Raw genomic sequence first — 72089 nt, forward strand, 5'->3', positions numbered from 1 at the left:
GGTGGAAGACAGGGATATTGATGATCCTGACTCTGTGTTGGCCTAAACTAATGTGTATATTTGTGTTTTTGTCAAAAAAGTAAAAAAATAAAAATAAAAATAGAAAAAACCTTATAGAATAAGAATATAAAGAAAAAATATTTTCACACAGCTGTACAATGTGTTTATGTTTAAAGCTAAGTATTTTTACAAAAGAGTAAAAAAGTTAAAAAATATTTTAAGCTTACAAAGTAAAAATGTCGAAGTAAGCTAAGGTTAATTTATTATTGAAGAAAGAAAGATTTTTAAAATAAATTTAGTGTATCCTAAGTGTACAGTGTTCATAAAGTCTACAGTAGTATACAGTAATGTCCTAGGCCCTCACATTCACTCATTACATATTCATTGACTCACCCAGAGCATCTTCTGGTCCTGCAAGCTCCATTCACGGTAAGTACGCTATACAGGTGTATCATTTTTTTTTCTTTTACATCACATTTTTACTGTACCTTTTCTATGTTTGGATATGTTTAGATATGCAAATACTTATTATGTTACAATTGCCTCCAGTATTCAGTATGGTAATATGCTGTACAGGCTTGTAACCTAGGAGCAATAGGCTATACCATTTGGCCTAGGTGTGTAGCAGGCTGTACCATCTAGGTTTGTGTAAGTGTACTCTATGATGTTCACACAATGACAAAATCATCAGTACGGAATGCATGACTGTAAATGGAATCATGCAGTGTGTAGTTGTTTGTATCTAGCTTCTTTCACTTGGCACAGTGCTTCTGATAGTCAGCCATGATGTTGCCAGTATCAGTAAGTTCCTTTTTTGCTGCTGAGAAGTATTTCATTAGGTGGATATGTAATATTTTGTTGTTCCATTCACCAGTTGATAGACATTTGTGTGATTTCTAGTTTTTGGCTATCATGAACAAATTACTATAATTGTTTCAGGATAAGTCTTTGTATGGATATGTGTTTTAATTTTTATTAAGTACGAAAAAGTGGGATGCTGAGTTGTCTGGTAAGTCTGTGTTTAATTTTACAAGAAACTTCTAAACGACTTTCTAAAATGGCCATACCATTTTGCATTTCCACTAGCTGCATATGATATTTCCAGTTGCTCAACATCCTTGGCAACACTCCGTGTTATCAGTATTTGTAATTTTAGTTAATCTAGTAGATAGGAAGTAACATCTTATTGTGCTTTTAATGTACATTTCCCTAATGATAAGTGATGTTCAGCATCTTTTCATATAATTATTTCTTTGGTGAAGAATCTGTTTGAATCTCTTGCCTATTTGTAAAATGGATTTGTTGTTTCCTTATATGGAGGTATAAGAGTTCTTCTTATATTCTAGGTAAATTCTAGGTAAACGTTCTTTAGATATGTAAATGGAGATTTTACAATACAATTTCCTGGTCTGTGGCTTGCCTTTTTTATTTTCTTTTGAAGTGTAAACAGTGTCTTGTGAATTGTAAAGTTTTAGTTGTAGTTATACCACAGAGGCAGGATGGATCCCCTCCCCAGATTTGGTTCAGATGTTGAGACTGTTGATACCACACATGCACGAAGAATATATGAAAAAGTTATGGCTCGTAGAATGAGACTTTCTTGGGAGAGCAGGGCAGGCTCCTAGGCAGGTTTAAAAATGGCTTGAAAGAAAGCAAGAAAAGAAATTGGCTTGGCTTTTACTGTGATTAGGGAATGAGGTTGGGGTGAGAGTTCCTGTGCATGAGAGCCAGGGCTTGCATATTTTGAACTTCCCGTTGGCAACAAAGGTAGGTGCACCTGGGTTTTCTTATCAGCTAGCCCAGATGTGGGGCAGAGGGGAAGGGGAAGTGGTGGGGCTTGAAAGATGTCAGCAGTCAAAATCAAGCATCTAAATAGAGTCAGGCTCTTTATTATAATATTGATTTTTTAAAAACCAATTTATCATACTTTTTGTGTGGTTCATTATTTTTGTGTGTTCTATCTAAGAAATATTTTCCTAACCAAAATAAAACAATTTTCCCTTTTTTTTTCTTCTAGTAGTTTTATAGCTTTAGATATTACAGTTAAGTCTTTGATCCATTTTGAGTTAGTTTTTGTATATGGCATGAGGTATGAGTCTAAGTGTTTTTCCTCATACGGATGATCAATTTTTTCAGGACCATTTATTGAAAAAGACTACCTTTTCCCACATTTAATTTTCTTGACACCTTTATTGAAAATCAGTTGGCTATAGATATGAAGATCCATTTCTGGACTATCTATCTCATTGATCTATATGTTTATACTCACACCAATACCACACCATTCTTACTACTGTAGCGTGTGTGTGTGTGTGTGTGTGTGTGTGTGTGTGTAATTTTATTTTTTAGATGGAATTTCACTATGTTGCCCAGGTTGGCATTGAACTTGTGGGCTTAAGCAATCCTCCTGCCTCTGCAACTCAAGTGTCCGGGACTATAGGTCCACACCACTGTGCCCAGCTATATAGTTTTATAACATGTCTTGAAAATGGTTGTCATAATCCTCCAAATTTGTTCTTCTTTCCAGAATAATTTAACTTTCTACATCTTCTTTTACATTTCTGTATGTGCTTTAAAATCAGCTCTTCAGTTTCTACAAAGATACCTCTTGGGGTTTGATTGAAATTGCATTGAATCTATAGATTAATTTCGGGAGATCTGACATCTTAATGACATGGTGTCTTCTGATAAATGAACACAGTTCATCTCTCCATTTATTTAGGTCCACTTTTAATTTCTCTCAAAAAATGTGTTATAATTTTCAGTGTACAAGTTTTACATACTTTGCATTTTTTCCATATATATATGTGTATATATATATATTTTGAGCTGGAGTGCAGTGGTGCCACGTCGACTCACTGTAGCCTTGACTTCCCAGGCTCAATTGATCCTCCTGCCTCAGCCTCCCAAGTAGCTGGGACTATAGGCATGTGCCACCACACCTGGCTAATTTTTGTATTTTTTGTAGAGATCACATTTCACCATGCCCAGGCTGGTCTCAAACTCCCAGCTCAAGCAATCTACCCACATTGCCCTCTCAAAGTGCTGGGGTTACAGACGTGAGCCACCACACCTGGACAGAGTTTTATATTTTTGATGTTTTTGTACTCGTATTTTTTTTTCAATTTCAAATTTCAAATCGTGGAACTTTTGCTTCCATCCAAAGTGGAGTAAACAGGGATTGGATCTATCCCCTCAACTGAAACAGCTAAAAAGCTGAACAGAATATATAAAACAATGGATTTCAAGTCATGGGACATCAGGCATTGAAAGACGGTGATTTCTGAGTGATGCAGCACAATGAGGAGAGGCCAGCTCATCACCAGGTAATGGCAGAGGGAGCTACAACCCAGGCAGGGCCCAGTAGTTGCCCTGAGTTGAGTAAATAGAGATGGGAGTTCAGGGAATTCCACTGGGCATGGAGGTGTGTGTGTGTAGTCCCAGCTACTCGGGAGGCTGAGACAGGAGAATCACTTGAGCCAGGGAAAAAGAGGTTGCAGTGAGCTGAGATTGCGCCACTGCACTCCAGCCTAGGCAACAGAGCGAGACTCTGTCTCAAAACAATAAATAAATAAACTACATAAAATAAAAAACATTAAAAAAATAGTAAATTTGAAAATACAGCAACCATCCAAAATGAAACTCAGAGATGAAAACTTACTGAAAAACTAAAAAGAATAGAGCATCAGTGAGCTACGAGACAACTTTGAGTCTTAATGGGGTGGGAAAAGGGTATAGAGGGAAAACAGGGAGGGATTACCAAGGGGCACAAGAAAACTTTTAAGGATAATGGGTATGTCCATTTTTTTATTATGGTGATGGCTTAATGAGTGTGCATATATATGTGTGTGTGTATGTATATATACGTATAGACACATATACTAACACCAAATCATACGCTTCATGTACAGTTTATTATTTGTCAATTATATCTTAATAAAGCTGTTTAAAGGTTCCAATTATTTGATGATAGTATGTAGAAATACAATTGATTTTTATGCATCAATTCTGTATCCTGCAACTTTGCTAAACTCACTTGTTCTAATAATCCTTGTTATTGCTACTATTGTTGTTGTGATTAAAATCAACACTATCAATGAGATAATCATTATCTCATTATCAATGAGATTTAATGCAGGTGTTAGGGCTTTACAAACTGTGAAGCACTCTATGAGTTATTTTATTAACTACAATAGAAAAATCAAACTTTTATTCTTTTAGGCTCCTATGCAGAGGGTGTTTCTCTGTAGAAGAAGGCCCAGATAAACTGGGATCCTAGCCATCACATGAGAACAGTAATGCACATATGACTCTAACCTACTCATGGGCCAGGCTGCCATCCTTCTCTAACAATTGCAGGAAATGGACTCAGATCCCTTTTCCTTAGCGCTCGTGTGCCAGCTCCCCTACTGGGGAAGCCCCTGCATCCTGTCTGCTCGGTATTTGATGCTTGGTGATAACAGGCCTTCATACTCCAAGAGCTGGGAGCTGCTCAGGACAGAGGTATTTATAGGTTCCCTGGAAATGCCTGCCGAAGGTACCCTGGAGGCTGACTGGAGAGCTTTCCCTTGCAGCGCTGCTCAGCTCCTGGGCTGTTGTCAATGCCAGCAGAGCAGGGTAGAGAGTCTTCTACAGAACCAGGTTCACTTTCCTGGCTTGCTGTCCATATGCCTTTCTACAAAAGACCCTCTTAACCCACTGGCCCTGTCACCGCAAAGCTATAGTTCTATGTAACGGGAGTTAGTGTTAAAATAACAGATTTCATTTACCTTTTACGAGGAATTAATTATTCAGTGTTGGTAAATTTATTAACAATTCTCCATGGGCTGCCAAGAACAGAGCATTAGACTAGGGAGCAAATTAGATGTGCTGAAATCCATGTATTTACATTCTATTGTTTTCTTAAAGTCAAGAACAAATATTATTTCATATGGACATCACATTTATTTAGTCCTGTCAAACATTTGATGTATATTTTTGGTACATTTGAGTTTTTCCTTGTTTCTGTAGACAGCAATGTGACAAGCTAGGCTTCCAGCTATTCCTCAGGGGCTTAGCTGAAATCGCAGCCCTGAGTTTTTCTCTTATGGAACTCATCTTTGCTCCAAATGTCTTCTTGAGCAACACAGAGAGTTTAGCAATGGGTGAACTCATTTTCTAAAAGTTCAAAAATGATTCAGATGTGAAGATTTTTGAAATTTTTGAAATTTAAGGGGATTCTTGGTTTCTACATTAGGTCACCCATGACACAGTGCAACTTCTGTTTTTAAGTGGGATAAGAATGCTTTAAAGAAGCTTATTGAAAGGCCTCAGAAGATTTTGTGGACATCGAATAGTTTTTAGAGAACATTTTGATGGTTTAATTATAAGAAAATGGAAAACATGCAGATCAAATTGACCCTAAAATACACATGGTTTTAAAAATTAAGGACAAATAATTCTGACAAAACATATTTTTCAAATCTAAAACACATGAACAAAATCAGGAGGACTGAGGAATTCAGGTTATATTAACAGCAGTTGGACTAATGAGATCTGCCATACAGAACCCTGAGGAGACCACGGGCTGCTTCTCTGTGTTGCCTCAGACCTCATCACCTGGGATCCTGTTTCTCACCTCAGTTTTTAAAATTTTATTCTTTTAAGTGAATAAAATAATAAATCTTTCCCCTTGTCAAGTTTTTGTATTTCTTTCTTAGATTCTAAAGAAAATTACATGCTCTTTGAATTCCTTACACATACAAAGTTTGTTCCCAAGTAGATTACTTTCTTGTCTGAAGGAATTTGATGACTTTTACTCTGTTTGACTTCCTAATTGTCAGAGAACTGGGTGCCCCTATGAGTCACGTCATTGAGAAATCCCAATATTTGTAGCCCCACGACACTGTGGTGTTTAATCATTTTTAGCTGCAGAAACTTTTCTACAAATAGTAGATGTATTAAAAGGCACTTGCCCTGGTAGGGCTGGGAAGGTGTCCCCTCCTCTCCTAGTGATCGTCCTTCTGTTGCGCACAGTTTAGGGCTACTCAATAGATAACAACAGATTTGCTTGAGGTGCCTTGTTTCTGTGTGTTTAGTAAGTTTTATGCATGTACTTGTCATTGTATTTGAAAATTATTTTGTGGGAGTCTTTCGGGCCTATCATGAAGGTACCTTTCTCCAGAGAAGTTTTGCTACTGCCTGGCACTTGTGAGCATTACTAATCCTTGACCACCTTAAACAAGTTCAGGAGTTGAGGCTGACTGGAAGCTCCAGGCAATACAAACCCAGGTGCAAATTCACATCAGGGCTGGCCTGTGGCTATAAAGTCTCAGAGATGGATATTTTTTCTTTCTTTTTCCCCCACTTTCCTTCCTTTCTCTACCTCTGGATGTATTAGAGGCTAATTGACTTACGGTTGATACTTATTCTGAGGGTGTAGTCTTTGGGCCCCATTTAACGTGAGGAAGGATTTTTTCTCAGACTTCCTTCTTGCATTGGCCCTGAGCCTTAACTTCTGCCCACCTCTGCATAAGACCAACACAGTTCAGCAAATGTCTTCTGGATAAAAGTGTCTGTGGTGCTCAGGTCTTGCTTTCCTCTCTTGCTTCCCTCTTTCTCTTAGGTTTAGGCCTGGTAGTTGCTTACAGCTTTGTCAGCTTGCTGACATTTTTGTGAAACTTTTTACATTAACGTTTTATTATATCTACTTAGTTGTTTTCTGCAGGAGATTTCATCTGAAAAAACCTGTCTCACCATCTCTGAAAATAGAACTTCTCTAGATATCAAACTGAGTTGAGAGTTCCCCAACATCTGATAGTCAACTAAATCTTACTGCAAGGGCCTACATTAAATCAGGGCTTTCAGATTTAGAACAAGGAGATCATTTTCTGCTTCTCCTATGCTGGTTGACAATGTATGTTCCACCATTTTTCATTAATAAAATTCTACATTAGAAATTTTATAGGAATCCTGTTTTATCTCAGCCCTATACTAGACAGTACATATGATGGTATAAAATATGATTTATTTCCATATAATTCTAAGGAATTTGGGATGCTGTTTATTTTAAAGAATAAATTTAATTGGCCTTTATCTTTAGGAAATAAACATCTTTAAAGTGAATTATATGATGTCATTAATTTATCCTGAGCAGAAAACTAACTCTAAGTTGAGGACAATAGTGTCAACTCCTCCAACACGGAATTTCCTCCACTGTGCCCCAGTTGGTGTTAAACCAGCTTCCATGCTCCACCTCTCTCATCAACAGAGTCCACCCTGCTGTAGAATGATTGTGGGCTCAAGCTCACAGCCAGCCATTTAAACCTCCAGCATTAAAGGGGGTTCCAGGAAGTAAAATCAAAACGCTGAAAACAGAGAACAGAACATGGGCACGTGTATGGTATTCTTCTGGAAACAAGGAGGGTATACTTGAAGAACCGTGACTAGCAGCCTCAAGGAAAGGAAAATTTGAGGAGAAAAAGAATAATTTCCTGCACCCAATGACTCTGTTTCTGACAATGGGCCTTCTCATGGGCTAATCTCTATGCATGGGCCTCAAAGAGCAGTCACAGGCCTGGAAAGCAAAGAAGCGCTTTGTGATAGGTGCTCAGTGGGATTTGTTCAAATGAATGAAGGCATGAGTGAAGAAACAAATGAATAGAATGCCCTTTCCTTCCAGACTAGCAATCTTTCTTCTGCTCATCAGAGAGCAATTGTCTCCATGTTGCTTTCTAAAGTGCTTCTTGGCTTACTGGAAATACGTTATTCTTTCTTCACAATTCATACCGTGCAGTGGTATTTTTCAAAGTGTGGCCCACACACCATCTACATCCAAATTACCTGAGGTGTTGGTGAAAACTACAGATTTCTGGGCCCTATTCTACACCTACCATATCAGCATTTCTGGGGACAGGCTCAGGAATCTGCACTTTTAATACACCCAATGTGATTCTGTTTTACGAAGGAGTTTGAGGAGCATTGCATTCTGTGAACATTATCATTACCATCAGTAAACATTTATGAAGCAACCACTATGTTCATTGCAAATTTTAGTCTTCACTGTATGAAAATCTGTAGGAAGTCTGTAATCTATTTTATCATGTTGTTTGATGCTTTCTAATGTTGAATGCATCTGTTTGCCTTATTACCGCAATCATCTTTATTAAAAACATTCATACACATCCTGTATCATGATGAGTTTCCTATAGAATGAGAAAAACAGGTAGAAATATTTCCCTCTAAACTCTAGACAGAAAATCTGAAATATGACAGTACCATTGAGGATGTAAAGCTTAGAACCTAGCTAAAGAGTTAAGGGAGAAGGGAATTGTTCCTTTCAGTTTTCTGTAGTTTGGAAGTTCATTCAGTCCTGAAATAGTAATTTGTTTAAGCAAGTTTGTCTTATCTTTGTCCAATATGACTTCACATAATAAAATGAAATTCCTTTTATGAATTCTAATCAGAATTCCTTTTACAAATTGACACAAGTTAAGTCCAGACTATTTGGCTTGACTAATTCTCTTTGGTAAGAAAAATCTCTTGGGTGTAAAAGAAATTTTTTTTTAAAGAAGAAAAAAAATCTCTTGAAATAGGTTCATGTTCCTAAAAAGTAAGCTTGTATAAAGACTATTCTTGTTGCCAAGTTCAAGAGATTTCTAATGCAATGTAAAGGATTAAGTGACACACTGAAGAGAGATTTGAAAAGTTAACTATGCTGCATGTGAACAGAAAGCCTTTCACATCTGTATATAACATCCTTGCACGAAAGAAACCTGGATTAAAACCACTATGACTTAACATAGTACGCACTTTGTTGCAGACAATAGGTAGGTCAGTTCTCTGCTGTATTTTCAGTCTCATGTTTACAGCAATAAAAACATAAAGCAGTACTCTTGCAGACACTGGCAAAGAAGCATATTGTAATGGATTTACTATTTCCTTTGTATAGGCCTTAGATTGGAAATCAGCTGAACTTGTAGGTTTTAAGTTCTCATTCGTCATATGAGACGCTGGCCTGCCAATGCAAGACATGTTGCTTCACAAACATAAGATCTCCAGGAAAACAATGTTCTGATGTGGGCACACGCAGCCTGAGCTGGGAAAATGCTCTAAGCATGCCTTGCCAAGGAAAATGGACGATTAAAAGAAAGGCTGTCAGGATCCTAGTGAAAAAGAGGCCATAGAGACATCAACCATTCTGGATGACCTGAGGTTCTACCACTATTAAGTGAGAAACACTGTAGCTTCCCCAAAGGTTGGTACTATAAAGGAGAGTTCACTAGACTTCTAAAGATAAGGGACAATTTTATAAGACAGAACTGAAAGGACTCAAATAAAATGTAACGACCTTTAATTTATAAAGGCACTGGTGGATCTTGCCTGGTGTCACCCAGAATCTTGTACCCAGTTATGAGGAATAAGTTCAATTGTTCAAAAAGAAAATATATTTTTAAAAATTGGTTGTTTTAGTGATCATTTAATAATTGCTCATTGCAATAGTTAGAAAGAAATCAATTTAACTTTAACTCTCAGGTCTCCAAAAGGAAATAGAAATTAGCTTTATAATTATTTTACATGAAATCTTTAGAGCAATTTATATGCACTGCACATTTGAAACAAGGAAGGAAAAATCTAAGGCATTTCCTGCTGCAAGATTCAATTGTATGAAGGCAAAAGGGGCTAGGAGTAGTGTATTGCCCAAATAAGCATAGGGTGTATATACTCAAATCAACTAAGGGTTTATAGGAGCTGGATTTCATTGATTAAGACTATTCTCTCTCCTGAAAGCATCTGATGGGTAGAAAGTTTAAAAATAAAAAAGTCCACTTGTTAGCTTGATTCAGCTTTGTGAGTATTGCTGATAATTCATCGACAAAACACATAATCAACCTCATTTGTAGAAAAGGGCAAGAGGAGAATCCTCAAATGGGGAAAAACAAATTCCATCATAGATTCAAAAAGCCCATATAGGTTTTGTGTTCTTCTCCCTCTTATCTTTTTCTCTTAGTCCATCTTATGTAAAGATGCTGCCCCTGGCTTATGTCTTTGATATTGTCTGTCATCCAGTGGAATTTGTGCTGTGTCTTAAGAGCTCTTCTGAACCATAAGTAGTGTATTAATTAATTATTGAGCAAGTGAAACAAATTGCACATCAGTGTATTTTATAATTATTCTCCAATTAGATTTGGTTTATTGAGTTACAGGAGGAGGAGAATGGGATTTCTGGTTAGACTAGAGGGAACAGCATGCAGGGTTATGTTTTGAATTGGGAAACATTTTGAGCTTTCTTATTAAATAAAATCAGTCATTATATGTATCCACAGCAGCTGGAAGAGTGTAGAGAGAATGTTATTCCAAGAATCAGATGCCATGTTCCTTCTTTGCAGGATTTCCCCAACTTTTGGAAAGGCTACAGCTCATATGCAAGTGCAAAATGCTGTCTGGAGAAGATATGCTGGAAAGGGAAAGAGAAGGAGTTGACATGTTATTGGCATGGGGTCAATAATGCAAAGGGTAAGAAATTTAGAGTATTTCAGATGGAAGAACAATTTTGGATCTGGGATATCAAGGAAGAGAAACAGAAATCACAGCAGACATCATATTCAAATGGTCATATGCCATAGAGATACCATTTGAGAAAAAAATTTCTTGTACCCACTTCTGTTACTGCTAGTACATGTTTAGTGTGTGTATTCCTGAAATATTTGGTTACGAGCTTTGGACTGTTTTCCCTTGTAAGCTCTTCTCTCCTACACTAGGGATCCTCAACCAAGGTCCTCCACACTTGTCAACATTCTATACAATCTGGCCACTATCCCCTTTCAAATGTTACCCTTCCTGTGTTGCCTCCAGAATCCTCTGCATAGCCATCCATGCTGCTTCGTCTTCTGAACACTTGTCATGCCTTCCTGCACTTGTTCGGAGCATAACTCAATCTCTACTTGATCCTCCTCTTATCCATTTCCAGATTCTACCCAGCCTTCAATGTCCAGCACAAATACTTCCTCCCTTAGGAAGCTCCCCCTGCTTTCTCTACCCTGAGAACCCATGGCGCTTCTTTCTGAATCATTAGCTTGGCAACTTACTACATGCCATCATATATATTATTGCTTATATTGTTATTAACATTTTGAGGTGCTATGCCTTATCTTTCTTATGTGGCTGTTTGTCCTTTGAGAGCAGCAGCTGGGTCTTCTATCTTTATACTCTCCACAGGCTCTAGGACAGTGCCTGATACACAGTTGGAGCTCAATGTACAATGGTAAATTTGTAAAGCACAAAAACAAATTCTAAGTTCTAAGAAACATTTTTTCCATTCCTTGCAATTTCTTCTTCCCAATGATATTAGATTTATTAAACCTATTTTTTTTTTTTTTTTTTTTTTGAGACAGAGTCTTGCTCTGTCGCCCAGGCTGGAGTTCAGTGGCATGATCTCTGTTAACTGCAAGCTCTGCCTCCCGGGTTCACACCATTCTCCTGTCTCAGCCTCCTGAGTAGCTGGGACTACAGGCACCCACTACCAAATCCAGCTAATTTTTTTGTATTTTTAGTAGAGATGAGGTTTCACTGTGTTAGCCAGGATGGTCTCAATCTCCTGACCTCGTGATCCGCCCACCTCGGCCACCCAAAGTGCTGGGATTACAGGTGTGAGCCACTGCGCCCGGCCAAAACCTAATTTTTAAATTTGTTAGATGCTTAATTTAAAAAACTAATAAATTATTAGCTTTTAAAAATATTTAATTACTGTGAAGGAGGGAAGGAGGGCCCAAGGGATGTGAACTACTCTGTTTCTTGGCATAATACTTGTATTTTCTCATAAAATGCAGTAGAATAATATTACCTTAAGGAAATTACTTACCTTCATTAAAATTTGTACTTATTCTTGCTTCCATCCTTACTATTTGAGAATAACTGATGAACTTGCCACATGACATAAATAATAAAAGGGGGAAGAGAAGATATCACATTGGCTTTCTGGCTCCTTTCATACAAAAATGTCCCAGATTTGACCTCTTTTCTTCAGTTGACACTCACCCATTGCTTCTGCTCTCCTTTCTCAGGTTAGGGCTGGGCAGAAGCCCAATGTGATGTTCTGCTAAATCACTGAGCTATTGGAAATGCAGCATGCATCAAGAGGCAGCTAAGTGGTTAATTGCAATTCTTGGACTCAGCCAAACTAAAAGGCAGCTTGTTCACCAAGCCACCCTCCTTTTTCCTCTTTTCTCTGGAGCGATCCCAGCTCTAATTAAAATGTAATATTCTCCTTATGTGATTCCTTGGAAAAGTTTGTGGAATGACCACATAATACAGAGCAGGTTTTCCAGATGTTCCCTGTCTTGGCTGGTATTCTCATGCACAGAATCTCCACCCCCAAATTTCTCTTCTATATACTTACCAGATGACCTTCTCTCCCCTCCCACTTCTCCCCTGCTGTCCCTGATATATTGTACATAACTTCCTGAGTCTTATTGTTGTGCCTTCAGTGTATAAGAACCATTACTGAAGTGCAGTGGGCCAAGAAAAAAGTAATACTTGCCTCCAAAGAGCACTTTAATGCTATTTACAATGGAAAAAACAACTTTGAACTGCTTCCAAAATAATAGGCATTAAAATCACTTCTGTTTGCAGTTGAGATGGATTTTGCAGTAACCTTTCCAAACCTGCTTCCTCTGGATGTTTTTCAGTCCAGAGAGTGGCTTTCTCAATGAAAATTTAAAATGGTGCCCACATAAACACTTGACATACACCGCAAAAGGCAATTTTCCAACACTTACTCAAACAGTTGCTCGTGAAACCAGGGTCTGCAATCACACGATCCCAATGAAGATTGTACAAGCCTAGAGATATTATGAAACACTGTTCCAAGCTATGAATCAATAAAAGTGGCCATGATGGCATAGCCATCAGGTTTAGGCACATGTTCGATAAAGTGATCACTTAACATAGTTCCATGAATTCAATTTCCCACGCCTTTCCCCACACGTATTTTCCATCAACCTTATATCCCTTCAGTCTTTTAATCTGGGTTCATAAAATGTTACAAGGATTTCTCAGCCAGACGTTGCAAAATGGCACTCTGTAAGTGAAATCTATGTGATTTTTGTTTCATTTTTAATTCGTATAGGTTTTTTTCCCCACAATTTATGAATCCGTACTAATGTTTTAAAATTGTAATATTCCACTCACAAATTTGGATTCCTGGCTTCTTTTGAGATATCATTTTGGTCTAGCACTGGTCTGCTAGCACAAAATTGAAGGGCTGTCCCCTTCACAGGGGCAGGAATCTGCTAATTCTCTGGAGCTTCTGATTCTAGTAATTTTTTCCTTATCACCTCCCTGGCATTGAGTTTAACATTTTGAGTTATAACTTTTTCAGTTTAAATATTTTATAGCCAAAAATTGAGCCAAGCAAGACATTTAAAGCCATATGTTCTAAGTTTGTTTTTTTTTTTAATTTAAATTCTTTCTCTGTAGTGTATTTCTTACTTATCTGTATTTTTGACATTGGATTCCCAAGTAAACTGAGGTTCATCACAGAGCAAACCTACATGCTATGTTAAGAACGAGGGCTTTGGAGTTATGCGGCCTTGACTACTTTCTAGCTGTGTGGTGCTGAAAAAATTGCTTAAACTCTTTGTACATCTGTTTTCTTATCTCTAAAATAGGAATACTCCTTAACTCAGTAATTCTCAACTATAGTGTGCATCCAAATAATCTAGAGGGCTTGTAAAAACATGATTGCTGTTCCCAGCCCCGGAGTTTCTGATTCAGTAGGTCTGGGATGGGGTCTAGAAATCTGCATTTCTAACAAGTTCACAGGTTATGTCACTGGTCTAGGGACCACACTTTGAGAACAACTGTGTAACCCGTTGGATGAAAGTTAAACATGATAATTTTGTAAAACACACGGTGCGGTGAACTAGTCATTTTGACTGCAAGAAAAAGTTATATTTAACTTGTTAGAGGTTCAAAGTTTAACTCTTTATAAAGCCCAGTGAATTATTGCATTTGTATAAATAGTATTGATTAGTGGAGGTTCCACATGTAATTAAATTATTTCATTTCTGCAACCTATATATTTTTATAATGAAAAAGATAAAACTCACACCTTAACCGTATTTTGGTCTTACTTTGGATCTCTTGCTCTTTCACTGCTATAAGGGGAGAATTAATAGATTTGTCATAAGACATTGGAAGGAAACATGAGCTAGAAAGGAATCATTTTATATTGCCATGAATAAAATCACATTGCATTCTTCCACTAACCCCTCCATCCTCCTCCCATACCCTCCTGGAATCTAGACCCAGTGATGGAGGATCACCCTAACAATGCAGCGTTCCCTCTCATCTGCAGGGAACACAAAACAATCCGTGGTCCACTGGGTGTCTGCCCCTTCCCTCTCCCCTCATTGCCGCAGTGCTGGGCAATGAGACATGGCATGGCCTCATAGCAGACTCAAGAATCCTGGGAATGAGTTCTACATGGACTTAAAATCATTTAACAGATTTCTTCCTCCTCTCCCTCCCTCCATCCCTATCTCCCTCCTTTCTTTTTCCTCTTTCCATTTTTCCTATACTTGAACATTAAATATCATAGGGATATAGTATCCATTTTGCAATACTGGCAACTGACACCTCTTTAAAAGCAACTCTAGAACCCAATCCTATTTGCCTGATTCTAAAAAAGAAGTTCTAGCACAGTATTCAGGCATATTCTACTCACAAAAATAGCCCTGGTGCATATGCAACAAACAGAAGCTAAATAATAACACCTGGAGTTGAATGTGTTATATCTGATTACAAATTTACGGATCCCTAATTTTCAAAAAGCTTAACCAATGCAATGTACTCTACTTCTTCCTGTGGTAGACCACTTGGGATTTCAGTGCCTCTTCATCTGGGAGAAATGGGAGTGAATGTGAACTGCAGGGGCTTGTGGAGGTGCTGGGGAAATCTTACCCTAGTGATGGGCTTGTTGAATAGTAAATTTTGTTACCAAAGAAGGAAGTCTATGGAATCTCTTTTCTGAAGATTCCAGGGAATGTTCTAAATGCTGTTCTACCCAGAGACAGCAGACTGAGCTGAATGACCTCCGAAGGATCCTTTCAAGACTGTGATTTTGTGAATGTTTTTGTTATACCAATCCACTCATTGCTTCCTAGAAGCTTATGAAGCTCCACACATTTTCTCCACTGCTTTGTTAACTGCCATGCAGTCTTTTACGAGCACTTCTAATAAAATACCCACTCCAGAGAAGCAGAGCCCATCAGAGTCAAAAATGGCTATGACTTAGAGCAACCTTTGAGATAGGAGCTCTCAATTGGTATTTAAATTTAAATACCGCATCATAATTCAGGATGCTAAATCAGTGTGTAAAAAAGGATCAATACACAGTAAAACTACAAGCAAGGCTGGCATAGACCACATAGCTTCTTTTTCCATCTAAACACTCCCAACTTGTCTCCAGATCTGCTTGACACTGCCTCATTTGACATTACTTAGTCCATAAAACTTTACACATTTATAATGGGCAACAATAAGACTGGGCAGTTATTGTGGCATAAAAATAGGAGAAAGAAGTTACCAGACCATCAAATATGGACATCGTTTTCTAGCCAAATGCTTTATTAATGATAAATTAGCAGTCCCAAATTAACACAGATGTGATAAAATATCTACTTCATTGACAGGTTTTTATTATGAACTGTACTTACAGGCTTAAATTGAAAAGACCCATCTCCACAAACCACTTCCACATTTTGAATAATATTTCACTTGTGATAGGTAAATAGGAAGCATTTTAGGAACATTTCAATAAATCTCATTTGGAGTGAGACTGATTTTTCTTAAGTAGACAAAGTTGAGTTGGAAGACTTGTAAAAAATAGATTGATTATTTCATGGTGCCATAAGAAAGGAAACCACAATAAGTACTTTGCTGCTGACATTTTGAAAATCTAACATCCTATAGCTTGTTTGACTTCATTAGATTATACTAAATATTAGGAAGGTACAGAGCAATGGTGAAGAAATGAAACTAGAGAAACAAGGATGTACTTGCATAAAAAATTGGAAGGAAAAATGAATTCTTTTCATTGAACCACTATCTATTCCTTTCCATCCCACTTATGAGCTAAGTCATTCAACAGCTATTTACAAGACATGGAAGCTTAGAATTACGTTGCTTTAAAGTATGAGGACTTCAATATTGTGGCCTAACAACTAGCCAGTATCTTTTTCAACACAAGAGCAAGCAGTCTGGCAGATCTCTGGAGTTCTAAACCAACAGACCAAGTTCCTCCCTTGATTGTTTAGGCCTCTATGAAGAAAGAAATGCAATCCAATAATGACGATATTGGCAGTGGAGAAACTCATCCAAACCCCTATTAAAGCTAATTCAGAGAGACTTCCTGTACCCTGTAATGATATTTCAAGGCATCTTTTTTTGACTTGTGGTGAATTCAAATGTATGTAATGGGTCATAGAATAATAAGATTTTATTGTTCTTGGAATTGGGTTGAAGTATCTTCTTTACCCCCCACCTCCTTCATTCTATCACATTCCCATGCCCTCTCTGCCCTGATCCCAATATGACCTCACCGCACGTGTCCCTCAGGACCAATGCACAATGAGGATTCAGCACAGTTCTCACTGCCTTACCTCATTGGAGTCTTTGGATAACCTTCCAGGTATGGTTCTGAATCTTTCCGATAAAGCAGTAGCAGCCTTGCAAGAATTTTGCTATGAAAAAAAATAAAATGAACTGGACTTCATGATCAACCAGAAATAAGCGTGAACAGACCTGTTCTCAGACCAAATCAACATCTACCCCTCCCCTGACAACTATAAATTCAGAAGTCATCACCACATAAAGTGCCTCATGCACAAATACTTGAACTCTGACTTCCTTTCAACAGCCTTAATGGTACTGCTTCCCATATCATTTTAACGTGTCCTGGTGTTGTAATGCCATAAATGACAAGCTCAACTATGATCATGGCTCTAGTTGCCAGGCCTAACTCCACAACACCTCTGTCACGTAACAGGTGACCCTGATGTGGCACACACAAGGGAACTCTGCCCCCATAACTCCCAGAGCCTCAACTCTCCCAAGCTTTTTCTTCTCTATTAGAATGCAGAGGCCTACAACCCACTACTGCAAAGTACAGACATGAAAATAATTAACCATCTCTTCTGTTCAGCTATAACTTATATTCCCTCTGAGGAGAAAAAATGGAGAGAGAGAGAAAAAAAACTCCAGGCCCAGAGACCCACGTTTCATTTGGAACACTAGGGGTTCTTGGTAGAGATCATTAAAGTGTAGTTTGAAATATTTTCCTTTTCTCATCAAATCACTAGCCCTGTAATTGATGTCATAAAAAATATCTGTGTTCTGTTGCAGTGGGTTTCTCAGGTCCCTTCAAGTTATCAATTATTTACATCCCAATGAAATGAAAGGAAGCTGCATTGTAAGGTCCTGAAATGCCACCAAGGAGTCTGAGGGTGGCGTCGTTAATCTTGTGCATTGCACCCATGAAGAGCGCATTATACTCTACTTGGGAAAGTTCATTTCCCCTTCTCTGTCATACATTATCAGTGGATTTTATTGCTTCTCCTCATAAATAGTCTCATTGGGCTTTTTGTTTGTTCATCTCCTCCACAATTTATACTCATAAGGATGAGAGGAAAAACACCAGTGCCTTCAGATTCCACAGACCCTTTTCTTTGGGTCTTGTGGGCTTTAGCCATTTCCTCCTCATTCCCATGGCATCCCGGAAGTTTTGTTCACCTACCAATATTCACACGGTCTGGATTTTAGGAAAAATTACATTTGCTAATGGCATAATTTAATTGGTATTAGGATTCATAGCCTTCCATTATTTCTCCTGCTTTAACTTCCTCCTTCCCACACTTTCTTCCCCTATTCACACAACAGAGTAATTCTAGCAAGGCGAGATAATCACGCTGTTACTTTTCCATGGGGGAAGCAACAGAAAACATTTGATGATAAGTCTTAACATCCTAACTTGGCCATTATTCCTTTAGTAAGATGAAAAGGAGTCTTGGCTAGCACACTACCTTTTACATATTCTGGTAAAGAACTTTATAGGTATTGCTGGTAAAATCTGATACTGCACTTTGTACCAACACATTATTTTCAGGCTTATTTAGGATTGTTCTTTTATAGGCTTCATTGTAACAACTAGAGACAGTTTATGGAATCAGAGTTATATCTAAACTAGAGTGCAATAGGCTTTAGCTTTTCCATCATGGAAAGTGCAGGTCGAAATCAACATGAATCTGTTCCTAATCAGCCTATGTCTCTGATCTACAGACTGTATAAATTTGGTTGCTATCAATGATATGTCATGCAAGTATAAGTAGGGGGTGCTTATGTGGAGAAACCACTAAGAATATTCTAAAAATGTCAGAAGAAAGGAGCATGAATTTATAAGAAAAAAAATGGGTACAAGCAAACCCAAGTAACCTTGTGTAGTCTTACCTCTACATGACCTATATTTTCTATTATAGGTCATGATCTCCTTTTAGAGAACAGCAAGGTAGCTCTTTCCAGGACTGAGGAGGGCATATATATTATTGTTCCTCATTTAGTCGAAGGGAATTTTTGAGAATAGGAGGGAGCACGCTGGTTAGACAGGACTGCAGCCACGATTCTTTCTTAATGCTGCAGTTTCATGTTCTATATTTACTATTCCCTAGATATGTAGACATCTAAATTGGCATTAGGAGTGTGGGGGAAATTCTGCCAATATCTGGATCCTGAAAACCTCAACAACTTGATTAACTTCAGAGACTTGCAGTCCTACTTGCCAAGTATTATGCCATCCAGAGTTTCACAATACACCTAGCAATACAGATAACTAATATTCCTCTCTCCTTGATTTTCTGCAAAGAAAGGACTCTTTAGAACATAAGGGGATATGTTTATTTAATGCAGCTACAAGGAAGGTGAGGGAGACATTTTTGCAAAGTGATAAAAAGCTATTTAAACAATTAGGTGCCTGCAATGAAGACCCCAGCACTTGTGGTCTCAGCTTGGTGCTCCAGCTTCCTGTAGGATGGAGAGGCATCATATGGCTGACAGCTATGTGTTTCCTGTCCAGAGGAAGCAGAAGGGAGCCAGGAAAAAAAGAGAGTAGGGGAAGGAGCAGATGGGTAGAGCTAGAGAGGACTTCTAGCTCTCTCTGACCCCAGCCATGGTTCTTTTAACAGAATGTGGTTTTGTTGAGGACAAAGCAAATGCAGCTTAAAGAAGCCCCTGTAGACAATTTCAAAGCTGAAAAAAAAATCAGGGTTGCTTATGTGGAGAAATTACTAAGAATGTTCTAAAAATACGGGAAGAGAAGGGCATGAATTTATAAGAAAGAAAATGGGTACAGGCAAACCCAAGTCACCTGGTTTAGTCTTAACTCTCCATTATCTGTATTTTCTATTATAGGCTAGGATAAATGATTTCATCTATGTCAAGCTTAATGTTTTTCTTTTCTTTTTTTATCTGTTTTGTTTTGTTTTGTTTTGAGATGGAGTTTCGCTCTTGTCGCCCAGGCTGGAGTGCAATGGCGCGATCTTGGCTCACTGCAACCTCCTACTTCCGGGTTCAAGTGATTCTCCTGTTTCAGCCTCTCAAGCAGCTGAGATTATATGCATCTGCCACTACACCTGGCTAATTTTGTACTTTTAGTAGAGATGGGTTTCATCATGTTGGCCAGGCTGGTGTTAAACTCCTGACTTCAGGTGATCCACCTGCCTCGACCTCCCAAAGTGTTGGGATTACAGGCGTGAGCCACCGTGCCCGGCCGAGCTTAATGTTTTTCAAAGCATGTTTCACGTGGGTTTTGTTGGTTGTTCCTCAAGTAAGTAGGTCTGGCTGCTGTCCTGCTTCCAGTTTTAAGGCTTGGAGGGGTAGGTGAAGGCTCGCCTGGTGTCCAGCAGTCTGGGGCAGGAAGGACATCACTTAGCTTCTGTTTATGGTTTCTCCCCTACTCAGCTCCCCTAGAGTGCAGCCTCTGTCTCAGAGACTCCTCCGCCCTTCTATTACTCGGCAGGGCACAGTGCTGTTCCCCTTTCTCAGTGGCAGCTCTGTAAACGCTGATTGATGAATTAATTGGCAACAGTGATAATGACTGCTCTCAAGTACCTACAACAAAAGTTGTTGTTTTCCTCAGGGATCTGCCCAGAACTGATGTACCTAGGGTTGGCATTAGAAAAATAATGAAGAATATCAGCAGATATTAGTGACTGAGGAAGCAGGCGCCAATTTAGCTGTAGACACCACACTGAGATTCACACAATTAGAAGTTTACAGTCAACTGTTGGATGATACAGTCCATTAATCTTTCTAACAGTTACATGGTTCCATTTGGACCAGACTCAACTCTTATAAAACGCAGACTCATTACACTGACTCAGACGGGAGCCGGGAGAACATGTTCAAGGGCAGCACCGCCATTGGCACACGTACTTGAGGAACTATTTTGGCATCTTAAATGTGAAATGGAAGTTAGGCAGATTCTCCGGAAAGTCAGTCCTTGCTTTTGCTTATCTAGTCCTTTGCTCCTCTGTCCTGATTGTCTTGTCTGCTTGGGCTGGGAATTCAAATACAAAGAAAAGGAGAGCATCTGTAATCATCTGCTCAGAGAACATGGCCAGGGAGTTTTACCAAAGTAGATTTAAGAACAAACTCATCCTGTTTGGGAGGCTGTGGAATAGGCAGCCAGTGTAAATACAGCAACTCAGAGCATGAAGTGGGTAATTTGACCTCTTGAATACCCTTTGGAGCTTGAATATCCAGTCGGATTATATTGAACAAATGAGCACACAGTTCTCAAATCTACGGCCTTAGAATGATGGGGAGAACGCTGTTTCACCTATGTCCTTTCTATTACAGAGACATGCCTCTTGGCGTTATGAGCTTGGTGAACGTAATTTCATTACATCTGTATCGCACTTTTTCAGCTGAGAAACGATGTCTTAGAGAAGTAAAATGACTCACCCAAAGTTACACAGCTGTGAAGTGAGCAGGCAAGCATATGTAAATGGACCCCAGGCTTATTGAGGCCATGCTCTGAAATCTACCTTGGCATTACCAGAGGGAGAGGCTATAGTTTTAGCTTTTGTTAATAATTTTAACTCCAAAGAGGAGGAAAATGAAGGGTAAAATATGAGGAAGTTGGGAGAGAGAAATGTAGAAATGATGTTGACTTCACCTACATCACCATTGGCCTAAACTGGCTGTGCAGTCAGAGGAAGGGGACATCTGGATGTGGTTCTATGACGCTTGGGAATGAGAATTAAGATTTATCTGAGATCAGTTAACAAGTAGGCATCCTAATAACTGCTTAAAAATGCACGTGAGGCTGGAAAACGTGCAGGCTCTGGAGGAGAATATAGAAACGCTGCAGGACTGTCAGTTCTAAGCATTATTACTATGCTGCAGTGGTTTCCAATGACTATATAGTTCTGATGCATGTGGCATGGGTCTTTCCACTTAAAACCACTTTCAGGATCTTTTACACACTCTCCTTGTGTTTTCGTAAACTATAACCACTGTAATCAATATAATCAATATTTCCTACCAATAGATTCTGGTCGTTGAGCACTGAGCCGGTTCTGAAAAGATGGTTCCTGGAATCCTAACAGTGATGAAGTCATCTTGATCATCTGCATATGGATTATCTATGGCCAATTTTTTAATGCCATTCTGATTTCTCACAGCCCACAAGATCCTTCTGAGCCAGCTCCTTTTACACTCTGTCACTGGGAGCAAGGGAGGGCACATTAATTTTAATATTGGCTTTAGTCAGACCTCATTAGGAAGGTCAATATACTGCCATAATCTCACTAAATAATATGTTTAAAACACTAAATAAATAACACTTACGTTATCCATAGTTTTGGAACATCAAGGCAGCTTTTATTCTTCCAGTATCACAGCTTATTTAAGACTGCAAAGGAGTTTTAAGCACATTACTTTTGGCTTCTCTCCAACAATGCTGCAATATGATATTTAGAGCTTGTGAATCAAGAGACAAACATGTATGGCCAGGTGTGGTTTGACATAAAAATTTCTGGGAGACAGTTGGTCTCTGTGTATGATAAATGATCAAAAATCCCATTCATTTCTAAGGTCTGTGCTTTAAAAGGAAAGGTAAATATACCGAAGGCTTCCTTTTCTTTGGTCGGCATTTATCTTCTCAAGTGTGGAGGTCCATTTGATTAATGTCTAGTCATTTAAGGAAAAAGATGTCTTCTTTAAATTGCATGAAATATGAAATGATTAGGTCATGCTTCTGGGGAGTTTTTATGTCCAATTGCTTAAACTTTTTAAAACTTTTTTTTTTTTTTAAGTTTTGTGTTGTGTGCTCCAAGGAGACTCTCACATCCCCTGCATAACTCAATAGATGGGGCAGGCCGGGCATGGTGGCTCTTGCCTGTAATCCCAGGACTTTGGGAGGCTGAAGCAGGAGGATTACTTGAGTCCAGGAGTTTGAGACCAGACCTGGCAACATAGTGAGACCTCATCTCTACCAAAAAAAAAAAAAAAAAAATTAGCCAGGTGTGGTGGTGCAAGCTTGTAGTCTCAGCTAATTGGGAGTCTAAGGTGGGAGGATCACTTGAGCCTAGGAGGTTGAGGCTGCAGTGAGCCATGGTTGTACCACTGCACTCCAGCCTGGAGAACCGAGCGAGACCTTGTTTAAAAAAAAAAAAAAAGATGGGGCTATTTTCTGATGTGGATCCTTCTTTAGCAGGGGTCTTCCTCTGCTGGCAGTGATGGCTTTGAATTCTGGCTGTGCCTGAGTACTAGTAGGTAGTGGTCTCATCTGGTGGGCAACCACATGCCAATCTATCCCTCTTTCAAAGTTTCATTAATTATGAAAGACAAATGTCCATTCTAATTTGGAAATTACATTTTACATTGTTGGCCATGGTACCACATTGAGGCTGCTGCTTTTCATTATATTATTATGCAGTCTGGGTTTTTACTTTTGTTGTGTGCGTGTAGTCATTTTCCCCTAGTGGACTAACATAGTTTCAAACACTACATAAATAACCCAGTTCCATTTGCTAGTTTCCACAATTTTTAAAAATCAAGATACCAGATAAAATAATGTTTTGATGGCTAGAGTCTATTATCAGCATATTACACAAGCCTGGTCTTTGGAAAGGCATAAATCAGATAATGCAGTTTCAGTGATCTGTGCTCTTCTGATTTTTTAACACCTTCTGTCAAGGCTGCCTTTACCTGCATCTTTTGATAATAAGAGAATTAGATCATTGGCATCATCACAAGATGCATCTAGCAGCAGCATTTCTTCATTATTATCATTACCAGGGGTTTGTGGTGTTGGATTTCTTTCAGTTCCATTTGTTTCATGTCTATATGTTTCTGGGTTCTGATAGCGCCTCTCTCTCTCTCTCTCTCTCTCTCTCTCTCTCTCTCTCTCTGTGTATGTGTGTGTGTGTGTCTGTGTGTGTGTGTGGTTTAAGGATACAGAGAGATAGACTGAGAGAGAGACTAACAGACATTGACAGTGAGGAGAAGAGAGGTTGGTAGAAAATGAAAAGAAGTTGGGGCTGGGTGCAGTAGCTCATGCTTGTAATTCCAGCATTTTGGGAGGCAAAGGCAGAGGATCATGAGGTCAGGAAATCGAGAACATCCTGGCTAACACAGTGAAACCCTGTCTTTACTAAAAATACAAAAAATTAGCCAGGTATGGTGGTGCATGCTTCTCATCCTAGCGACTCGGGAGGTGGAGGCAGGATTATCACTTGAACCTGGGAGGCGGAGGTTGCAGTAAGCGGAGATTGCGCCACTGTACTCCAGCCTAGGTGACAGAACGAGACTCTGTCTAAAAAAAAAAAAAAAGAAAAAAGAAAAGAAAAGAAAAAGAAAAGAAGTTGGAAAAGAGAGACTGGGTAATGGTGTGCTGGGGATTCCTTCCTTTGCCCTGATCACATCCCTACCCCTATTCTTTACCTGCCACACCCCTACCCGTATTCTCTACCACACCCCTACCCCAATTCTTTATCTACTACACGCCTACCCCTATTCTTTATCTACCACACCCCTACCCCTTTTCTTTATCTACCAAGTAGCCTATGAGGCCTAGTCAGCTGTTCCTCAACAGAGGGGCAGTGTGGCTTCCTTTGAGACTGTTCCTGGGTTTTCTATCCTTTCCCTGTCTACCTTCCCACCCTCCTTCAGAATCAGAGGCCCTGAAATGTGTTGCATAGAGGATGTCTCACACAGAGAAACACAATTTCCCTATCTATCTTTCAAACGGCCTGTTCTAGACTTAGTGGCACATGAGGAAACATTCTCTTTGTTTCTGTATAAGCTGTCACTCCCTCTTCATGTCAAAGCTTCTGGTTTCATTCAGCCACGATGAGTAGAAATGATTTCCCACATAGAAATCCTTGAAGAGAGTTCCTTTTTCCTTCCTTCTTCCTGAACACACAGCTGAACTGTTCTTCCTGTGCCTGGGGTATAAAAGTGGGACCATGAGACTAAATTTTGGCCAACAGAATGTGGGTAGAAGCTATGCTGGCCACTACCAGGCCACTAAACCTTCTGTGCAATCTTCCAAGCTCTAGCTTCTCACTGTCCTTGGGCTGGCAGTAAGATATTCTGAGACCCTAGAAGACAGAGGATCCTCATGATGGAGGGCCCAGATCCGTGTCTCACTGCTAGGAAGAGGCGCTGCCAAGTGAGCTGCCTGGCCAGAGACATTCACACTGGTCTGAGTGAGCAGCACCAGAGATTTAGGGTTATGACAACTGTTAGCATCACATCAGAACTGCGTATCTGGGATTGTTTTTGTTTTTGTTTTTTTTAAGAAAACAAATCTGGTTGTGGTAGTTTTCAGAAAAGTCTTTTGACTTATAAGAAAGAAACTAGGATGCTGCTATCTTTGAAAAAAGAATAAATTTGTAAAAAGCACTGATAACATCTTCAGATCTAATATCCAACATTGTGCAGCATGGTCAATTTTCAAGAGGATATATATTTCCAGGAATAATCAGGACATTTGCATTATCCTCAGTTTTGGGAAGAAATTATTATAAGTGGTTCCATTTGTACGTTAGTGAAATCCCTAATCCCATGGTGTGCTTGTCAAACGACTGTTCGTTTGCAGGTATTCAACATTTCCAATAACAGTATTCCCTTACCTGCTTTTAAATCATTACTGTTTTTATAATGGCTTCATTATTTCTTAATTGTCCTAATTTTTTTCTTACCTATTCTTGTTAAAAGCCGATTAAAATGTGAATAATTTCAACATCCCAGGCATTCTAGAAACAAAATGAATTTCAGGTTTACATCCATTCATCAGTAAAAGGCAGAAGAGGAGGGCAGGATGGACAATTCTAGATTAACTTCAACTGAATTTAATTATGCCTTTATGCCACATCCTCATGGCACTCAGAATGTGGCAATGCCAGTGGTATTTATTGCTCATTCAGTCCTGATGAGGACACTAAGGTCTAAAGAGGTCTGCACAGTTAGATAGTGATGAAGACAGGCTAAGTCCGAGGTCTAACAATTTCCAGTCGAAGGAGCTGTGTGGAACTAAACCTGTTAATGTAAGTGGGTGTTCACTCTCTTCAGCACTGTGTTCTGTCTCTCTGGTTTCCTCCCCTGGCCCTAACCTAAGGCCCACAGGATAAAAGGCACTAATTTTATCTGATGCACTGGGAGGTTGACATCTCTAGATGCTTCCACCAAACACAGAGTTCAACTAAACCTTTTGACAATGTATTTGTGAAGGTTGCTTTCTATCACCACCCCTCTCCATTCCGTATTTCTTCATTTCACTGGCTATTCTTGCTTGAACCATCTCTGTGCAAAGCATGATAGGAAGAAATGTTCTATTTCCTGCAATTGTTAGAATATCACCCTCTTCTGTGTGGTAACAGTCTTCTAATTAATTAGGAGAATCACTACCAGCCAATCTATTTTCTCAGGCATAAGAACATTTTTTCTCCCTTAGTTCAGGAATATTGAATTCTTGTCTTGGATGATCCTTTAAGTAGCTATGAGACTTTGAACTAAACTCATCACCTTTCTGACCCTTAGTTTTTATCAGTTAAATTAGGGGTTAGTTCAGAATGCCACTGTCTCTTCCAGTTGGAATTAATCAATCAATTCAACAATATATGACAGGCACTGTGGAAGGTCCTGAGAATTTTAAAGGAAGAAGAAGGAGGAGGAGGAAGAGGGGAGGAGGGGAGAAGGGAAGGGAGGGAGGAAGGAAAGGAAGGAAGGAAGGAAGGAAGGAAGGAAGGAAGGAAGGAAGGAAGGATTTCCTGTCCCAATCTGGTTTGAAGTTCCTGCTTTTTCTAGATGGGGTGATGAAAATTAAGGGGTACCTGGTTTTCTGGGTAAGGTCTGGTTTCCAAAATCACACTGGGAAATGCAGAATCCAGGGACATCCCCTGAATCTGTCTGGATTCAGCCTCCATTCTTTTTTTTTTTTTACCCTGGATAATGTTCTTGAGATTTGAATTACCTATCACTTATATTAAAATTCCTTCTTTGGCAAGGTGCGGTGACTCATACTTGTAATCCCAGCACTTTGGGAGGCAGAAGCAGGCGGATTACGAGGTCAGGAGATTGAGACCATCCTGGCTAACACGGTGAAACCCCATCTCTGCTAAAAATACAAAAAATTAGCCGGGCTTGGTGGCGCACACCTGTAGTCCCAGCTACTGAGGAGGCTTGAGGCAGGAGAATTGCTTGAACCCGGGTGGCAGAGGTTGCAGTGAGCCAAGATTGGCTACTGCACTCCAGCCTGGGCAACAGAGCGAGACTCCTTCTCAAAAAACAAACAAACAAAAACTCCTTCTTTTTACGTTTCACTTGTCTCTTGTTCTCCTTCTAGTTTTTTTTTCCTCCCCTGCAAATTGTCAACATTTAAGAATTTAACCTGGGCATGATGGCTCATGCCTATAATCTTAGCATCTTAGGAGGTGAAGATAGGAGGATTCTTTAAGTCCAAAAGCTTGAGACCAGTCTGGGCAACACTGAGAGACCTCATGTCTACACAAAATAAAATAGAAATAAATTAGCTGGGCACGGTGGTGGGCACCTGTAGTCCCAGCTACTTTGTAGGCTGAGAAGGGAGGATCGCTTGAGCCCAGGAGTTTGAGGCTGCAGTGAGCCATGATCACACCACTGCACTCCAGCCTGGGTGACAGAAAATAAAAAGAGTTGTGTTTTAGATTCTCTACGCAGGCCACCCATTGATGCACTTATCCTGGCATCCAGTTCTTCCTATATAGACCTTTGTTCATTTGCATACACTTATATGTATTTACTACACTATAATTCTTATGCTTTATTTTATAGTTTTCTTAATATGTTGTTATAAAACTATATCTGATTGATCAAAGGAAAGCAGTTCCTTCTCTCTTCCTCTATTTCTCTTTGAAATGTTGAATACTTGTCAATCATATCAAACCAGGGTCAGAGGAAATTTGATGGAATGGTGGAGGCAGCCCAAGGAAGTCTGCCTACCAAGAGCCTCCTGGAAGTCTGTGCTTGGTATGCTGGTGCAGAACCTCTACAGTCCATTCTGTTTTCTCATCCCAGACAGCTCTGATGCTCTGCAAATCTAAAACATGTCCACCAGCTGGTCTCCATTTTATGTCTTCTCCTTTATTTATTTGCTGTTGGCAGTGGATAAACCAGAGATTGTCTGTGTCATTTCAAACTTCAGTTTGTGCCAACCCCTCTCAGCCTGGAGATAATTTTTCCCAACATGACCTTGTAATCTTTCATCATATCCTTCTTCCTCTAACTCACTCTATGTTTGGCACATGGACCCAGCAAGGAAAGGGTCTTGGTTCATCCAGAGCACAGATGGGAGTTCTTTTGTGTCACCTGCCAGACAGTAGATCCAGACTTTATGCTCACTAGCTCACTCTGGTTCATGTTCATTATTTTGGAGTATACCCATCAGGACTGTCTTGGTTACAAAGGACAAAAAAGTCATCTTTAAGGTGATATTAGTTTCTTTCTTTTCTTTTCTTTTTTTTAAGATTTAAGAGATTATATAATAATCCTAAAAACTAGGAGAAGTTTTGGCTTCAGGCATGGCTAGACTCTGGAGTTCAAATTTATGTGGGCTCAGTCTCTTACTCACTCTCCCTTTTGTTGGCTTAACTCTTGGAGGGATCCTTTTCTTAGGATAGCCCCCAGCACCTTCGGTCTTACACCCTCCTGGGTGCATGTGCAGCTCAGCCAAGAGCTTCTGGGTCTGATTATTACTGACCAGAGTGGAGTCTTGTGCCTACTCCTGAGATGATCATTGGGGCCAAAGAGAGGAAATATGTTCATGGCAAAAGCTTGGGTTACATGTCTCCTTCAGGTGCTGGAGTGTGCCCAATCTCAGTGTACACTGAGGTTAAGGGATGTGATTCCTCCCAGGAAACCAAAGGTATGCCTACCAGAATAAGGAAAAGGTGACTCTGGCCAGCCGGAACACCAGAGGTCCACTGCATCAGTACATTGCCTGACCATACATGTGCTTGACTCACTTCTTTTTCAAGATTATACTTTGAGAATATCAGTCTCATATGTTTTCATCTTGGTTTTCCAGTTGTGTCATTATCTCTGATTCTAACTCCTAGGCAATGAAGGAGTTCTCATCTTTTCAGTTCTTCAGCTTATACTTTCAAAAATCAGAGATGGTTTCTGTTATTTCAGTCTGTAAATCAATAGAAAAAAAATCACCATTGTACAAGGTTTCAACTGTTTCTCCAATCCAGCACACACATGGCGATGACTGCAGGGTGTTTATGGTTATGAACACAATATAACATTGTACATGAGGCAAAGAGCATATTTTGCAGTTCAATTTCATAAACTGTTTTCTAGTTTATCAATTCATTTATTCTGTTTTCATCACAAGAATTTTAACATTTAAACCCTGCGGAAAAAAAGCAGACAATCCACATCATAAAACTAACAAGTTTGGTAAACACAAAAAGAAAAAGCAATCATTTTCATTTGCAATTGTCTAAACAGTCCACAGATGCACATGAGCTATTGCCAAGTATATTTGTTTATTTGTTTGATTTATAACATGAGCTCAATGCATAAAAACATCATAGGATACATACAATAAAATATGTGCATGCATGAATCTGTTGGCTCACAATATTATGTTTCTTTCTGTACTTCAGAATTCCCTTAGCACGTCTTTGACACTCAATGTATGTTCACTAATAGTGACTCTTCCTGCAATTTCACATAACCACCAAACAAAAAGAGTAACTGGGGGGGAGAGAGAGAAAAAATATATATATGTAAAGATCCCTGTATCTTTACAGTCATTGTACTTTTCTGGATCCTTCTCAAAAAGCCAAATGGAAGTGTGTAGGTCTAGCATTTCTTCCTTTCCTCTCAAGAGACATAATGTGTTCATAAGACCTTATAATGTGATGAGATTCTAGGAATACTTTCTGTTACTCTGCTTTTTTAAATTTTTCTAATCAAATATTAACTTTCTAGTTCCAGAAGTTGAACTTAAACCAGATTTTTCTTCTTTTTAAAGTGGGATCCTTTACAGACCCACAGACACGATAAAGCATGAGCATGTTTTAATGCCACCCTCTTCCTTCCCATGACCCAGTGGTAAAGAAAATGGAGAATGTGTATGTATTTAAAGAAAAATGTAAAGTGTTTCTCACCATCCAGGCAAGGTATAGAGCATTCTAATTAGTTACTCCAACTAGTTCATGTCCCTAAGACACTGAGCCCATCCTTTTGTGTTTTAGGATGAAAGGATAGTTTGGATCTCAGAAGGCACCATGGTACCAGCCATGCATGTCCTGTTGCCTCATGCCATCCCAGAGTAACCACCAGTTCCTCTTTTGCAGCTGGATATAGCTTCAACTTACAGAATGACCAGCCTTTCAGAGGTTAGGCTGTCTAAGTACAAATAGCTATCAAACCCCTTTGCAAAACAGAGCTAAAATCCAATCACTTTCACACATCCTATGGTGCATTGCCATATTAAAATTAGGTTGTGTCAGCCAGTTTTATATTTAAGGCCCATGAGATTCAACTAATTTAGAATTCAATCTTGTAACTAAGGAAAAAGCCTCATTACAAATAGCCTTTGCTTGGCAGCTTTATGTCTCATAAAGAGGATTGTTCTTACCAAGATAGTCTCCTAGGCTGAAACAAAGGGATCACTGTTCCAAATGTTGGTCTCTACCGCAATTCTTTGATTTGATTTCCTCAGCTACAACACTGATACGGGCAGTACTCACTACCAAATGTATTCAACCTCTCAGGAATGCTCTGACAACCAATGAAACAATGCCCTAGGTTCTCTAAATTCTTTAGCACTTCCCTGAAAAGCACCCAGAAAAGAAGCAATGTCTGAACAGATGTAAATTTTACATATCCTTTCTTTAATTAAATAGACTAGTGTAAAAGACTCAGAAATTAGGAGTATGGACAAAAAGAGCATCCACTAATCTTTGGGGGATGTTTCTAAGCAACCGGCATTGTGTGATACAGAGATCATTACATCTGTTCCATTATTATGCCTCGTGTTCCCAAGGGGTTCCGAAACCTCAAAACATTCCAAACATTTTATAAAGAATCTTCCTTTTGCCTTATTAATAGGAACTGAGGACATTTTAGAAGCAGAGACATTGCTGGTGCAAATTCTGTGAAAATGGAAATCTTACACATTTTAGGCTTAGCCAACCAATTGATTTGTGATGCAAATGCTATTGTCCAATGTCTCTCACATCCCTGGAGTCTCTAAATGTGTGTGTGTGTGTGCGCGTGTGTGTGTGTGTGTGTTTTAATTTCAGTCTGGCATTAAAATTCTCTTAGTTTATGGCTATAAACTACCATCATCCATTCCATGTGGATATTATTTCCTGCCAAGTAGCACAGACTGTCACAACTACCACACTGACCAGGGGATTCCCCAAGTGGCCTCTGGATGCCTTCATTTAAGTAGCTGATATTTATGAGTTCTGGCCTTAGAATAAGAATTTCCATTATGAGGTCCAGACTGTTTTGGGCTGAAATTTTGATTTCCTGTGATTTCTTGTGGAATGTAGGCAGCTGTCAGTCTTCTTCATGACAGGATGTCTAATGAATCCAAAAATTAATTGTATTTCATTGTTTGGGGATCTGATTTACTATTCCTGATGGGCCAACTGTCCAGTACCTGCAATAAGTAAATGCACATTCTCCCATTTCTCTGGAATACAGTCTGTCATAATTCTCTGGACTTTTAAAATAAGAGGCTAGCTGTCCACTGCTGGAGAGAACGTAAGCTGTGGAACAGGATGACCTTTTGAGCTCCTTTCCAACTCTGTCCCCACATTCTGATTTCCCTTCTGGAAAGCAGATATTAACATTTGACAAGGTTCCATGCTTCTTCGCTTCCTCAGCTTTTGTATTTCAAACGTCTATCGATCGTGCAGTAGTTGCACACTATTCCTTTGTTCTTTATGTCTTTATTGATGCAAAGCAGTGCCAGAAACTGCTTTTTAACAGTTATTCAATCCCTGATGCCCTTCATGTATCAGATTTGGGATTTCATTTCTTAGAACTACTGGGCTGGCTACACAATTAATTGCTTCTTATTAATAAGCCATTAGATTCACCTGACCAGCCATCAACAGCTGAAGAAAAGCACACCTCCCCCTCCTTTGCCTATCTCTCTTTCACTTTTGATGTTGAAGCTGCTCTGCTGTGCAACAGGAGACTTGCTGGAGTGTCTGGAGGTCTCTGGCTCATTTAAAGTGACAGGCAATGTTATCTCCTGATAATAAACAGGTTTCTGTGGTCATCGCTATGACCTTTATCCATTCACCCATCAGAGAGATCCCAGAAGGCCACTGACACTTCACTCTGGTTAATCACATGGCTCTTAAGGAAAGAGGTTGTATGTTTGTGTGTGTTTAAATTTCCATCCACTGGCATCAGCAGTCTGTGTTCAGGAGGAGGCGTAGCATGCAGGGTAGCATGGCTAGGTCTGGAGAGAGACAGATGTTGGTTTCAAATCCAGCTCCACCACTTACTAGAAGACATCAAACAAGTTACTTCTTTCCTAAGCCTCAATTTCTCCTCCTGGAAAATGGTGGTCATAGTATACCAACCCAGCTTGATTGTTTGCGAATAAAACAAGCCTGCATGTAGCATATATTCCATAAGCATTTGCTAGAATTGCTCTCTTTAGCTTGCTGCCAATTGACTTATATTCAAAAAGAGATCTGCATGGTGTAATGGGCCAGGAATGGCCTTTGGTGTCATCAAACAGACCTGGTTTGATCCCCAACTGTGCCATTTACTCTGTGACTTTATCTGCTGATCCTTATTTCCCCTTCTCAGAGGGCAGATGTGAGGAATAAAATGAGGTAATGAGTTGTGCCTGGCATACAGCAGGCCCTCAAAAAATATGGATCTCCTGACTAGAGACCATCAGGACCCATTAGACTTTCCTCTCATGAGAACATGGGGCTAGGGCCAGCCCCAGGTTGATTCTGATGACCATTCGAGGACTCACAGTATTATGTGAGCACAGACCCCATCTGTGCTCCATGAAGGTGGACCTCTTGCCCCGGCTGTGGTCTCTCTGTATGCTCTGTGTTCATGGTTCTGACACTCCCAGGCACGTAGTCCTCTTGTCCCTCCCATTTCAGGTCTAAATGATTTATCCAGATCCTTGGGGCCAGATGTGTTTCAGAGTTCAAAATTTTCCATGTTTCAGAAAGATCATTCAGAGTTGTCTGTATTTATGGTACCTAACACCCCAGTGGACTCTGGGCAGCACTCCATAATCAAACACATTAATATTTCTGCAGTGAAATGTATGATTGCTCACCGTAAAGTGGGGTAATGGTAAATATCTTCACCTCTTTTCAGATCAGGTTTTGTCACCAAATGTATTCCAGTCAAGTCAGCATCAATGGCCAAATGAGTTTGGGAAAAATATTCAGTTTTCAGAGACTTTTCAATTTGGGGATTGCTGATTAGGGGGTTGTGGACCCATAGAAACCCTGGAGCTAGAATTAACTCCTCAGACCTTGTTTGTTTTTGTCCTGCTGACGTACAAGCCATTTCCAAGTATTCTGTTCTCCTCAGCTATAGATAGCCTTTCTCGTCTGTGCCAAACTATAGAATTCTCATTTTAAAGCCTTTTCTTCAGGACCCTGTTTTTGGTAGATACATTCCATTTATCCAATTCGCCACCTCCATCCTTTATTCCTTTCCCCACCAACTCTGAACTTGAATATTCTGCATAGGTTTCTATGGTTTGCCTTGAGTAAAATAATGATTCCTTGATTTGCCCTTAATGTATGCATTTTCTTTTTCTTTTTTTTTTTTATATCAGCCCACAGAGCAGGGATCTGTTATTAGATTCCTTATTAACTCGCTGCCACAACCAGGGACTTCCATGGGTTGTATGCATGCTAATGGGAGGAGAACCAAGCACACTAGACAGAAAAACCCAACGGAGGCTTCAGTCACTTCCATGGCCACAGGTTGCAGTCCTAACCTATTTATGTTCAACCTTCTTACAAAAGAGACTGAGTAAAAGGCAGTGAACAAATTAGTGTTCACCTCTGTCTTTATTGCCATAAAAACAACTTAAACTCTTGTTTTATCAAAAGTGAACATCATCTTAAAACAATGAAGAACTGAAAACTGTGCTCCAGACAGTGTTACTCTTGATGGTAACAGTGATCTTTATATAAAGAACTGTTCTAAGAGGAATATCTGACCTCGACTAATAAATAATAGTGACTGACAAGAGGAGTCTTTGGCAAGGTAAACGGGGAGCTGCTTACACTTGCTGGCTCTATTTCTCACACATCAGTCACTGCAATTCAGCTTAATTTGTCTTCTCTCATCAGTGCAAACAGTTCTCCCCGAGTCACTGGTGACCTGCAATGGCTGGATTTAAGGGCTATTTTTCAGTCAATTTTACTTAAACTCTCAGAAGTATCTTATGCCACAGCCAGCCCCTCCTACTTGAAATACTTTCTTCCTGTGATGTCTGTAATCATGTGGAAACTTAGTTATCTCCTTCATCTTTTACCTCTTCTATTCATTCTCCTCAGCAGGTCATCCTTCAGTACCTAATCAAGATATACAAGCATTCCATAAGACCCTCTTGCCTTTTCCCTCAGTGATCTTTCCCTAGGTGATCTTTCTATAGTCAGATGACTGACACATTTATATTTCCTGCCCAGGCCCATACTTTCCAACTCCAGACTTGTATACCCAGCCATCTCCTTCCTATCTATTCATAGGGGTCAACAGATCCAAAATGGAGCTCATGACCTCCCCTTCCAAATCTGGTCTTCTCTCTCTAGAAACAGCATCATTATTTGTTCTCTTTTGCAAGTCAGACACATAGGGGTCATCTGAAATCCTTCTGTCTCCCTCATTGCTGATATCCATCTACCACCAACTTCTGCTGGTTTTATTTCTTAGGCAGCTCTCCTGCCCACCACATCTCTTCATCTCTACCACCATAAACCTAGTCCAAGCTTCTATCACAACTCACCAAAAATTGTAGTCCCCTCAGTGTGGAGGGAGGAAAGAGTGGAAATTGGAAGAAAGCAAAGTCTCTGTTACAATAACTGTAGGTTTATAACTGTTAGGATAAGTATAATAATCAATAAAACATTATGTTTCTCAAATTTGCATCCTTTTGTTTGATACTGGACCATTTAGGAGACCAAGGAAGGGTCTTATTTTTTCAATGCTTTTAGCAAAGGAGTTCCTAAGAACTATGTCTAACTGATCACTGATGGCGATGCCATGCCTGTGGGGAGAGGAACAGTGGGGCCTAAGTCACTCTAAAAGCCCCTTAAGTCCAGGGATGCAACGAAAACTGGATATACTTGCTTCCTCTCCCTGGCTTCCTGAGTCCTGAATTGGCTCAGATTAGAGGATTTCCTTAGTTCCTGTATGATCTAGCCCTTCTGTGGGACAAGGTTAGAAGCTCCCTGTCCTGACACTCCCCTGACACCCACTCAGCAATAGACATTGCCCCTGGAAGGAGATTTGTAGGAAATCTCCTACAGATCCCAACTCAAGCCTGCATTAACCTACTTCAAAGGAGTCTGACTGGAATTGATCGGGTCTGGGTGGTTTTGTTCTTTTTCCTCATTACCTGCTGAATTTGTTGTTTATGATAATATATACCAAGTCTCATCTTAGAAAATAGACAGTTGCAAGATCAGCCTCATAAACAGAAACAATTGCAGTAACAATTCCAAATAGTGGCGCTCACCTCCCAATTCTGCTTTTTTGATAGTCTTTCCAATTTCTGTACATGTCACAAAGGGACACTAGTTGTTCATGCCAGAAACCAAGAAATCATCCTTAACACCATCTTCTTAGTAACCACTTCTACCCATATTCATGAAATCATCAAGTCCTTTTGTTTCCACCTACCAAATACTAGAGTCTTATGCCTCTCCCAAATTTCACAAGCACCACCCTAGTCAAAGCCATCATCTTTCTGTGCCCTGCCTACAGCAATAAACACCTAGCTGGTATTTTGCATGAACTCTTCATCACCTGTATGTATTATCTACACAGAAGACCCAGTGTCTTTAAATACATGGGTTGTATTGTGTCCTTCCCCCTTTGCTCTCAATCCACTCACTTCTTTCAGTTCTCTCCACATCATTATCCTCTTTCCTGCCATGGGGCCTTTGCAAATACTGTTTCCTCTCTCTAGAACTTTCTCTCCTTTTCATCATCTGGCTAATTGTTCACTAACTTCTAAGGCTCAGGTTAAATGTTATTTCCTTGGTTCCTCAAACTAAACTGAATCCTGTCATGCTCTTACAAACTTACCCATTGATTTGTCACTTTCACTTGTTTTACCTGATAAATATATAGTCATTTTTATGATTGTTTAATATCTGTCATCTCAACCAAAGTATGAATTCCAAGAAGACAGGGACTTGCATCTGAACCAACACAAATGTGGACTGGTACTTGGTAATGTCTTTGATGGAAGAGGAGCTCAGGGTGCCGTAACAGATTACCATAGACTGGGCGGCTTAAACAACAGGAATTTTTCTCACAATTCTAGAGACTGGAAATTCCATATTAAAATCCAGCAGGGTCAGTTTCTACAGGGCTCTCTTCCTAGCTTTCAAACAGCCACCTTCTTGCTATATCCTTATATGGCCTTTCCTTGGTACATGTGTGTGGAAAGAGAGAGAGATCTCTCCCTCTTCTTTAGGACACCACTTCTATCATATTAGGGACCCATTATGACCTCACATAAGCTTAATTACCTCTTAAAAACCCTATCTCCAAATACAGTCACAATGAGGGTTAAGGCTTCAACCTATGAACTGGGGATGGGGGACACAGTTCAGTCCATAGCAGAGTCCAATAATATTTCTTGAAAATATGAATATAAAGCACAATCACTAATGAAAAATGACTTGCCTTACATTGACAGTTGATTGTCTATTGTAGTTGGGTTTCATGAATATGGAAGAATTAATTTATTGAAACTTTGTATTCAATCATAATTATCTTAATAAACATTTTGTGTTTATTTTTTATTTTTCCTTTTCTGTCATCATTTCCCAGGTAATAATGTGGTATTGGCATCTGGATATGTATGTGGCAAAATAAAAGAGAAAACATTTTTCAAAAGTTTATCAGAATTTAGGGGAAGTTTGAAAGTTAAGTTTCTTTGGCCACTTGAATTGAAGACAATTTAATTCTAAAGTCCTTTTAATTCTGGCTGTGAACCTTACTTCCTAGTTGTGATGGCTAATTTTATGTGTCAGCTTGACTGGTTAAGTGGTGCCTGGATAGCTGCTGAAACATTATTTCTGGGTATGTCTGTGAGAGTGTTTCCAGAAGAGGTTAGCATTTGAATCAGCAGACTGAGTAAAGAAGATTCACCCTTACCAATATGCGTTGGCATTGTCCCATCTCTTGAGGGCCCAGATAGAAGAAAAAGATGGAGGAAGGATGAATTCCTCTCTCTCTTTGAGTTGAAACATCCATCTTCTCCTGCCTTTGGACATCAAATTCCTGGTTATGGGGCCTTCAAACTCACACGAGTGCCTCCCATTCCCCATCCCTCAGTGACATCTTAGGACTCAGAATTAATTACAGCACTGGCTTTCCTTGTTTTCCAGCTTGCAGATGGAGTATCATGGGTCTTCTGGGTCTCCAGAATTGCATAAGCCAGTTTCCATCATGTATATATTATACATATATCCTACTGGTTTTGTTTCTCTAGAGAGCCCTACCTAATACACTAGGCAAATCATTGGTAGGGGAATAATCCTGGCTCATTGGAAGTGCAACAGGAATGATAAATCTGACAGATCATCCGATTGTTTATGCTTAGCGTCTATCTTAAAAGAAATACAATAAGAACCTCCACAAAACCTTTGACTGTACTTTGATACCCACGTTTATTTCCCAGAGTGAATACTTCCTCTGGGTTTATTTCCAGAGGCTGCTGCTTTTTTTGGCGGGGTGAGGGGTGGAGCGGGTGTAGGGGTAGAGGACCTCTACTAATTGTGGCTTCATTCCAACTAAATAAATTCCTCACATCTATTAATGACAAACTGCAATACTGTTGCTGGACTAGAAAACTATCTGTTAGAGTCAGTACAGCTACCAGGGTTATTAAGGAGCACATTTGTTTTTTTTCCCCTGAGTCAGTGCCCAAAAGACATTTTATGTAGCCTCAGCTATTTTGAGTACATTTACACAACTGGCTTGAACTTATTTTGGCAAAATCTTAGTGTGTGTGTCATGGGCAATAAAAAATTCCTGGAAAATATGTGTTTTCATACAGAGTATAATTACTTACACTTTCTGGAAATTAATTTCACGTAAATCACAATGAACGTTTGATCTATAGTCTCATATAGCTAGTTGACTCTGACCAGAGATTACGTGGCTGTATGAACAGAAGTTGGTCCAGAGAGATGTCTCAAGGGCTTGCCTGAGGTAGCGGTTGAAACTGTCAGCCACAAAACGCATGCCTGTCCAGGGCTGGCCTCACAGCCTAGTTTGCATTCCATCTTTTGGTGTAGTACTTTGTCAGAATGTAGCAAGTAGAGAAATTCCATTGTGCAAACATTTTATGGCTGTCAGTGGTTAGGATCTGAACTTGGTAGACATTTCACAGGGCACAAGGTGGTAAAAGATCCATAAGGAGAGCCTGGATGGTGAGGGTCAGAGCTCTGAGTTCTGGACCTGTGTTTGCTGCTGAGTGACTTGGAGGCAGTCTGCCACTTACAGGCTCTGCAACCTTGGGAGAGCCATTTGACCCCTTTCTCTCTCTCTCTCTCTCTCTCTCTCTCTCTCTCCATTTTCTCATCTCTTATAGGAATAATATGAGTGCCTGCTTTGTAGTGTTGTTTGAAGATTAAATGAGTTGATGAACAGAAAACACTGAGGATAATACCTGACGTGTGGTTGGCACTCAATGTTCATTGCTTACCTCTTTTCCTGTTTTTAAATTTTTTTAATGTATTACGTGATTATCTCACTAACTTGCTTCCAGTGAATGTGGTTAAGTATAAACTACTAATCCTGTCCTGAAAAATGTCTCATTTGGTGAGACAATGGTTAGAAATGGTCATTTGATGCAATAGTTTATAACATAAGTGAGCAAGAAACTATTTTCAAATATGAAAACTTTTGGGCCATATATTTCAACTCCTTCCTCCATTTTTAAAAATTCTCCTCTAGATGCTTACAAGGGGGTTAGTACCCCTTGTTTAGGCTCTCTCCTCAAACGTCCCTTCCACTCCAACTCCTTAGTTTTCTTAACTTTCTCCCCCTTAGGAAAGTGAAAGAATAACAGCTCCAGCTAGAGACGCTTGCTTGAAATAGCAGGGGCACACGGCAGCCTCCTCTGCAGGGCTCTGCCAGCGAGCCCCGCCCCGCCTGCAGATCCTGGGTGTGCTGCTGGGCACGGGAACCGACCCCTGGCCGTGAGGCTTGGCGTCGGGCCTGGGCTGTTCTGAAGATAAGCACGAGCTCCCTCCGGGGGCCAGGCAGGCACTGCCCGTCTTGCTATCCTTGGAGTCTGAGCCAAGTACGACGTCAGGAAAATCTCTTTTTCATTGTTTGATTTTCCACGGGCTTTGAAAAAGTTCCCATTTCACACAGCCAAGTCCAGAAGTAAATTGGACTTCACTGACCGTTGCTGACAAAAAAATTCCCATTCTACTTCCTGAGGCTCTTCCGCCTGGATTTGTATGTTGGCCTCATAGATGATGTTTCTGACGTGCGCCCAGAGCTCGTCACTCAGAGTCCCTTCACACACGAGCTGACACCCCGCACACTGCTTTGTGATATAAATTATTCATCTGATTTCTTCAGCACCAGGCAGGCGTGGCCGAGGAGAGCCTCGCTCTCCCAACGTGGAGTCATTGACATTTTGCTGTTTTCCTGCGAGGTGGTTAGGGAATGATTAAAATGGACTTGAAGAGTCAATTTCTGTTGGGGTTGCAGCTCTGCAGTCAGCAGTCTCCTAGGGTGGTCTGAGGGCCGGTCAGCACCGAACTGCTGCCAAAGCTGTGTCTTCATACGTCTCTCTTTCCTTCCTACCACCCTGCCGTACTTAGGGAGAATGGCAATGATGTGAGCATTTTATGTTTCAACCCCCCAAATCCCCTAAGATTGCTTCCAATTCCCCTCCCCCTCCTTATCGCCCACGCCACCACCAACAGTGACACCTAGTGGTCAAATATAAATTAGTCCCTTTATTCTGAATTGACTAGCTTTCTACAGAAAATAAAATTTCCTGTAGAAGCAAATAAAGACTGAGCTTTACTCCTTCCATGAACATAAAGATGGATTATTCATAATAAGAAGCTAAAATATATTACTTGAGAGAAGAGGCAAGTGCATTTTTTTTCTTAATAACATATTGGAGCTTTGTATCTTAAAAAACAGTTTCTATGGATGAGTGCTTGGTTTTCCTTTCTTTGATAATGGCCACTTTAATTTTATTATAATTTTAAAAGTTAACAGCTGCTCATCAATGTTTTAAATTTCAACACCTATAATTGTTATGTGTAAAGTATTTTAAAATGTATGATAGTACAAATCAGTCATTTGCATAATCCATCTCAAATTCTTGGAACCTCATTTACTGGCAAAAAATGGTTTCCGCTTAAGTGATGTAGTCTTCAGAAAGAGGTGAAAATTTTTATTTTAAGAATTTTTTTAGTAAGGGAGGAAACAAAAACATTTATATTTTTAATGAAATCTTTTAGTGGTTAAAAAAAGATAAACCTTGAATCTTCTTTTAATTTTTAGTTTCTAAATAATTATAGTCACAAGAAATTACAAAATAGTACAGAAAAGCCCTGTGTACCCTTCACCCAGTTTCCCCCAATGGTAACATCTTACATAACTATGATACAATGTCAAAACCAGGAAATTGATATTGGTACAATTCATGGAATTTATTTAGATTTCACCCGTTTACTTGTATGCATTTTTATGTGTGCATAGTTCTATGCAATTTATCACGTGTAGATGCATGAATCACCACTACAATCAAGGTAAAAAAAATTGGTTCATTGCCACAAAGATACCTTGTGCTACCCCTTTATAATATTGAAATATATGCTTGAGCCCAGGCACCTTGTCTATGGCAGGAAGAAGGTATGTGTATGTCATCATGATCATACACATTTACTGAACTCTATGGGTCTGTCTTGTGTTAACTGCTTATCCAGTAGATATTACTTTTTTTTTTTTTTCAAACAACTGCATCAATGTAAAAGGACAACAGGGGAGAATTAATAAAAGAAGAATGATAATGCATCTGATGTCTTGTCCTCTAACACAGTGGTCCCCAACCTTTTTGGCACCAGGGACTGGTTTCATGAAAGACAATTCTTCCATGGATGGGGGAGCTGGTTTTGGATGAAACTGTTTCACCTCAGAGCATCAGGCATTAGTTAGATTATCATAAGAACTCACAACCTAGATCCCTTGCATGCGCAGTTAACAATAGGGTTCTCGCTCCTATGAGAATCCAGTGCCGATCTGACAGGAGGCAGAGCTCAGGGGATAAAGCTCATTTACCTGCTGCTCACCTCCTGCTATGTGGTCTACTTCCTAACAGGACGGTCCTGTCCGCAGCTCTGGGGCTGGGAACCCCTGCTCTAACACACCAGATAGAGTTTTTTCCAACTCCGTTTTGTATTTGATACAGATTTAATTCAACAAATATTATTGGGCACTGAGCTGAGTGATGAAGGAATTACAGGTGCTGACAAAGTGCACTGCTCAGTGCCAGTCCTCAGATCTCAAGGTCGGGTCTTCTCCTGGGACCCTCAGACAACCAAGGCCAGGCTCACCCAAGGACAGGACCAGTTCCAGTTGAGAGACTTGGCACAACTCACTTCCGCTCTTTTCAGTCCTCCTTGCTAGATTTTTCTTAGACAATTTAATTCTTCAGTACTTGAGTATCTGTAAAGTCGCACCATATTGGAAAATACAGATTATCAATGTGATTTGAATTAGCTACTCTGAAGTAAGGAAAACTGAAAGGCAGTTTAATGATTGTTTTCATCTGTCCAAGCAGGCAATCTGACAGGAGGAGGGACCTAGAAGAACACTGGACTGGGAGTCAGTGATGTGCCCTAGTGTTGACTTTGGCACGAACTCACTTGTGATATGATGTGAACTTTGAGTATCTTAGATTTCCCATATGAAGAAAAAGAGGCTCAGCAGATGGCCAAGTCCTCTTTAGTGTTATCTTTATAAAGCAAATGTTAAAAGGTTTCTTCGTGGTATTGGCTTCTAATTACTGGGTAGGTGATAAAAGTTCATTAGAAATGCTCCACATGACTTAAAATAGACTTCTGTCTCAAAATGAATGCTTTAGAACTATGGATTCTTATACATGTGCCCTGTAAGGTCTACATAAGACTTTCCTCTGGCAGTCGCTCTCAATCTTGAATATCTAATGAAACTTATTTATTAGTAAATGATGTGCTAATGCATGGTATCATTCTAATGCAACATGTCTGTTAAGCAGAAATCTCACTCGTGAGTAAACTGCGATGCTAAATTCCTAATGTAAATACGTCTTTTTCTAGCCGTGTGATTCTTGGCAAGTCAGTTGACCTTTTTGGGTCTTATGTCTCCTCCGTAGTTTGCTATCTAAATACTGAAATTTTCTTAGATATCATTCAGGAAATTTCCAGAGAAAGCTGAAAATACAGGAAAACATTTGTGGTCAAGGGCAAGTGAGACACTACCCCAATAGTGTATATGTATATATTAGGAAAAAACCTTTGGATATATGATTTATTCTACATTCGAAAGAGAAATAACCTTTCACAACTTTGAAATGATGGTTCTCCCTCATGTAGGATCTCAGGGCCATTGTTCACTGGGTAAGGCCTTACTCAGCCTACCCTGGTCCCTTCACCAGAAAGCCTGCATTGATTATCCACTGGCTATGCTGCACAGTCAGCTGTGGTCCCCGCTTCCTCCACCTCACTGCCAGGCTCCCGGTAAAGAGGAGTCCCAAGCATTACTGCCTGAGCCCTACCTCCTGTCAAATCTGTGGCAGCATTAGATTCTCATAGGAGCATGAACCCTGTTGTGAACTGCACATGGGAAGGATATAGGTTGCAAACTTTTTGTGAGACTCTAACTAATGCCCAATGACCTGAGGTGGAACAGCTTCATCCCGAAACCATCACCCTGACATCTGTGGAAAAATCGTCTGCCATGAAACCAGTCCCTGGTGCCAAAAAGGCTGGGGACTGCTGCTGTACAGGTCTCCATGATGTCCTGAGGTGCAAAATTTGAAATAATTATTTCAATGTGCTAAATCTACTAAAATTTAGCACTTAGTTTTAAGTAGTAATACTGCCAGTACCCTACTTTTGGACATAATGCATTTCCAAAAACGTGCTTGAAATTTAAGTGGGTAAAGATGGAATAAAAGACTCCATAATTTAAGAACAGGGAATGTCTGTTTCCAGAGAGTTAAACACTTTAATTGATTCTGTGATTAGTTCATTCAGTCAGTCAATATATGTTAAATGAGCATATGCTATGTGCCAGGTACTGTACTAAGTATTGGGGAAACTGCAGGGAAAAAACCATGTAAAAACCCCTGCCTTCATGGACTTACATTCTGGAGATGAGTGGAGGAAACAGAAATAGAAAATAAAAGAGAATTGTGTTTACGCTTTGCACGGTAGCTCATGAGACCTGTAATCCCAATGCTTTGGGAGGCTAAGGCAGGAGTACCCCTTGAGGTAAGGAGTTCCAGACCCCATCGCTATAATTTTTTTTTTTTTTTTTTTTTTTTTTTTTAGTTAGCCGGGTGTGGTGTTGCTTGCCTGTAGTCCCAGCTACTTGGTAAGCTGAAGCATGAGGATCATTTGAGCCCAGGAGTTCGAGGCTGCAGTGAGCTCTGGTTGTGCCACCGTACCTCAGCCTGGGTGACAGAGAAAGACCTTGTCCAAAAAAAAAAAAAAAAAAAGACAAAGAGATGGGAATTTTCTTTATTAAAAGGCAATACATGAGAGAAAATAAGCATGGAGGAATTGTGTGTGTGGCTGGAGGGGGGTGCAATTTTTGGTAAAGGGGTCCAAAAAGGCCTCTGTGAAGAGGTGATGTATGTGAGAGTCTGAAGGCAAAGATGGCTGATGGATCCCAGCTACCTAGTATTAATATGTAACTTTATTTCCATACCAAGAAAGTTTCATGCTGAGGAAGTTCCTAGAGCTGGACTCAGAAAGAAAATGGTGCTAAAACTCATTGTCTTCTCACACTGTGCAGAAGCCAGCCAGCTGGCAGAGAGGCTGAAGGGTGACTCCCCATGCACATCTTTTGTGGGCAGCTCTGGTGGATGCCACAGACCAAGGAATCCAAAAAAGGCTTATAACACAGTTAGAAAACGGGTTTTTTGGCGACTTCTGGGGGAACTGAATATATCCTAACTCAGCAATTTCCTTTTCTCTTAGCTGCCAGATTGCCTGCCTGGCATTGTGTGTAAAATCACCATTCTCCACAAAGGGCCCTGCCGTTCTCTGTGTGGTCAGGCAGGGGCCCGTGGGGCCTTCCCTACTCCCGTCCGCCCTCTCTTCTCAGTTTCGGGAGGTGTTGGGTTCCCAGGTCTAAATGATAACCAACCCAGCAATGTTAAAATAGAGAATGTGTTATTAGAGCTCTGGATCACTTGCTTGTTTCTTTCCCATATTGCATAGTCAAGTAATAATGGCCTTTTATAGAACAAGAAATAAAAATATTCAAAAAATGAAATGAAAGTTCAGCTGTAAGAGCCATAACTGTAGCACTGAATGGGTAGCTCCAGGTATCACTTTTTTTGAAGTATGAGGTGTGCTTATCCACCCCCACTCCTGGCAGCCGAGCTAGCAGCACAGAATTATTCAGACTCTCCCTAATTTGCTTGCCTACTTCATGTCATGGCCAGGACTAGCCTTCTGCCAAGGCAATCTTGTGAGTTTTAGCATGCAGGGAATATGTCTCTCTAACCTACTTTCCGAAGCCTCTCATTCTATTCCCTAATTCCCCAATATTAAAAAGATGTCCCCAGAGAGGTAAAAATTGACCTAAAATTAGCTTTTGTATAAAAGACTGATCTTAGATAAGAGCCGATTGCATTGGGGGAAAAAAAGGCCCCAGTGTTGGATAGAAGAGGGTGGGAGGGAAGAGACTCAGGGGCTGGGGCATAAGGAGCAGAGCATTGTTTGGAAGGACAGCGGCACCTACTTCATCGTTTTGCCCCAAGCCAGGCTCTGCCTATGCAAGGCAAGAAGGAACTGTGATTAGAGGAAGAAGGTGACAGACTTTGGAAGGGAATGTATGGAAGTGGAAAGCAACACTGGCTCCGCTCTGTTCCTTGAAAGCCTCTTCGAGTCTGTAAGCACCCCAGGACATCTTGGAGCCCTGGAGAGAGAGAGAGAGAGAGAGAGAGAGAGAGAGAGAGAGAGTTTGTGTGTGTGTAGGCAGCTCTGGAAGCAGAGGGTGGAGGCAACTCAGACTCCTCTCCATCAGGAGCCTGGAAGTGAGGTAGAGGAAGATGGTGACCACACCTGACTGTTCAGTATAGCCACTGCATAATCGGTGCTGGCTTTCCTGCCGAAAGAACCGGGGTGGGCTGAGCAGGGCCTCACCCAGTGAACCATGGCCCTGAGATCCTGTGTGAGGAAGAACAGGGAGAGCTGTTTGTTCAAGGCAGCTAAGAAGAATACAACTGCAAGTACAATCTAAGCAAACCCAGCTGGGGTAAGACAAAGTCAGTGTTGTCACTGGGAAAACTGAGAGGCATGGTGATGTCAAAGAGTAAGGCTGCAAAGAGGAAAGTTGAAAATAGGGTGGTACAGGGGCAAGGAATAATCTAGGGTAAGAATTCAGAAATACATTGTTTATAACAGGCAGCATGGTTAGGGGATTTGGGAGAGTCTGGAGCAGGACAAAGAGTGAGTACCAGGATCTTCTGGGAATAATACCTATTCCATTCCTAGCAACACACTTTGGGAACTTTAATGGCTCTTTCCCCCAGCCTGGTTGCAATGGCCACCCACCTGAAGTCCCCCTGGTCATGAAGGTGGTGCCTGCAGAGCCCTTGCTATAAAGTAGAGGTCTCCTTGCCTTTCTGACAACCAGGTCCACAGAAAGGCATGGACACTTTATTCATATCCTCTCCCCTCGCTGTCCTTGTACGCATTTGGGTGTTTGTTGAAATGGAGCTCTGAGAACATCAACAACCTACTATATTGACTTGAGAAACTATTATGACTATGTTGTAAGAACACCTTTGATCTACTGAGAAAAATATTTTTCTTATAGCTGGAGAGGTATATCCTTTTCTCCCAACTTCCTACCTGTACTTTTAAAATCTTGAGGGTTTTTTTTCCTTACTGTGATTCTTGATGCTACCTCAAGGCATGGCTGTCAGTTAGCTGTACTTTATTGCCAGCCGATGCTGGCTAACAGACCATGAACCATTGATAGCTAATATCCTTAGTTACATCTCACCCCTCCCGAATACAGGAGCCGAATTGCTAAATTTGTTTTTCCAAAGGACATTGATTAAAGGAGTTGACAAAGCCACTTGAATGCGAAATTTCCAACTGTCTAAAATGAAAAGCTTTCTCGATCTTCATGTCTTGGACTGGGGAGAAGGTTTATTTTCCTACTGTGTGTAAATAATGGATTTTGCCTTTTCTGGAAATCCATCATCGAAGAGTATGTTGAATACTCAAACAATGGCAGTCTAAATTGTCCTGCAGTGACACTAACTAGCTGGAACTAATTCAGAAATGTGCAGGGAGCATGATGAGGATAATTTCGTGTGTGGGGAAGAAGCAACCTGCCTCACCTGCCTCCATCATAGCTTAGTGTGGCTCAGGACAAACGCTGCCTCATCCAAAGCTGCCCAGGAAATATAGAATCCTCATTATAAATTACAGTCAGCTTTGTTTTTTCTTTTTCTTCTTTTCTTTCTTTTTTTAAAGAGGCTCTTTGTCAGAGAATGTCAAAGCTCAAATACTTTTTACTCATTTTCTTGCTGAGAGCTGCAAGCATAACCAGCAGCAGCAGCCAGTAATTAATCATAGCTCTGGAGATGGGAGCACACGTTCAAAGACATTTTCAACCCACTGAAACACGTCATGCCTTTAAAATTCTGCCATAGAGCAGAATCTCTGGAATGAGGCTTTACATTCTTTCTGATTTTGATGTACCTACCCAGTGTGGCCAAGGGCAGCTCTTGGTAAGACATTAGAGGTGGCAGAATTCCTCAGGAAGCATCTAGTGTGGGCTAGCATCTCTGGAGCCCAGTGGGGAAAAACCAGAAGATGCACAGAGATAAGCATGTGACACCAGGCAACATATTAGGTGAGTATTTTGGTTATGACCTTTTGTTGCAGTGAACCAAGACTTGCAAGTTATGCAAGGGATTTATTGCAAAGATGCTTGTGGAACAGCATTGGAAATGGAAAATGCTTAGAGTTGGAGATAGTTCTAGAAATCACCTAGCTTCTCTGCTGCTCTCAGGAGCCAGACAACTGCCCTCTATTAGTTGATCTAATTACTTAATGATGACTTCTGTCATTGCCATTCTAGTCTCTCTGTGGACTGGCCTAAACTTCCCCTTCCTTGTAACTTCAGCTTGCACATGTTCCCTTTTGCTCCATCCTGTCTCTAACGTCCTTTTAAAACTTCAACTCTTATTACTAACTGGCTCATTCTCTTAGCATTTTCATAGTTCGTACTCCCAAGAGAGCAAATTTAATTGGTTCAGAATACAGTTAGGGGACGGGCTGCATCATTGGTTGCTGGCCAGCCTATGAATGGCTTGCCTCGGGATCAGGTGCTCACCCCTGTTCTAATCAACTGTGACCAGGTGGAGTAGGGTTACAGTGTCTAACACAAGCTCCTCTAGACCTGCCCCTTCAGCAGGGCTGTGATCAAGGCAGGCACAGTGATTGACATCTGAGGTCACTCTTGTATTCCTGTTCGATAATTAATGAGGCGTCTTGAGGCAGCCCATGCTATACTCATCCACAAGCCCACACAACTATCATGTCAGTGCTCCAGACTCTCCCAAATCCCCTAATTATGCTGCCTCTTGTAACCAGCTTATATCTGAATTCTTACTGCAGATTCTTTCTTGCCCCTGTCCCACCCTATTTTCAACTTTCCTGTTTGCATTCTTACTCTTTGACATCATCATGCCTCTCAGTTTTCCCAATGACAATATTGACTTCATCTTACCCCAACTGGATTTGCCTAGATTATAATTGTGTCATGGTCTAAATACATCTCTAATGTGTTCAGTTCTTCCCATCATGATGACCACTACCCTACTGAAGGCCATAATTACTCCTTAACTAGTCCCCCTGCTAACAATCCTATGCCCCTCCAATCTTGCATTCATCTTTCCTTTTCTTTCTTTCTTTCTTTCTTTCTTTTTTTTTTTTTTGAGGTAGAGTCTTGTACTGTTGCCCAGGATAGAGTGTGTGGTGTGATCTTGGCTCACTGCAACCTCTGCCTCCTGGGTTCCAGCAGTTCTCCTGCCTCAGCCTCCTAAGTGGCTGGGATTACAGGCACCTGCCACCACACCCAGCTAATTTTTTTTTGTATTTTTAGTTGAGATGGGGGTTTCAACATGTTGGCCAGGCTGGTCTCAAACTCCTGACCTTGTGATGCACCTGCCTTAGCCTCCCAAAGTGCTGGGATTACAGGCGTGAGCCACCGCACCCGGCTCTTTGCATTCATCTTTCAATGATATGAATCTTTTTGTGCTTACAGCATTCAATGGCTCCCTTTGCCCACAGGTTGAAGTCTAATTCCTTGATGTGGTTTCAGGGGTTGACAGCCTTCCATAATCACCTGGTCCCGGCCAGCCTCTTCCCATGTCTGCGCTCCCAGCCCTCCTTTGCTTTATATGCTCCCCCTTACTCAACTCCTGTCTGTTTCTTATACATGCCGCACTCTCTCTTGACTTGGGGCCTTTGTACCTGTTTTTCCCTTTGCCCGTTTTTCAACTCTCCTCCTCCTCAGCGGAAAGTTCATTTCCCCAGATGTTTCTTACTCCCTAGATGGGTGCAGTGAGGATGAGGAGCTCATCTGCTACGTTTGCAGCTGTATTCCTGCACTGGCACAGCTGGTGCATGGCGGGTGCTCTCTGAATGTTTCTTCTTCTTGTGATGTTAAATCCCAGTGCTCCAAGAAATTATCATTTCTGTGAAGGAATCAAAATGAAGGCAGCTAAAAGGAGTGGTTGTAGAAAGGGAAAAGAGGAAACGAGTGAAGTGAAATTAAGGGGTATGTAGTATAACGATTCTGAAAAACTCACAGAGTGTAGATGGACCCCTGAAGGAAGAAAAAAGATCTATAAACTTTGATTGCTGAGAGAAATATGCAGCTCCCAGAAGGATCACTGAGATCAAAGGACTTTGCTGAGGAATCCATCTCAAGGCTATTTAGCCATTAACAAAGCAGGATTTGGACTCTGGATTAATTTCTTTAGCAGAGAGAAGTTCAACTCTTTTCTAAAATATTTGGAATAGCTGTGGTAGTTCTAATGGGTTATGAACCCGGGCACCTGTTACCTGGGGCTTCCTGGGACAGTTTGCATTCCAAGTGCAAACTCACTTGGACAGTTTGCACTCTCAGTGTCCAGAGTTCTCTAGTGTTTCTTGATAAAGGTTCACAGACACCTGCAGAATAGTTTACTTGCCCTTTAAGAAACTTAGCCTGTGCTCTCCTCCTTGTGCTCTGCCCTTGGAACTCAGAGGAGAGAAAAGGGCTGGCAACCTTGTTGTACCTCTGTGAAGGAGACAGGCTCAGCTCTCTCTGACATGAATTTTCTCTAGGACAGTCCTATATCCATATCTGTTATCTCTACTCTACTGGCACAGGGTAGGTAGTGAGTTTCCACAATAGCTGCCTGAGCATGCAAGTGACACCATTCTCCCATAGGTTTGAATGTGAGAGTCTAAATTTCTGAGGTGGCAAAATACACTGGAAACCAAAATGAAAATGGCCACTGCATGATATTTAGCCAGTGAGAGATAGGGCAGGAGAGGAAGATGGCGAATGGCTAGTCAGTAATACAGCACCTCAAAATCCATTTTCTTTAGGCACACAAATTAGCCACACCTCTCAGTGGAATCCTTTCCTACCAATGGCAGATGGTGATCACAGAACACAGTTTTGCCACAACCTAGGAAGGAGAAGATGGCTGAAATCAACATGCACTGCAAGAACCTGGGATTCATCTCCTTTAATGGGGTCAAAGAAGGAAGAAATTGCTCCTGGAAGCTCACATGGATGTTGTGACATGAGAGGCTTGCAGACCACACCCCACCACCATGTCCTTCCTACTGTGCCTCCAAATGTCCTGCCAGCCATGAGGTTTGGTGGAAAGCAGCTTTTGTCCTTCCATCCAAAGGCAGTGGTGGCCCATCAGAAAAGCAAGGATCCAAGTTCTTCATTTTCCTGATAGCTCAGTCTGGAGAGATACAGGATCCTCATCTCCTTACCATCCAATATGAGACTGATACAAGTAAACATACACCGCACCATTTAAGTCTTCTTTTTTTCCTATTTTTCTCTGAAAACAAAACAAAACAAACAAAAACCAAGTTGGGCTACCTATCTGAACCTGGTTTTTTTTTTTTTTTTTTTTAATCTGCAAAATTAGGGGATTGCAAAATTTTTGAATTTTTTAATCTGCAAAATTTCTTGAAAATTCTCCTACGAGAGCTATTTCTAATGCCCTATTTCATTTCATATAAAATAGTCAGAGGCCACAGGAAGAGAAGGAAACACATTATTTCCACTGATGGGCCATCAAATAAGAAGAGTAATGAGGATTTGGGTGCAGGGTGCACAACAAGCCTGACTTACAGACACAAGATGCCCAATTAAATGGTGGCCTTCCCAAGGTCACAGCCTCCTTCCTGGTGGTGTCACCTCTCCCCTCAGCTCCTGGTACTCTGTAATGCCATGTGTGTCCTGGACTCCCTGACAGCTATTGACTTAACTCTTCACAGACTTTGTTTATTTTTCTCCAAGTTGGATTATAGACCTAAGGCCCAAGCGGGTGGAGACACAGGATTGCCATAGATATTTGCGTTCATTCTTTTCTCATCATCACTGTTTAGACCAGCATGTCTGGTGAACGTGAAATTTATGAAGAGCTGCCCTCCTTTTGGCTGCCTGGCTTCCTTGCTCACAGTCGGGCCGCCTTAGGATGTTGATTTTTGTTCTTTTGCCATTGTTTCCAGGCTCCCTATTTCTAATTTCTTTTTTCAGAGGCTGACGCAGTTATTTCCACCCCAAGTGCTTGGCCCCGCTCTCCAGCTCAGGGCTTCGTAACCCATGGCAACAAGAGAAGGGAAGCAGGTGATCGCATACCACACACATGCACATATGCGCGCGCGCACACACACACACTCGCATGCACCATATTCTCCCCAACCCCCTTCTTTGACTCTGGCAGTCCTGCATGGGGCCCACAAAGGGAGGAGGCTTTCCTGGCTGCAGTGCCAATTAGACACACAGGCCTCATGGTGCTGGGTGCTCAGGGCTTCCGGGTCACAATGCAGCAGCTGCGGTGGAGCAGCATAGTCTCGCCTTCTGAGTGCTCCAACTCCTCGTATTTCTCTGGGGCAGGAAAGTAAAATCCGACCTTGCACACACACAAATGCCTTCACAACAGTCCATTTTCTGCTAGCTGGGAACCTTATTTTATGTCATCATGGCGATTGGCAGAATTATGCCTGTTAGTAATAGGCACAACTACTTACATGTATTTACGGTAAGGAGACATTTTTTTCACATGGTTTTACAAATGTAAATGATAATTAAGTTATTTAAAAGCTAAACTCTCACTCCTCTGCCTCCATCCCATATTTACGAGTCCTGGGAAGCTTCAAACCAGTTCAACAATTTTCTGTTCCTTGCCAAATTTTCTAGCTGGTTTTACCAAAGGATTGAAGGAATCAAGGGATGGACTTAGGCTCAAGAGATAAAAATCCCTTTTCTATCCACAGGCTAGAAATACATGATGATTGCATTCTTATCTGACTTGATCAAGACTGGTAGTAGTAGGTTAACAAAAGAGCCATTTGAAGTGTGGCATCATAAAAAGTGACACATATAAAACCAGGTAACATTTTCTTTCTATTTAAAATTTACAAGTATACATTTATCTCCCATGCTTTTGATGTAGGGCCAAGGTCTGATGCTTGGAGTCCAAGTCACCTTTCTTGTATAAGCTACATCCACAACACATCATCAACAACTTCCAATTTTAATTTCTTAGTGCTGTAAGAATTTAAAGACACTTGGGAAGCCCAAAATCTGTCTAGTTTTTAATGTCCTGCCCCTGATACATTACAACAGTTTCATTCTTACCTCATTTACTCAAAGCAAAGTAACTTGCCTTATTGTTTCCAAACAATTCAACTTATTTTTCATTTAAACCACTTTATTTCCTTTTGCATTCATATTGCATTGATTTATATATTCAACAAAATTATGAATTACAAAACAAATGGAACTGACAAAAACTGGTTTGGGAATAAACACAAGTGCTCTTGATGGGTTGGATATGCAACTGGCGGGAGCAGAGGTGTGTGGACATTGAAGAGAACAGCAGAGAGCATTACAAAGCAACTAGGAGCTTTTAGCCCTTCCAGCGCATGCCAGTTGGATGTGATCACACATCTTAGGCCCACTAGAATGTGACTCCTAATATTGGAAAGCTAATACCAGCATGGCACTAGGCAGCTTCTTTCACTGATCTCCTCCACACACATGCTCCTGAACCTATATCTTCATCCCTCAGATCAGTTCTTTATATTTTACATTTGGACACCTCCGTTTGTCCCATTTGCCCCTCAAATTCAGTATGTCTGAAAGCAAGCCATTCTCTTCTTTTGAGATAGAGTAGAACCTGCTGATTTTGCCCTTAGAATTCCTTCATCAAATGAAATATGAAATATTAAGAAAGAAAGCCAAGATGAGGGCCCAGGGCCCAACCTCCTTCATGCCCTTCTAGAGTAACCCCGGGACCTTCTGAGGATCTCCAGAATTCTTCAGAACACAGATTGAAAACCTCTGGAATAGGTACACAGCATAGGCTTTGGAGCCAGCCAGAGCTGAGTTCCAACAAGCACTGTGTCACATTTTATCTGTGTGAATTTAAGCAAATTGGTTATTATCTGAGTCCCAGTTTCCTCAGAAACAAAGTGGGAATAATATAGTTACCAATAAAAATTGTGAACATAAGATGAAATGGTGCCCGAAAAGCACTTGACATGCTGAGGTGCTCGACAGAGTCTGCCGATCAGTTCATTGCTTTGATGGTCTGTTTGTCTAATGATACCCAGTTCGCAAGGTTTTCAGTCTCAGTTAACACCGACTTTTTCTTCCTCTTGGACCACAGCCCTCCTACTGTATCCCGCTAGTCATTTGGAGAGCCTTTGAGGGAGGCAATGCCTCGGGCAAAAGCGCAAGTCTGTGCCCTTTACCACTTGAGCATAAGTGCATTAAGTACTGCATTTTCTATTACCTTAACATGTAACCCTTACTTTTACTTCCATTTCATTCCTATTGTTATCACTCTAGTTCATGCCTCCATTGTCCTCTAACTTCCTGCTAATCTGTACGCATGCATTCAGCCTACACATTGATGACCAATGACCTTCTTGCATCACAGAACTCATTGGGCAGATGGTGCTGAGAGTCCCTCAGTGGTACCCAGGGGTATACCACATGAAGTCCCTATGGCTGAGGTTGGCATTCAAAGTGTTTCAAGCTTTAGCCTCTTGTCTTTGACCACTTTGCCACCCACATCTTTTGTCCAACCAAAGCGACTCCTCTCTGTTCTCAGAATACAGAAATCTCATTCTTCCTCAAGTCTGTGACCTTGCCTGAGGCATTCCCTCCCTCGAATGTTCTCCTTCCATCTGGCTGTTTAAGTTTCACCAAGATTTCAAGCTGAAGTGGCACTCGTTTTTTAAATAATGTTTCATCTTTTCCTGTTTTAAACACCCTCCCCTTACTCTGTCCTCCAAAGTTTATACCAGTCTTCCTGAATTGTTATTGTTTATATGAGATTGTCCCCCTCATGAACCTGGCTTAGAACCTTGCCGTAGTAAGCTTCAGAAGAGGTATCTTGGGTAAAAACTTTTTGATGGATAAAATCTCAATATAATAGGTAAGAGCCAGATGAGTAAACAAAAGCAGATACCAAGCCTCACCGTGGGTTTGTAGTGTACTATCTCAGCAGCAGTCTCTCAAAAGAGGGCATTGTTCCCCTTGAAGTCTTGGTTTTCCTCCTAGGAGGCTGCATGTGTAGGCAAGACAGAGGTTAATCTAAAGGAAACACAGTTTTCCTTAACTCTATGTTTTGTTACAAGTTTATTCATGTGCTTTGGAGAGAGAAAATCAAACTTCTATAAATTGCTGCATTGCTATAACGAAAGAAAGCCCACATGCTCTTCCAAGTGTTTCTTGCTGCCATTTTATTTTCTGTCTTCCAAGCTTGGCATGGGAGGAATTCCCATACTTGGTCACAATTTCTTGAACACATATATTGGAAATTATGACCCCAATAACAATTTCTGACTTGGCTGCATTAAAGATTTTCCCCTTTCCACTACAACAAATAAAAAATTTTGTACAATCATTCCACATTGTAACTATGGAAAGCCCGGAACATTACATGAGCTGTAGAAAACAAATCAATTGACGTTACCAAATGAGCACAGTCAAACCCCCCTTATCCTTTTTTATTAAGTTGGACAGACTGGGTAATGAAGGTCTGGGGCGTTGGGCTCCGACAACTCAAGGAAGCCACCATTAGCAAACAAACATCTGCTTGCTTCCCTCTGTGGTCCCTGCCAGCTGCAGCCAAGGCACAGTAAATTACTGTGCTAATTCTATTGGCTTGTTCCTGCATTTCTCTAATGCGGAATATTGATCTGTGCTGGGGAGCCTTGGCTTGCAAAGTTCCTAAAGGTGCAAGTGGGCAATGTCTGATATGTTTTAACACCAGGAAAACCTATGGTATGGGGGAACCGTTGCTGAAGTGGAATGATACCCAGTGACGAAAAATGGAAGGAGGGAAGCTAAGGTTGAAAACAATTCAGTTCATTGACAGAGTCCCCTTTAAAGGTAAAACAGTGAGAATCACATAAGAAAATGATCACCCTTTTAGTCGTTAGTGGAAGGCAGGATGATTTTGACCCATTTTGAAGGATGGTGGAAATGAAATAGGAAAATATAGTCTATCTTTATTGATTATTTGATGTGGAAATTCTACTCAAAAGAAAAAAATAAAACCTCTATAACAGATACGTGTCTTGATTTTTAGAGGCACCAGGGTGTATTGGCTGAGATCTCAGATTCAAGGATCCCTACTACCTTAGTAGTGTGATGTAGGTAAGGTTGATCTTGTTTCCTCATCTCTAAATGGCAATGATAGCACATAGACTTGTGAGAATGAAATTTTGCCTGGAGATCACTTATCACGGCCCCAGGCACATCGTTGGATTAACTTTCAGGGCACTGTATTTTTCATACAGAAATCTTATAGACAGTGGATGTACTCCTCTGCAGATTTGTTTGAGAAAAACAGAATAGGTGTTTGAAACCGGTTTTCCACTGAGAAGATATCAGCCACCAGCACCCTCCAGAGTTTACTATGCACCGGCTTCTCTGGCTGGATGGGGTATGAGAAAGTATACCCTGAAGGAAATTAACCCACATATGTAAGGAAAATGGCAATAATACAATCAGGCATTCAGAAATTATCAGATTGCTTACAAAGTGTGAGGGGCTTTACATATGCTCCTGCCCCGCACCCCCTCTTATACCTCCTCCCCTAATTTAATAGCTATTGAATTTCAAAGAATTATTCTGTGTGTCTTTCTGGTTATTTTAAATCCTACTGCTGTCCCTGGCAGAATGAGATGTGGAAACAAAATTCAGGTTATCTTTCAAAAATAAAGCTGACATTGATCTCAAGCAGATATTCTGGTGGGCTGTCCTCACCTCTAAGGACAGCTACCTTGTGTTCAGTGTGGCTTCCCTGTGAGGTGACCAAAAGTTCAGAACACTGAAAATTGTGGGGCATCTCAGAAGGTTTAGGAGAACCTCAGCTCCCTCCTTTCTGAGTTCTTAACTATTGACTTTAAAATAAATGTTTTGGGAACTACCTTTTTGTTATATGGGGAAAAAGCCCTGTGTGAGGCACTCATCTAATCCACACAACACTCCAAGAGTAGATATTATTATGCCTATTGTATAGTAGGGACAGTAAAGCTCAGAGAAATTAATGCATCCAATTGTCTAAGAATTCACAGCTAGTAAAGTGGTAGAACTGAAATGGGATACATACGTGTCCATTTGGTTTCAAAAACTATCCTAAATTGCCTGTGCTGTAACATATATTACAATAAATGAACCTCATGAAATTGCTAAAGTTCAACCAATTTTGACCTGCAAAATGGCAGTTTCATATACTACAACCAAATGCTTCATTAGACCATGGCATAGGTTTCATTTGACTTACAGTGTTGATCAAAACTTTTTGTGTTGATATTACATATCCAAAAAGGAATACAATTAAATGTATTTGAAGACTTTAGTTCAATTCTTCTCATTTTTCTGCTGCAAAATACCAAGGGAATCTGACTGATCCTATGTCAATGATTCATACATTACTTGATGTTTTCCAATAAATTTGTATTTAATCTTTGTATTCTATCAGCTTTATTGTGTCCTGACCAACTGAGCTTATAATTGTGTTTCCCTCTTGGCTGCTGAACTTCAACACATTTTGCCATTATGACTTTTATATTACCTTTCAGTTCTTTCTATTCTCAGTTCAGCAATATTGCTGGAGTAATTATTGTTCTTTATACCTTCCAAACATGAGTACATTTTTAAAAACATAAATTATATGAAACTATATTAAATTCTCTGGGATCTAGAACATATTCTCAAGGGGGCTGAAATCCACTAAAGTTATATGTACCTAAGATACACTGGTAATATTTTGCTAGAAAAAGTCTTTGTTAGCATAAAATGGTAAAATATATTACATATGGTGTGTATATATATATATATATAGAGAGAGAGAGAGAGAGAGAGGTTTGAACATATAAACAATTTATTTAGTAATGTTTATTATCTATGTTTCAAACTTACTAATTAATGTGTTGGCTTTCTAAGCTTTTCTCCTTTCCTCCCCAATAACTCTGAATCTACCTTTGTCACTATGATCAGGTAGTCCTTTATAAAAAAAATTTCACCCTTCTGCCCCCATGTCTTCACTTTAAATTTTCTTCTATGAACCTTTTGCCTTTGTTTTCTGTCAACTCTTTTGAAAGACATATTTTCTCAACTTACAGTTTTAGAGACATTCATAAGATGAATTCGGTTACTTTTTATCCCACTCTCCTTTTGTCCCAAGGAGAATGTTGATGAAATGACATTTTTTCAGTTGCTTAGCACTTTTTATTTCTGGAGAGAACTTTCACTGTTAATATCATTTTGCTTGAAAATTACGTCTATGGTATCAGTGTGTCTGTAGGCATTTTTTAATTTTAAAAATTTTGTAGATATATTTATATGTATTTTAAGCAATATCTGGGTTAGACTGTATGAATTTCCCCACCTTCTTTTTTTTTTTTTTTTTTTTTTTTGAGACTGAGTCTTGCTCTGTTGCCAAAGCTGGAGTGCATTGGTGCAATCTTGGCTCACTGCACCCTCCACCTCCTGAGTTCAAGCAATTCTGCCTCAGCCTCCCAAGTAGCTGGGACTATAGGCATATGCCGCCACACCCGGCTACATTTTTGTATTTTAGTATAAACAGGGTTTCACCATGTTGCCCAGGCTGGTCTCGAACTCCTGGGCTCAGGCAATATGCCTGCCTTGGCCTCCCAAAGTGCTGGGATTACAGGCGTCAGCCACCATGCCCCACCCTAAATTTCCCATTTTTTAAGTTGTTTAGTTTCACAATCTTTTCTAGTTTTTAAATTGTGAACTTGCTCATATGGACATTCTCTGTCATGTTTTACTTGCCAAGGACAGCACAAGAGAATCCAATACTCCTTTTAGCTATAATACCTTGGAATTAAACTGACTCTGACAAATGCAAACATTTTCCTGCACTGACAAAGGCCTTCACTAGTGAGTGGCGTGCTGGCCACATTGTCAGGAAGGCTAACCTTAGAAGCTATAAATTTCTAAGAGATCTAACGAAGCTGAGATGTTTTCAGGTGGTCTTCCTCAAGATCATTTAGATTTAAATATTTGAAAAGAACCCTCTAGAGACAACCTTTTTAAGAAAAAGCTCATCTAACAATGATGAAGGTGGGGCCAGAGAACTCTCAAAGCTGCCACCAAGACTGCAACCATTTAACATCCTGTTTTCGTCTTTCTCCTCCAGCAGCCACCTCAGTAGTCCCAAGGCGCGTTCCTACACACTTATTGCAGGATGCCATAGCCATTTCCGCATTTTGTGTAGCTATTTTTATTAGGTTGTGGACAATGTGCGCACTGGTTTGTGAAGGGTTAACACTCAGTTGTGCTATTGATGTGCCCTTAGTCACAATATGTTTCCTTTGAAGCAAGGGTGCAGTGTTTCAAAAGACAATCACTATAATCCTATGCAGATTTTTCCTGACTAATGGATAGGAATTTTCAGTTGAATCTTTAAATGAGTTAGGACAGTGTAAGAGATGGATATAATCCTTAAATTTTTTCATTAATAGACATTTCAAATTTGAAAAACTTAGGAATTGTATGCATATCTGATTTATTGCTGTATGTGTTTCTTGAGTCATAAAGCTGCTGCAAAAGTTATATAATGCTTGCAAAAAACAGTGTGGTCTCTTTGTGAAACTAAATGAAATAAAGTATAAAGTTTGTGATACATTAAATCACAAACATAAATATGTACTTTATGGCCAGCTGTTATTTCTAAATGTGCACATTTTAAAATAGAAACATTTACCCAACGTGCTGATTAGCCATTTCCCAGTTCCAAAAGCCCAATTGCATTTAAGATGCAAAAGATTAAAATGCCTAAATAGATAAAGTTAATAGTTCATCTTCCTAAATGCTTTTATATGTTTTAAGTCTTACAGTTCCTTCCAACCCTGTCGTCTCAAGGCTGGAGCTACTTTGATGTGGATTTGTGTTTTATGCACATGTTCTCATTGGAACAGAATCTGACTGCATCTCAGACACCCAGAAAAATGTTCTGCACACGAAGGGATGAAGGGACACCATGTGGTTCCATACTACTTCATGCTGTTCATGCGGGTTCTCAGAGAAAGTGAACTGTTTTTCCATTATAATTTCTCAAATATTCAACTTCATTTTGGCTAAAAATTATCTCAGTTGCTGATGTTCCATTTCTCGATGATTTTACTCCTCCCCTGCATAAAAATTGGTCAAGGAGAACATGCAAGATTATGTTGATTCTAAAATACAGTTCCCCCAGGAGACCTTATTTGCTCATCCATATAGCATCTCTATCTTTGTAGGTAGAGCAGAATTTGTAAATGCCTCCAGTCCTTTAGGACACATTGACAATTGACAGTTCAAAAGTTCATATGATGCCATATGTCTGAATAATTTTTATCTACATCTAAAACAATACGGGACTGTCAAATAAAATCCTACATGCAAACAAATGATGGAATGCAGGGGAACGCTCTGCTTTAGCCTTTTCTTCTTTGTCCGACAAGCTAATGCAATAAGGCCAATAATAAAAGGTTGTGTATTAGGCCTAAAGCCTGTGACAGATAAAAAGAAATGTTGGAAACCAATGAAGCTTTTGCACAATTAGATTTTTTGAGGCTGTGCTGTAAGGATTGCCCAGAGCCTGTTCAGTCCTGATTGATGGTAAAATCATAACTACATCATATTAGCTGTAGAGTTCACTGACAGGTTACTACAGATTAATATTGCCACTGCTGTTCACTTACCATCAAACCAGGAGAAATATGAATTGAGCTGTTCTTCTAACAAACCCCGCATATTAAAAGGTAAGGTGTTCTACTGAACAATCTCCCCCTGTCACTGAGGAAAGACACAAACAATGTCTATTTGAGAGATATGCAGATACCTTGCAGCATACTAATTAGTTCTCTGCTAAAACAGCCCCATCACATCCGGCTGGCTAACGACCCTTCATGTGAGCTTGTTCCTTCAGAGCTCTTGGCTACAGGATTGCAAACGACACCCTAAAACGTGGAGCTGCAAACCTTGGTGATTTAAATGCTGGCTGCAAGGCAAATTGCGGTGACATAAATTTGGCCCATGTGTTTTGCATCGTGTGAATACGAAACAGGGGGAGGCCATGGAGCCGAGTTTTGTTTGCACTGGACTCTGGAGGTTTAGTGGACTATTTTCAGAGATGCTATTCATGACAAGGGAGGAGGATCTTTTGCTTTACTTTAAAAATGTTGAAAATGCAAGAAATAAGCATGTTGCTCTCCTAATTAGATCGTGCTGATAATAATGACATCCTAAGATGAAAGCATTTTATCTTTTTGCCACCCGAAGCCTTGGATAAAAATTCGACAGTGAAACGAAAACAGGGCTCACTATACAGTATATGAAATGGAATGATTCTTCCCGATTAGGATATGTCAATAAGGAAGCACTGGAGTAAGAGAGGTATTTCATATCCTTCCTGTTGTGATGACAAGAGCCCCGGCCTGGCATCAGGCAGGAGGCCTGAAGCTTTGGCCTCTTGGTCAAGGTGCTTGTCCTCTTAAGACTTGGAATGTGTGTGCGCGGTTGAACTAGGGGGTCTCCAAGTTCTCTTTCAGCACTGTTATCCCACGTTGCTGGCCCCAGTGTTTTGTATCCTAGGCCATGTTTCTTTACGTGTGGCTGTTGGATTTCAGCATCAGCATTCCCTGATTCCCTGGGTGGCTGGTTAAAGATGCGGAGTCTGGCCCCACCCCATGTGGTTCAGGTGGCGTTCAATTTAAGAACCACTGTCATGAGGGATGGCAGTGACTTGCCTAAAGTCACTACAGACTTTATCATTGTTTTCAAAAGAATGTGCAAAGAGCTAGAGAGTCAGCTAGACACTGGGGAAGAAGATAATACCTTCCTATAGATTTAAAGAGAATTGTTAATCTATTATTTAAATTTACATTATCTATTTATTTGAAGAGAAAATGATGACCCTGGCAACAGTAACCCATAAGCTTCACTGCATTAGTGGACAGATGATAGACTGGGAGAAGATGTTTGCAATGCTTAAAACTGACTCTGACAAACAAAACCTGACACAATTCATATCTAGAATCTATAAAAAGCTCCTGCAAATTGATCAGAAATATATGCAACAGGAAACACCATAGAAGTATATGCAAACAGTATGAAGCTCAAATGATGAACTGATGTTGAAAGTGGTGTTCAAATTCATTGATAATCAGAACAATTGGCTACTCCAAACATATGAGAATGTCAGAGCTGAGAAAACTGAGTAATGCCAAGTTTTTGCAAGGATGTGGGGCTGTGAAAACTCTTTCGTTATTGAGGGAAGAGGAAATAAGTATGATTATTTCAGAAAGCAACCTGATAGTCTTGATGAAATTAAGTATGAGTATGTCCTAAGACTAAGGTGATAAGAGGCCCTTTCTTACTCAGGGTAGCAGGGAAAGTCTGAGGTTCTGACATCATTATTAATAGTGCCCTTTTCATTTCCCAGGATGTTCTTGGGAAAATAAATTATATAGTCACCCTACAACTGCAATCCCACTTCTGAACACATATCCCAGAGAAATTTTCACAAAGGGATCGTGTATGCAAATGTATTTTTAGCTTCATTTGTGATAATGGAGAATCAAACTTGATGCCTTCTACCAGGGGAATGGATCAATACACTGGGTTGTCACAGTCTGTGCAGCAGGTGGAGGCAATATTTTTATGTAAATATAGCAATGTGGGTAAATTTTTAAAGCAAAATTGTGAGTGATACAGAAAGAATGATATTTAAAGTAAAATTCCATTTGTCTAAATTTTAAAAACAAATGTAAAAATGTGTTGAGTAAAAAACAGTAGATACATGAAAATATATGCACACATCAAAATATTGACTATTATGAGGGTGAGAAGAACGGGGATGAGGATCTGAGTGAGGAGGAAAAAAGTAATGAAATATGAGAAGGATCTTTTGTGGAGTTATGTGATGATATGCTATACAAAGAGGTGTGGGATTATTATAGACCTCTGCCCTTGAGGTCAAAAATGAAGGATAAAAGTGTGACTGTAATCTTAATTTCTGTCTCTGGGAAAGTAATGGAAAAATTTTCCTTCAAATCAAATATGATTGTGAGCAGGAAACAATAATTTCATAGATAAGAAGGCTTTTGAGTCTGTCCTATATAACCTATTTGCCAGGAAGATGGAAACTTTAGTCCAGATAATTCTACTGTCTAATAATCTCCTGACTGATAACAGAGTCTCTGGCATTATCAATGAGTGACACAGATTTCACAGCAAAGAGTGTAGCAAATAGTATTTGCAAAGTATATGTTTGTAACTCTCTCCTACAACTTTCAATGGATTCCACATTTCCTATAAGATAAAGTTCAAACTCCTTAGCTTGGCAACAAGGACCAATGTCTACCATCTGACATGAAATACCCTTTCCCATTTAATCTCCTAATTTCCCTACACTGATCCTTTGCTTTCCTGAAATGGTCCCTTGTCTTGTCACACCATGTGTCCTGCCTTATATGCCCTTCTATTCCTCCTCTTGTCTTAGTCTTCACTTCCAGAACTAGTTAGAAGTACAGACCTTCTATAAATCCTTCCTTTTCCAACTCAGACCTGCGTGACTTTGACTTTCTCCTTCATGCAGCTGTTGCAGTGCTACTTGAAATTATAATGATCTTTTTCATACATGTGCTTTCTCTGCAGGGGCTTTGTAATATACTCTCAACTCTCTTACAAATAGTCCTAAGCCTTTTAAAAAGTATTTTTGGACGCACATTTATTGACCCCTTCCTCCCCCTGATATTACAGGAAGATAACAGTGATTCGTGGAATACTGTCCCTGACTTCAAAGGATCTTATAGTCCATAGGGAGACACGTCAATACCCAGAGAGAACTGAGAAATAAGAAAGTAAAAAACGTCAGGAGGTTATGTTAGGAGCTAGGCTAGAGTTGGGGAGAACGATGCGTGGAGGCTGCATGTGAGTCTCAGCAGCCTCCCCACTCCCGTTTCAGATGGGATCTTCACCTTTTGTGCACACCGCTTTAAATCCAGGCGTGGCCTGTCACTTTATTGCTCAGGAGGGTTAGACACAGAGAAGTTCTTCCGAATGGTCTGCTGGTGATAGTGACTATCACATCATAAAATAATTTCCCCACTACACAGCCAACACTCCTTTTTTCTGCCTGGTGTATTCTAGGGATAAAATAGTTGTTGAGTGAATCTGAACTTTTCTGAGGGAAGTGTTAACTGATAACTGAAAACAGGAAGTGGTATCCTTAACTGATTCAGTATCATTGCCCTGAATCCCATGGTAGAAAAATTTGTCATTGGGTTGTATTGCTGTGTAAGATGGGAAGACAGTAAGTAATTTAAGAATCTCATATATAAAGATGTTTGGGATGGGGGTTTCATAGATGATTTTGTGATTTAATCGGATTATTGGGGACCCAGGATCTTTCTCCATTTCTACTTTGCCATGCTCAGCATGTTTTCTTTTCATCCTCAGACTTACTACGTCTTGGACATAAGACGGACACCATAGTCCTAGACTTCACACAGTCACAAAGTTGTGTTCAAAGGCAGGGTGGTAAAGAAGTCTTCTTTCCAAGGTCACTCTTTGCTTGTCAGAGAAGGACATATATCCCAGAAACCTCTGGGGCTTCTGCTTACATCATATGGACCAGAACTGGGTCCCATGGCCATAACACGCCACAAAGGGTATTGGCTGTTTTAGTGCTATACAGGAAGCAGTCTTGTTAGTGTGGGAGAAAGGGGAGGGGACTTGTGGTAGAGTAGGCAACCAACAGAGTTTTCCATAGGACACAAATGTATTGGGTATTCAAGAAACTGTGGACCTTTTCTGCAATTTCATGCCACCCCCTTGTGGATTAAAATCATGTCCATGTGGATAGGTTCTCACTATGTCAGACCTGGAGTCAAGCCTCTTCTTTGCTGGGCAATGAGGAGTTTCTTTCATTTCATTTATTCTTTCATTCGTTTTTCTGATTACTCATTTGTAGTATATTTACTGAGCATCTAATAAATGTTCTGAAGTTTGTTTGTACTTTAAACCCCTTCGGCGGCCAGATGAAACCTAAGGATGCCTACTCAGAATGTTTTTTAAAGCATTCAATAAAATACACAGGATTACAAGAAAGTTAATTACATTGAAATACAGTTTACCGTTGGATCCTGTGGCCAGATCCTGTGCTGATGCCAGGCTATAAAATAGCAGGAATTACAGGAGGAACATTGTCCTCATGCAGCTTAGGACCCAGTGGAGGAGCCCGCTGAGCAGGAGGCAAGTGAAGGCTCCGATAAGAGAGGCCTGGGGTGCTTAGGAGCACCCATGAGGGCACCGGGCTCCATCCGGGTGAAGGTTGAAGGAAAAGAGATTCCAGAGTATCTAAGAAGGGATCCAAAGGAATTCACCAGGAAAGAGGGAGTAGGAAGATAGTAGTGGTGAGAAAGAAAAGTAAGCAAAGAGAAGACTGAAGAGTTTGGAGAACCATTCTAGTTCAGTATTTCTGGAGTGTAGAGGCAACAGTGGTGCTGAGTTTCTGGGCAAAGATGAGCCCAGGACAAAACACTCCTGAGTCTGCTGCTGTGTTGAGTGAGTTTACTGTACAGGCAGCTTTGCCCAGTAAAGGCAAGTGACAAGCCTATAGTGACCTTGTTGGGTTTTGCTCACTGTTGCATCTGCAGCCTTGAGCACAGTGCTGCGTTAAATAATGGTTACATGAAGGAAGCACAAGCCCTATGGGTTTCTCATTCCTAGGCCAGCATGTTAAAATGCATTTTGTGAGGACTCACGGCTGTGTATGAGAGCATGCTCAGTCAGTTCCTAAAACAGAATCTTCTACAACTCTCATTCCTCTCCACCTCCATATTCCTGGCTTCAAGTGGCTGCCCCACCCTTCCATCTTTGGCCAAAATGTCAAGTTCTTGGCTGCATCTGTGGGAGTAAGGCCTATGGGTGTGAATGGAGCCCGAGTTCCTCACCGAGGAACACGTGGGAGGCTGTGGCCCCTTGTCACCATGGCCGCCATGCAGATTCAGGGCTCTCACCCCACTCTGTCACCAGGCTTCACAGAGCCCAGTGGCTGTTCCCATGGCCCTCTGGTTTCCTTTAAAGATACAAGAGTCATGCTCTAGGTTTCTGGGGTTTTCCTGGTCCCTTCTAACAAAAATCCCCACCGACAATCCCCAGCGTTCACAAAAACATGGCTTGCAATGTACCCTACACATTGATATGCATCTGTTTCCCAGTGTTTAAGGAATGAGATAAGGATGGATCGAGCACCTAATGGGAATAGGGAAAGTGGGTATTCCCTGAGAAGAGATAATAACTAGTCAGATGTTAGAGCCGCAAGGGAGCTTAGAATGTGGCTAGCCCAACCCTTTCCCCTCACTGAGGCCCATTTACCTTTGAAATGAAAGGGTTGAGCTTCGTTATGTCAACTGTGGCCTTGAATAGGGTGGTAGAAGTTAATTTAAGTTGTCTAAACTCTCAGAATTTAGCAACTTCAACACTAAGATGAATGGTTTGGAATATATGTCTTTGAAAGTCCTGGCTAAGCATAAATTCTATGATTTTTTAATCATATCAGATACTTTCTCTATACATATACATAAGTATACATAAGTCTATCTTTCACCAGAAATGTAGCCTTCTTTTTTCTTTCTAAGAGAGATTGACATATAGCTAAATTTTTAAAATTGATCCACTTTTTGTCATATGGACATTATTTTGTTATGGTTATCCTATGATTCATGGGTCAATTTGCAGCACAAATCTCAGATGATATAAGTGAATTATTCACATTTCACAGTGGTAACATAGTAGTTTTTCATTTCCCATGTCAGTTAAAATATCTCCTATATTCTATGTTCCAAATTTTTAAAAAACCTAGGAACGTGCACATATTCTCTGTTTTGGAATATGTTTGAGAACTTGGCACCATGAACGATGTGTTTGTGAGAAAGAACTGAACCAAGTAAATTTCACATAACCTGGTATTCTCTATTCCAGGAGCTCAGAAATGTCATTCTGACTGATAGGAAGATCCTAATGTCAGTCGCCTCTTGATTTGGTTTAATCGGAGCCTCAGCTCATCAGTTAACTTCACTGTGTCTGATCTTTCATTCGTAAAATGAGAGATAACCTATGTGACAGCCAGATAAAGAGGAATAAAGTTTGCAAAGCACTTAAGACATCTACAGAATGAATTGAAGAGAAAAAGATAATAATCCACTTGGATTATTCTTTGATGACATGGCAGATTGGCCTGGTGACATAATTTATAGGCCTCTTTCTTTGTCCACAAAAGGACCTTAGGCTCTGTGACTATGTTTCCTTGGAACTGTACTAATTTTTGGCATGTGTCAGGCCCTGACCATGACCTAGATTTTGAGCAGAAGATCAAATGAGGCCAGACTAGACCACTAAAATTCTCCTGCATCATTTTTTCCTCTTATGCTACAGCACATACATATTTAAAAGAGAAAAACATGAAAAAAGGCATCTCTAAATCAAAAATACATTTGAAAACTTTGTCCAGGAATCCTTGCAAATGGGCACCAAGAGTCAACATGGCAAGGTGTCTTTTTGTAAGACAACTTATAAAGTGTCCATGGGAAAATGTATATATTGTAGTTCTACAAAAAGGAATCTTATAGAAAAGTCAGGCATATAAGAATGGATTTCCAAAGTATGAATGTCATTGAGTAAAACAGTGCAAAAATTCTAGAAGTTTCTAATTTGGTTTTGATTGTGGAATTTGCCTTTGCCTGGAACAAGATACCCAGCTGTTTTACAATAGGGTCTTTTGCCTCCTAGCAACACAAAGACAGTGTGTGCCTTAAATAGCAAGGCTATTTTCAAGGGCTGCATCTCTTGGTTGTCTACAGTTTCAATAATATTTTCTGGAGTCATAATTCATATTGCATAGCAGTTATTTATTTTATTGTTTGTTTATTCAAAATTTTGACCTAGCAATAAATTCTTATGGATTTTATTTTTTCATGCATTAAGTTTAATTGGAGCACAGGACTTCCATTTTGGGGTTCTGGTATTCTTTAAAAACATCATTGGTCTTTAAACTGAAAGGTTTGATGGAATATTAAATTTGATGAATCATAGCAAGTGTCTGTGTTTGTTAGCTTTTATAGACCACATTAAAGTATTCATTAATAAAGTCACACTACATTGCATTGAATGGGTTCTAAAAGGTTAATGACTTGATGCAGGCTGGTGTGCTTACTGTTTGAGGGTGGCTTGTGGCAAACTTAGTTCACTTTAAAATTGGAATACAAAATAAAGATCATAATTTTAATCTCAAAGTCCAGAAATTTCTTGGTCTCCTTCCTCTTTTCCTCCTCCTTTCTCTTCTTCAACCATCACCAAAAATCTTGCTCACTCAGATGTAAGTGGTTTGAAGCCACTGGCTAGTTAGCTTCAAGATAACTCTGGAGGGACAGTAGCATCACCAGAGAAGTCACCCTCCCTCCTGACTGTTCCTACAGTGACCCTCCAGCAAGCAGACACTGACTCAACTATGAATCACCCATTTTGAAACAAGAGCTGTTATTGGAGAAGTATATTGTTAACTGTTTGATTTTTTTCCTTGGAGACTCTGTTGTGGAAGACAAAATATTTGCAACCTTCAAATAAGAGTAACTTATACAGCACCTATTACAAGATCACCTGTGTAAAGGAACCCATCACATATTTGTTGACTGACTGAATTCAAGACTCAGGGAGGCACAGTCTCCTGTTCTGTGGTTAGAAGCATTTGGAGTAATTATTGCATATGGATTGCTTACCCCAGAGATTTTTTGAGTCAAACTTTTATGTGTCAGAAACAGCGTTAATTTAAGCCAGACTGGGATTGTGTGGTTGCTTTAAAAAATTGCTAAATTGTTCAATTCCTTAATATTAAGTAAAGGCTCTACAGATACTTAATGAAAATCCATGAAATCTATATCCTTCTCAGAGGAAACCTTTTCTTCACAGAGTCAAGTGTGAGGGTAAATTTCTCTTAAAAAGAGACTCGTCCAGTGGCTTGATTCTGTTGGGAGTTGTTAGTAAAATAAATGACTCAAATTTGTTTTGTGCAAGAAACAAATCAAAGCATTGCCGGGGCTGAGGGGGGTGGGGGTGCTGGGCTGACCTGCAGTAGCTTAACCATTTCCTGAGCAACTAGAAGCTGCTAGATTGGATGGATGATAGTTCCCGTGCTAGTCATTGTGGAGAGAAAAATAAAAGTTCATAAAAAACAGGCCACCAAGGGTTATATGGCTGCAATTGTTTCCAGGCTGAAACAACTTTGTATCTGTTTATTATTGTCAGTATCTTGTTATATTGTTCTTTCAGAATCAATAAAAGCTAAACTCCCTTCATGGTTTTACTACTAAACTTTCCTGGAAGGATGTGTAACACTGAAAGTCAAGAATGGCAAAACGGGAAAGTAGGCAGAATGAATGATGATGAGTAAAACGTAAACCCACTTTAGTTAACGGCCTTTTTCTGAAAGTTTTTCTATTAATGTAAAACATATGGAAAGATTCTTGGTGTTTTTGTTTGCATTTTTAAAATTAATGTGTGAGGTAATTTTTTCTTCAGAGGAAAGAAAAGAACAAATACACATAGTAGTGATACTTTTATTTTTATTAAGAAAGGCTATTTTCAGAGGATTCTTTACTCTTAATTTTTCCACACTTCTAAGAGGCCCTTGCTGGCAGTCACTGTTGCGGGAGGTTGAATTTATCCTGTTTAATAGTAGTTATATTGAGTGAGAAGGCGGTTTTATTAACACTGGTTTAACAAGCATAATCGTTTGCATTTTTCCCCTGCTCTATGTTACTCATCCATGTCTATTTATGGCTGAGCACAATAGTCACTCTTAAGAATCTAATGCTTCTTGATGATTGGAATTCCCGGAAATAACTTTCAGCAGCATTGGAGTCCAAGGCTGGATAGGGTTCTGCTAAAGTTGTGGTGTGCTGGTAAATATTTCACAGCCAGTTCCTGGGCGTGGGGATAGGGAGAGGAAGCATTTGCCAGTGTTCAAGGTGTAAAAACCTACATCATAGCAGATTTGAAACTACCAACCTTCTATTGCTGAATAAGGCATTGGGAAGACATGCACACATTGGCCCTTGCCAGCTAGTTATGAGTTGGCTTGAGTATGTTACTGTAGACTCCCCACCAACTTAAGTGATTATGATTCTATGATTATTTAACAGATTGGAAAAGGAGAGCTCTGTTGGTTTCTTTATTTTTTTTACCTAAAAGTTATGAAAACAATTGTATTTAAATATTGTCCTTGGATATCAATATGTGCTGACCTTACCCAAGCACTGCAAGAGACTAGTTCTCGCACATTTCTTTTTCTAAAAATTCTTGGTTGTAACAGAATGTTCTAGGTAAAAAAATTCTCTCCATGGGGAAAAATAGAATAGTAAATTATTATTTTTTCCCAGCTTTATTGAGGTATGATTGATAAATAAAAATTGTATGTATTTAGAGGATATAATGTGATGTTTTGATATATGTATACATTGTGAAATAATTACCACAATCAAGCTAATTAACACATACATCATCTCCCATCATTACCTTGTGTGTGTGTGTTTGTGTGTGATGAGAAAACTTGAAATCTACTCTCAGCAAATTTCAAGTATGTAATATATTATTATTAACTATAGTCAAGCTATACATTAAGTTTCCAATACTTATCACCTTATAGCTGAAGGTTTGTACCCTTTGACCAATATCTTCCCAGTTCCTCCACCCCTCAGCCCCTGGTAGTGAACATTCTACTTTCTGTTACTATAAGTTTGACTTTTTTTTTCAGATTCCACATATAAGTGAAATCATCTGGTATTTGTCTTTCTGTGCCTGGCTTATTTCACTTAGCATAATGTCCTCAAAGTTCATCCATGTTGTTGCAAATGGCAGGATTTCCTTCTTTTTTTCAGGTTGAGTAATAGTAGAATGGTAAATTGTAGTGGGTGATCCAGCTCTATAATTTTAAAAGGTGTATTTTTTATGATATGGTCTCATGACTGAAATCAGAGTCTCTGTAGAATGGGGAAGCTTTGAAGGACCCATTCATAGGGTCAATAAAAAATGATGGGCCACTGATGTCTCTAGATCTTTTATAGACAAACAGAAAAAAAGGGACTATCATAATATATATATATGATATATATCACATATATCATATATATATGGCTATATGGTTAATCATCTCTCTAAAGTACTTTTAAAAAGTTATATAGAGTAAAGCTTATCATTTGCAGCTGTTAAAGAGGAATGTCTGCAATGTGAGCAGGCCAGTTTGAAGATAATGGATTTATGAGTTGCAAGAAGCCAAATGTGTGATTGCTTGGGCCAGAATCTGTTAAGTATCATGTTGCTATTTCTCCCCTTTCTTCCCCATCTTAGGTCACATCTCAAATATGAACATCACCCAGAGGTTACCCAGGTGATCCCAGGCCATCCTGGGTATGCAGCTGTGCAGAACTTGATCTTGAAGGACAGATGGCATTAGGGGGGGATTCTTTTATACCTTGCACTGACCAGGGCTAAGTTTCTGACATTTCTGTCTGCAGACAACAAAAGGCTTTCATCATGAGCTGCTTTCTGATGCGTGCTTAAAACCAAGTTGAACGCATTAAAAGGGTGAAGAAGCAGAAATCTACTCACTGTGCTCTGTGAAGAATTAAATTTTGGTGAGCGTTGAAGGAAGGAGAGATTTTTAAAAATCTTTATGCTCTCTCCAAAAAATTGGATTTAATGTGTATTTTGGGCTAATTCTAATTCTCCATTCATTCCAATATACATTAAATCCTATATTTTCTTTAAAAATAGACATTTTAAATAAAATGTTTAATACAAATTACATTTAGCTGAGTTGAGTTTAATCGCCCTTTCTGATTTGAATAATATTATGATTCTTGCAAGCCCAAACCTTCCCTTAGCAAAATTTAATGTCACTGGGATGTGGTATGCTTTCATGAATTCCCCTCCAAATTTTTCCTTTTTCAGCTAGAATATTTTCTCAGACCTCCTTCTCTCTAATGTTACTAAAATCCTTTGAAATATTATCTGATTTCAGAACTAAGACTTTAACCATGTCCTTTTCAGGAAACTTAAAATAACTCTTATATCCTTTTAATTTAGTACTTTATTCCACCATATATCCACACCAGTCCTTCTGACTCATCATATTTCTGAAAAGTACAAGGCAACATTTCTGAAATTTAGTTGTTAACAGTATTACATAGAGTCTATATGACTGAGTGAAAAAAATAATATTATAATAACTAACATTGCTTGAGTTACACGTCTGTCCAGGAATTATTCTAAGTGCTTTATGTGCATTTCTCATGTAATCATCACAATAATCTGGAGGAGATAGGTCATATTCTTATTATCAACCTTATTTTCCAGATGATAAAGCTAAGGCACAGATAAATCATGAGACTTTTGTAAGATCACAAGACAATTCAGTAAAGGCATGATTCGAACTAAGGTTGTCTGGTTGGATCGTTCACATTTTTATCCACTTTGCCATGCTTCTCAGAGTGATCTTACCATTTGTTTTGAAAGCTCTATTTAAGGCAGTGTGTAGGGTGGATAGGACACTGGACCAAAGACCAGAAGATGGGCCCTTAACCTGATTTTTTTCATGATTTTTTTCAACATCTCTTTAAAAAAAGGTAGGCAGAATTCATTACATTAAGTCCTTTTATAAGCATCTTATTTATTTTCAATAAATAATGCTATCAGTGGGAGGCCATCTAAACGGAGCCTTTAGGATCAATATTGAATACAGATTCTAGGGTGATACATTGTGGTTGACACAGGGCTGTGTTTGATGCAGGGCTCCTGGGTTGAGTCCCTTCTCTTCCTCTTACCAGATGTGAGATGGAGCCAAGTTAATCACACTGCCAGAGCTTCTGTTTCCTCATCTGTAAAATTCAGGTAATAAAAAATGTTCACCTGAGAGAGTTATTGAGGATAGATGAAGAGTGACCTTAAAACACTTAGCACAGCATCCATATGCTTTGCTGTGTGATCCTGTGAGGTTACCATTACCAGCTCCATTATACGAATGAATAAACTGAGGCCTAGAGAAGTTAAACAACTTGTCCAAAGTCATTCATCTTGTAAGTGGTGGAGTCAGCATCCTAACTCAGGCAGATGAGCTTTCAATGAACACACCATCTTTCTCCCAGGACGAGGAGGAAACTTTATGTTATCTATTACCTGAGCTAACTGTTCGTTTTCCAGGATATCCT

The 72089-nt window shown here is 40.0% G+C and overlaps 1 long non-coding RNA gene across 2 annotated transcripts; it reads right to left on the reverse strand.

The window, feature by feature from the left end:
* Positions 1 to 10348: 10348 nt before the first annotated feature.
* Positions 10349 to 28535, reverse strand: LOC110740903. 2 transcript variants are annotated; one of them, XR_004176574.1, is made up of 3 exons: positions 28452 to 28535; positions 16641 to 16721; positions 10349 to 10435 (listed from the first exon to the last, which is right to left on the reverse strand). It is a non-coding gene; the product is annotated as an uncharacterized LOC110740903 (long non-coding RNA). The 2 variants fall into 2 exon arrangements; XR_004176575.1 differs by lacking the exon at positions 28452 to 28535 and adding an exon at positions 21578 to 21663.
* Positions 28536 to 72089: the final 43554 nt, after the last annotated feature.

Source organism: Papio anubis, chromosome 10 (assembly GCF_008728515.1).
Source record: "Papio anubis isolate 15944 chromosome 10, Panubis1.0, whole genome shotgun sequence".
NCBI lineage: Eukaryota > Metazoa > Chordata > Mammalia > Primates > Cercopithecidae > Papio > Papio anubis.